The following is a 72,089-nucleotide window of genomic DNA, read 5'->3' on the forward strand; positions in this document are numbered from 1 at the left end:
CCCCTTTCTCCTAGAAGTGATTCAAAACGTACTAGATAAACACAGTTGCAGTGTGATCCATAAAGCAGCTGGTGGGTTGTTCACCCCAAAAGGTCATGGAATGATTCATCCGGTGTTTCCTGGAAATGGCCTTATTGCGTTCGCTATGCCGTTTTAGGAACATCCTCCATTTGGACTTCCATCTGATGTTAGTTCGTTCGCTACTCAATCTTCACATAGGAGCATGACCCATGTAACTGGTCAACAGGTTGCCAATACGGGATCGAGACAAACGGTTATGGGCTGTCACCTTGATGAGTTCTTAATAGTCAGTATACACACGAAAAGGCCCATCTTCCCTAGGATAAGTGGGGCTCCCCCAAAGCGAAGAACTAGACCCTACAAAACTCCTGTCCAACGGTTCCTATAGTTGCTTTGATAGATCTTGCGACCTTCCTGGCGCAAAATGGTAAAGGTACAAGTAATCAGGGCTGCCTCAGACGTGAGATCAAACTGAGATTCCGCCTAACAAATTTTCAGAAGAAAAACTGAATGTTCCTCGGATAGCACGCCGAGAGAAACAACGAACAACTGGTGGATCCTCGATCCACTTTTCCTTAGCCTTAACATCCGTAGCGGTTGCTAACACAGCGGAGTAATCTCTCTGTAGACACTTCTGGCCTCCACAGCTGAGATGGCGCTAACTATTGAACTACTCTGATGCTTTAGAACAATTGCCGATTCTCCACACAAAGTTTTCTCCTCACCGGGTATATTCGCGCGATTCCTGGGTAACCAATTCACACTAACTACTGCGTTGTAACCATCGAGGGTGGTAGAAGGAAGGTCGACATCGGACACTCGTCCCACAAGGTCGTGTTTACATCCTAACGAACTTTTGAGATTCTATTTGACTTGCCATCAGTCGATTCCACATCTGGTTCGGTTTCAAGAAGTATCAGGGTCAAGCAGAATAGAGATGAAGCAAACAACTACCCATACAAGCTACCATGTTGCTACTACGCCTGGCGTCGCCTGCGCCAATCCTAAATGCCCTTCCACGAGCATCATTTCCAATGTTGTTGTTACGGTTGCGAGGACTCCCATTACTATCATCATTCCCCTGGTTGTTGACCTTGATGTTGTCGCGACTGTTGTTTCTGATGTCGTTGCTTGAAATGGTGCGCTACGATCCTTCACTGACAAGTCCATCTTGTCGCGTTTCCGTGCCGCGTCCCAAGGTGTACTTATTGAGCTGGCCGTTACGCGTTTCCGCACCATTGTCAATTGTCATCGCTTATGGCCCGACTGATTCGTAAGAGCTGGCTCCTATGAGCCGCTGACTAGGGTTAAGGGTTCGATTGGAGTCAATTCGCTGATGCTCGTTGTCGGTGACTAGGGTCGTTCAAATGCTGAAGCCAGTAAGGTACTACGTCTATCCTCTTGACTGATTAATACACGGTATGTTGAGATAGTGTTGCAGGAGTGATCGCACTTCGGGATTTAAGACGTCAACACGTTAAGTTCCAGCAAGCGAAGAAAGGTGAGAAGGATATAGTCCAATCATTGTCGTTTCAACATCCATCCCAGGGATGTTCATACAAGCACCTAATGTTCTACACAGTTCGCTAGGCGTTCATATGGGTGTTCAGGTAATACTCGATAGCATCGAGGTTCGAAAGGGGTGCAGTGAGAAGTGAAAAGATCGTGTTCGAGTAGGAGACAATCACTGCTACGGTTCCTATGGACTGTTGTGTTTCTCATCATACAGATAACGAAACGGAACCCCTTTTTCACTTGTTAAGCCTCACTGGGACTTACATCCACCCCACTATATTATTATGTGTGCACCCACAATAATATTGTGATTTGCATGTTCATCTCAGCTCCTCTTAACTCATGTCAAATGGTTCCCCACACTCGAGTAGATTTCAAAGAGTATTAAGTAGTGTAAGTCACGGAGGTTTAGGGAATTACCACCCTATCAATCACATGATACGAGAAAGTGTTCAGGAATTCATATTGGTGTGCTAACGTGCAATCACATGCAATATCGTATGTGGGCGTTCACTAGTTAGGCATACTAGTACGTATAGCGAAACAGGAAACATAAAGTAAGCAAACAAGTAAACACTGGTCCGAGCTATGAGGTTAAAAGTGTTGAGCCTTGTACTTGGAGTGTAGTGTCGTCACGAGTCACGGGTTATAGTCTGGTTTTCTCCAAAAAGATTTTCCCCTTTTTAAAACCAAGTTCACTATAACCAATGGCTCTGATACCAATCTGTCACACCCCCAAATTCCACCTGCGGATAACACCCGCTTCGGGGGCGTGACTGACCAGGATCCAGCCACCAATTATACTGAGCATTTAAGAAATATTTAATATCCGTAGTAATTAGCAATATCAGAGTTTAGGTTTGGTAATTAGTTTAACAAAACAGCGGAAGCATAAACCAAAATAGTTTTAAAGACAGTTCGTTGTTCAAAACAGTTATCCCAACACACGGGTTTGACGAACACTACACATCCCCAAGCAGCAGCTCCTGAATCATTGGTTACCTGCAAAGCATGCAGTAAGGGGTCAACAATAATGCTGAGTGAGTTCACTAGTTGTCCAGTTTTAATTACCAAAAACTTGTTTCACCGGTTAATTTACCCGTTTATACATGCCCTGGGGAGCTACCCCAAAAGTTAGCGACTAAACTGTTTTTCCAATACCGAACACTAGGTAACCGTTGCGTATCCGCAGGATGCCCCGATGTCAATGTTCTATCATCATTGACGGATTTCTGAGTCTATTAGTTCACGACCGTCCCAAACCAGGGCACGGTGTGAGGCTGGTAAACACCTAAATAGCGCTATCAACTAATAACCCGCTCGCCTAACCCGGCGACTAATCGGTATTTGTAGTAGGGACTTGAGTGATAGAGTTTCGTTTAGTGCCGTTAGTTGCAATCCGTATAAACAGTAATTAACCAAAAGGTTTCCCAATACCCGGGAAGGAAAAGTAAGTTGTGTTCCCAATAACCAGGGAAAGTATGTAAATGGTATCCCCTTTTACCAGGGGATAGGATTGTCCAAAAGGTTTCCCAATACCAGGGAAGGAAAAGTAAGTTTTGTTCCCAATAACCAGGGAAAGTATGTAAATGGTATCCCCTTTTACCAGGGGATAGGGTTGTTAGTCTCGTGTCCCAAACCACCGGGACGCATGCTTTTAAGTTGTGAACTCACCTTGGGTTGCTCGGTAGATTTATGTTACTTGTCAAACACGCTGGTCACCACGTCCTAACATGGTTACCGGTATAGGTCAGGTTTGGTGCACAAGCAATCGTGTAAAAACTATACACATAACTGGCACGTAATATGCAAAACAATACAAACAGTCATGGGGTTATTGGGCCGGCCCTAACATTCACACATTCAAACAGAACACAGTGACACATAGTCCATTTAACAGATAGCCCATGATACACACAATGGCCCAATAACCAAAGTGAGCAGCCCACTCGCAACCAGATGGTCTCGAGTCGTAACCAGGAGATCTCGGCTTGTCACGTTATGGTTGCGAGTCGCAACCGTGTGGTCTCGAGTCATCATGCTGTGGTTGCGAGTCGCAACCGTCGTAGTCTCGAGTCGCAATCATGAGGTTTCGAGTTGTCATGCTATGATTGCGAGTCGCAACTACGTGGTCTCGAGTTGTCTTGCCTTGGTTGCGAGTCGAAACGGTGCGGTTGCGAGTCGGAATGCTGTCTTTTTCATGTACACGTGATGATGCAGATCTATCAGTCCAATAAGTACTATGCAATCAGACCCAGATTAGGAAACAGCCAATAAGGTTCCACTAACACTTTTCCTAAACTGACCAACCATGAAAATAGATCAAACTTTGCCATTTTTAAAAAACCTTCAAACCATATTCAACAAGTTCATCCTATATTCAAAGTTTTCTAGGGTTTTCATGCCAACATAATCACACATTTTTGAACCAAAACTCACATATTTCTAGCAAGATCATCATGTAAGAACAAGAAACACACATGTTTGTAGCCGAAATCTCATATTTAACAACATCATTTTGCAAGGACAATGAAGCATAGATTGGTTAGCCATGAATACTCTTAGACTACCATTTTCTAACCATTTTTAAACATGTTACCACATATTGTCAAGCTTTACAAACCAACCTAAGAATCATGCATCTTGTTTCTAACCAAACATTTTCTAGTTCATATATCACACATAATTTCTACACACAAAATAGAACACTAACCGGTTTGAGAAGAAGAAGCCGTAAACAAGGAAAAGAACCGAGAAGATGGAGTGTCCGAGTTAGTGGTCTTGACCGAGTCCTTGTCCGAGATCCTTGCTTGGTCCGAAAATAGGAAGAGATGGAATGTTGTTTTGGGGTTTTCTAGTTTGAGAGAAAATAGGAGAAGTGTGTTTGTGTGTTGTGTATGAAATGAGGGAAAGTGGGGAAAGGTGGGGTATATATACCAAGGGATGTTTCGGGTTGGGCTTGGGGTTTCGGCCCAAACCGGTTACGGCCCAAAGGCCCACTCGCAACCGCCCGGTTGCGAGTCATGGTCTCGACTCGCATATAACACATACATATATACATACCAATGCACACATAACAAAGCACATATCACATAAAGATTCACGTTATCATTAAGTTTAGTCAGTCACTAGTCACATAATGTACAAACAAGTTACATCACGACACAACGAAAGGTTCTAGATTTCGGGTTGTCACAGTATATATATTGCACCCAAAAGTGTTTAAAACGGAAAATGGGTTAGAGTATACTGTCACACCCCAACCGATGGCGGAAACATCGGGGTGCGGCACTAAGCGTTCAGATTGCTCCAGAGATTCCATAACACTAGATATTTCGATATAGATTAAATAGATTCAAAAATTGTCTAAACTCCAACCAAAATCAACCACCACAACTAGTATCAAGAATTACGTCAAGTTTCAAATATTGATCATGACTTATTTAACTAGGTGAGTTTCTATGCATCATCCTAGCTTGATTCCTGAATCCAGAATTCTATCAGCCTGCAACATGTATTAAAATAGAGTCAAATACAATAATGTACTGGTGAGTATACAAGTTTGAGGATATAGCGTAATAGTTAAAAAAAGACTCATATCCATCATGTAAACATATAAAATAGTTTCATCCATGCTAGTGTACGCTGTCTGAGTGATAGCCCAAGTGTCCTAATGCATTTACCACTTTCCCAAGAATCAAGGAAAGCAAATAGAATCCTCCTAACAATAACCCCCGAGAATAATGGGGAGGTGCATTCTCCTATAGCGCTACTATTGTGAAAGCAGAACTACACACAAGGATTAAATGTTCACATAGCATAAAGAATCAAGAATCAAGAATCCAAAAGTATCAAGTTTCACATTTACTGAGGATAGAGTTAGATTTCAAATAGTTTCAAGTTTCATAGAATACATGTTGCATCCCAAAAGTTTAAAACGAAAAGGGATCGAGTATATTCATAGTAGGTGCTAAGTATCGACACCTACTACTTGGATTAAAGGGAGCTTTGAGATTAGCCTGATTATAAATTAATAGATAAGCGTCGGCAGAACAACGAGAATCATGCAAACTGTCAGGTCAGTCTTTTGATCGGATGGCCATCCGAACGGATGGTCATTCGGTCGGATGACATGTAGTTGAGACGGATCACCATCCGATCGGATGGCCATCCGGACGGATGGCCATTTGATCGAATGGTCATTCGATCCAAAAGTGAGTTTCCAAAATGTTAACCTTTGAAGTTTTCATTGTAGCATAAGTACATGTCATTCGATCGGATGGTCATCCAATCGGATGACCGTTCGGTCGAATGACTATTCGAGTGTAAGTTTCAAAGTTCCAAGGTCTGATTCAAAATAGTTTAAGTGTTGAAGGTTGTAAGGCACATGTCGTTCGGTAGGATGGCCGTTCGATCGAATGGCAGTCCGATCAGATAACCATTCGACTGAAATGACCTTGTTCCTTCTTGCGACCTTGTAAAGTTTCTAAGTTTTGAATTTAACGATGATGACATGGTACACATTGAGACAACGGAAAACACAGCAAGGCCCAGGCTGTCTGATCGGATGGGAATCATTCCGTCCGATCAAGTGTCTGTTCTTAACGGTATTCATGTCCGAATCCGTAATCCGGTCATCTTCTCTAGCGATGATCCATTTCCAAGCCGACTCTAGACTATATAACGAGTCTACAGCCGTTTGGGTCTGGATTTTCACCATTTCAAGTGAAAGTTAAGAAAGTTGAAGAATAATCATGAGTTTAGCTGAAAATGTGCCAATTTAGCAAAGATTCAAGATAAAACACATAGAAATTCCTTGGATCGGAGCTAACACTTGACGGAAATGACATCACACAGTCGGTTGTATAACCGCCATGATGACGTCATCTTCAAGAGCTTGAATCTTAGTGATTTCATGGTAAAAAGTGTGATTTTGATGAAGAATCATGTATAGAATTGTGTAATGATCAAGGTTGTACAAGAATCTAAGAGAAAACTTACAAGAATCGGCCTAGAATCGAGGAAAAGTGCCTGAGAACGAGTGTGTGTGCGTCTGGATAGGAGGAGACTGTCACATCAGTGAGGATTGATGTGACAGGTCCTATTTATAGTGTCAGAGTGAGAGAAAGGCGGTGCAAGGAGCTAGATCGGATGTCCATTCAGACAGTCCAATCCGTTTTGCAACTTTTCTGTCTTTGATTTGTTTTGCGAGTTAGATTAAGCGTTGCGTTGCGTTGCGTATTGTTTGGTAATATTATCACATAATGTTATTATTTAATTAACACAAAAGTTCCAAGCTTCCAAGTTTACATAAATGTCAAGACTCTAGTCTCTCGTTCAACCAAGTCTCAAGTTTCACGAGTCTTAAGAGTCAAGAGTCAAGTATCAAGAATCAAGTTTTCCAAAGTATCAAGTATCTAGCGTTAAGTATCAAGAATCAAGTATCAAGAGTCTAGTATTAAGGATCAAGAGTCAAGTATCACCAAGATTCAAGTTTTATAGCATCAAGATTCACAAAGTATCGTAAGAGTCAAGTCTCACATAGCATAAGGGCTAAAATTGACAAAAAGCAAAAGTCCAGGGACGCAGGGCGTTACATATACTCTCGATTTTGCAAGCTTTCTGATTTGACACGAGTTGACAAGTTATGAGAATGTAAAAAAGATGAAATACGGGTATTCGAAGTTTATGGAGAATTTGAATTCGGAATTAAGTACAAAAAGTATATGTATACAAAATATATCTTGTCTAGACACTCGTTTGGACACTCTGTTTTCATGTGTTTTCATGGGTCTTAACGTGCCCATTAGAATCACAAACGAGGAATAAATAACTAAGATAATATAGCCTAAGTTCATAACACCGAATCATAATTTGGTTAGTATCATGATTTTGGCTAAATATATATTTTATATTATATAGTACGAGTCCATCATGTAATATCATGTAGTGTCATACAAGTTAAACATGGAGGTAGGATGATTAACATCCATTACACCTCTTTGTATGAATTCACCAAAGCACAAGGTTATGAACATAGTTTGTGACAACTCGTATTATTTAGGTACTTCCAATCTTTTGTTTTTCCTTTCATCTACGTTAAACGTTTTGTCCGTGTAACTTCGTTGAACCTGATTATACAATAACCGGTTGATTAGTGTGGGTCACATCATTAAGTTAATCTCGGCCCATTATACATCTAATGTACTGCCCAAATTATTGCAACACAATAACCCCTCTGGTTATTCGAATAACAATCAAGTGGGCTTGAGCCCACTTCGGACAACAACTTAAACCACCCTAGACTTCCTGGCCCAACTAGTATACGATTTCCTGGCCTACCTAGCATGCGTATTATACACTTCCTTATATTATGGATCCACAAACAAACCCTACGCTATTATCAACAAACAAACCATACGCCCTAGTCTTCCCCTGATCGCAAGCCTGCAACAGCGAAACCCCCCCCCCCTGCTCGAGGCATCATCTGAATCGATCTGAGTTTGCGGTTAGTATCTGTATACGTATGCTACCTAGTTATTGGTGATGATAGTTGTGTATTATTAATTGACAAGGAAAACGTGTATGTATTATAAGTAAAACTGATAAGATTACGTCTTGTTTCTTGTACCTGAATCGATGCTTAGGGGTCTGCATGCTAGTCACACGTCTAGAAGGAATGTTAAGGGTATGGATTAGTTATTTAATTCTAATATTAATCATGAGGAATCAATATTACAGTTGGTTAAATGTGAATATAAGTCATTCACGAGAAACAAATAGGAACCCAGGCGGCAACTTTATGATCGGCAACTTTATGATTGGCCAATCATATTTAGTTGATGGTCAAATCATGCTTGTATTTGTTAGTTAGGTCAGAATAGGTTGCATGTGATTGTAGTTCTTGATCGATTAGGGCCATGGGATGATATTATATGCTGATGAATGATTGGATGATATAGGCGGTTAGTCTACTAAATTAGTATGTGAGTGAATATTGTTTAATGAGATCATGTTGAGATAATTATGACTTATCAAATATTTGCTGCCAATTAATTATGAGCCCATGTGTATTCTATTCAAAACTGATAGTAGAGCATTAATTGTTGGCAAACATCACCTGAATTAACTTTATTACTTTATGTATGTGTTTTGGGGCCACACATCTGTATTGGATCACAAGCCTATAATGGGCCGCACACCACTTTAGGTAGTCAGACAAGAGTAGGTTGCACATTATTGTTGTGGGCCGTAGACACTAGAATGCATGAATCATTAGACACATATCGATATGAATGGGCCGTCGGGTATGCTGTTTTATCCGAACTACAGGTTTGACCAATGGGCCAGTTGTTTGGACAACCCACTATTATAAGTGTTAAGATGCAATGGCAGGTTAATGATGTTATGGTTAATGAGGGTCACATATGACCAAGTGATATAATTTGGTTCATGCACCTTGTATAGTACACAACTCTTAAGCATTATTACTGAACACATACGTGAATTCTGGATTCAAATGAGTTATATTATGTGCCATACAGGAATTATTGTTTGAAGTACATACTATTATTATATGTGAACTAGTAAATGATGATTTAGGAAGCCTGTATCTACATAAGAAACATACTTATGATCTGTGAACTTGATTCTATTATATAACTATTATGTGATGCTCGGAAACTGATGTTTGAATACACACCATGAATACAATTTATACGTGAACCAAGTGATTGCAAACTGATCCCGTGTATATGCATATCATAGGCTTTGACTGATTTATTGTGAACAAGTAACTAACAAATTATACCGAGCAAACCAAGGTGAGTTCATTGCTCTTTTCTCAAGCATGGATCCCAGGGAAGGGATAACGGGTAACGTTCTGAGGAGGAATGCATGGGTATGGGATGTTGGTTATTGTACTCAGTTTTCTATCATTGTAAGACCACAATATCTACCGGCACGTTGCTTGTAGGGAAACGGGGGTTATTAGTTGATAGCGCTATTAGGATTGGCACCCTCACGACGTTCGAGGAAAACGGGCGTGAACTAATTACCTTAAAACATGACCAATGCTTTGATAGAGGCGTTGGGGTTGGCAATCACATATCATATGGCCATTCGGTAATCGAGTAATAACAACATCGAAACATCAAACATCATAACAATAAACAACATATTGTCTTGTAAACTGTTTTGCTCACCTGATTGGTAACACTACTTGGTAAACAAACACAAACCTTGAACTCACCAGCGTAGTCTGACACACTTGTTTACATGCTTGTAGGTAATTATTGAAGGAACTTGGGAACTTGCCGTCTGATGCTGCTGGAGTAGTCATGGTCAAATAAACAATTACTTTGATTTGGTTTTGATACATTTATACGCTCATACATTTATGCTTCTGCTCAATACTTTGGTTTTGGTTTAACTTTCAAACGATACATTTCTTTCAATTGGGTATTTCAGTACATTATAACTTGTGTTTGATATGATTGGTGGCTCTTTGTTGGATCGTTGCATCCCCATTAGGGACATGCCCTAGGTGGAAATTTGGGGGTGTGACAGTTTGGTATCAGAGCCACTGGTTATAGAGAACTCGGTTTTAAAATGTTTTCATAAAACCAGACTATAACCGAATTGATCCAAACGATGACCATGACACTCAGCTTCAGATTGCAAGGTTCGTTCCTCGTTAGCTTATGCATTATATGCCTAGTAAACGTAACTATATTTATAGCATGCACGGTACGACATGGTAGGCATCATGACACATTGATAGGGTAATATAACTCTTGCAGCTAGTAAATTCTAACCTTGTTGGTAGTGCATATATTGTGTTGATTGGGGTGGGAGAAACTTCAAACATAAGTTAAGAAGCATCGAGAGGAGCATGCAAACCGCCTTATTATCATGGGTGCACACATAATAATAACGCGGGGTGCATGCAAATCCCAATGAGGCTTAATGAGTGTAAGAGGGATTCTTCCCTGTTTGTGTATGAACATGGTAGTTAATCGTCCCTAACGTGATAAACCTGAACACTCTTCTCGTTCTCGACTCCTAAATTCGTTCCCTTCTTCTATTATAGAACCATGAGTGGACGAGGACACGGACGTGGTAGCATCAACATGACTCAGGCTGAGTTAACAAATCTGATAAACACACGTGTGGCTGAGGCTCTGGCAGCCTACCAAGCTGGTATGAACTGTACCAAATACTTTTAATCCTGTATCGTATACACAACTCTTACTCCTGTGTTGTATCTTCTTTCACCCAGCGCACCCGAACAACCAGCCTGCCTGTACGTTCAAGGCGTTTATGGATTGTAAGCCACAAACCTTCAGCAGGACGGAAGGGGCTGTGGGACTATTGAGGTGGTTCGAGAAAGCTGAGTCAGTGTTCGCTATGTGCAACTGTCCCGTGGGGGACCGCGTGAAGTATGCGACAGGCACGCTTGAGGATGGTGCCTTAACCTGGTGGAATGCCCAGGTTCAGCTGCTGGGTATTGATGCAGCAAACGCTACTACTTGGGACGACTTTAAGGAATTAATGAGGGAGGAATACTGTCCTCGTGATGAGATATAGAAGCTAGAGAACGAGTATTACGATCTGAAACTGGTGGGATCTGAGGTTGAAGCGTACGTGAAGCGGTCGTATGAGTTGGCTGACTTGTGTCCGAATTTGTCTCGACCTATGTCTCAAAGGATTGAGTTATTCATCAAGGGATTACCTCCACGAGTGAAGGGTTTGGTTACTGCTGCAAACCTCAATAACTTAACCCAGATTGTCCGGTTGACTCACAAGATTATTGATCAGGAGGTGGAAAGCAACTCGCTACCACCGCGTGTTTCTAAAGCTACTGCTGCCACCACCACAGCCACTACTCCTGTCACTGATAGTAAACGCAAGTGGGGTGATATGGACAAGGCGTCCCACTCGATTCAGCCCCAAAAGAAGACAGACACTGGCAGTACTCGCAGCTTTAGCCAATCATCCTCAGTGAAACAAAATCAGAGCTCTTATGTGGGAAAGAAGCCTTAGTGTAGCAAATGTGGGTTTCATCATTATGGGCAGTGTGCTCGAGTTTGTCGCAGGTGCGACAAGGTAGGCCATGAGGCCAAGGATTGTAGGGCCCCTCACCCAAAACAGCAGCAGCAGCAGACTCAGCCGAATCAGAGACAGCAGGGGCAGCAATCTCAGCAGGGTCAGGGGTTTAGAAAAGGATGTTATCAGTGTGGGGCTGAGGGACATATGAAGCGGGATTGCCCACAATTGAAACAGAATACAGGTGGTAACAACGCGGGGAACAATGATGGGAACAATGGGGGCAACGTGGCGCGTGGGCGTGGATTTACTATTGGAGCTGGTGAAGCTCGGAACGACAGCAATGTAGTTACTGGTACGTTCTCTGTGAATGGTGTTTATGCTTCTATTTTATTTGATTCGGGTGCCGATTGGAGTTATGTGTCTACGGGGTTCAGTAGTCGTCTAGGATTGAGTCCTACACCTCTTGTTGTTAAGCATGTAGTGGAAATAGCAAATGGTAAAACTATTGAAGTGTCTCATGTCCTCATGGGTTGCAAATTAGATCTCTTAGGTCAAGTATTTGACATTGACCTACTTCCTGTCACCCTCGGAAGCTTCGATGTAGTTGTTGGAATGGATTGGTTATCCAAATATCAGGCGGAAATTCTCTGCAAGGAGAAAGTCGTTCGTATTCCCCTTGCTAGTGGTGAATCTTTATCGGTTCAGGGTCATCGTAGCGGTGCTGCAGTAGGTATTATCTCAGCCATGAAGGCTCTAAGTTGTCTACGTAAGGGCTATCCTTCCCTCTTGGCCCTTATTACTGACTCTCAGACTGACGAGAGGAAACTCGAAGACCTTCCGGTTGTTCGAGAGTTTCCTGATGTTTTTCCTGAAGAGCTCCCTGGTTTACCTCCACATCGTCAGGTAGAATTTCAGATTGAACTCCAGCCAGGAGCAGCACCGATTGCTCGTGCTCCATACCGTCTTGCACCAGGAGAGTTGCAAGAATTATCGAATCAACTTCAAGAGTTACTAGACAGGGGTTTCATTCGTCCTAGCTCTTCTCCTTGGGGAATCCCTGTATTATTTGTGAAGAAGAAGGACGGGTCTTTTCGTATGTGCATCGACTATCGCGAGCTCAACAAGGTGACAATCAAAAACCGCTACCCTTTACCACGCATTGACGACTTGTTTGACCAGCTGCAAGGGTCAAGTTTCTATTCCAAGATTGACTTGAGGTCAGGATATCATCAGGTACGGGTTAGAGAGGAGGATGTGCCTCGAACAGCTTTTCGAACGCGGTATGGCCACTATGAATTTCTGGTTATGCCATTTGGGATGACCAACGCACCAGCGGTCTTCATGGACCTCATGAACCGCGTGTGCAAACCTTACCTTGACGACTTCGTTATCGTTTTCATTGATGACATATTGATCTACTCCAAGAACAAGGAAGACCACGAGCGCCATCTTCGTCTTATTTTGGAGCTCCTGAGGAAGGAGCAGTTGTACGCAAAATTTTCTAAGTGTGACTTCTGGATTCGGGAAGTACACTTTCTCGGGCACATCGTTAACGAAATGGGTATTCATGTGGATCCTGCTAAGATCGATGCTATTCGAAATTGGGCGGCACCAAAGAATCCTTCGGAGGTGCGTCAATTTCTTGGTCTTGCGGGATATTATCGTCGGTTTATTCGGGATTTTTCTAAGATTGCTCAACCCCTCACCGCCCTGACTCAAAAGAAAGTTGTTTATTCTTGGGGATCGAACCAGGAAGAAGCTTTTCAGCTCTTAAAGCAGAAGTTGTGCAGCGCGCCGATTTTATCTCTACCAGAGGGTACTGAAGATTTTGTGGTTTATTGCGATGCGTCTATTCAGGGTCTCGGCTGCGTGTTGATGCAGCGAGACAAGGTGATAGCTTATGCTTCTCGACAGTTGAAGGTACACGAGAAGAACTATACGACACACGACCTGGAGTTAGGAGCCGTAGTCTTTGCGTTGAAGATTTGGAGGCATTACCTGTACGGTACCAAGTGTACCATCTATACCGATCACAGGAGCCTTCAACATATCTTCGACCAGAAGGAATTGAATATGCGGCAACGTCGTTGGGTCGAGCTTTTTAATGATTATGAGTGTGCTATCAAGTATCATCCGGGTAAAGCTAATGTTGTAGCTGATGCCCTTAGTCGCAAGGAACCGAAACAGAAGCGTGTTCGTGCCCTACAGCTTACTATTCACTCTGATTTACCTGCCCGGATTCGTTCAGCTCAGATTGAAGCATTAAAGGAAGAAAATATCGAAGCCGAAGGATTACAAGGTCTACACAAGAAGAAGTTCGAGCAACGGTCTAACAATATCTACTACTTCATGGAACGGATATGGGTTCCTTCATTTGGTGATCTTCGAGAACTTGTGATGGACGAAGCACACAAGTCACGATATTCTATTCATCCAGGGTCTGATAAGATGTACCAGGACCTCAAGGTTTTGTATTGGTGGCCAAACATGAAAGCTATTATTGCCACCTACGTGAGTAAGTGTTTGACCTGTGCTAGGGTCAAGGCAGAGTACCAGAAGCCTGCGGGTTTACTTCAGCAGCCGGAGATACCCATGTGGAAATGGGAACAGATCGCTATGGATTTTGTTACGGGGTTACCTAGAACACAGGCTGGGAACGATACTATATGGGTGATTGTCGACCGTCTCACAAAGTCAGCACATTTCCTAGCAATCAAGGAGACAGATAAGTATTCGCAGCTCGCAGTAGTGTACCTTAAAGAGGTGGTTTCTAGGCACGGGGTGCCAACTTCTATTATTTCTGATCGAGATCCTCGTTTTACTTCAGAGTTATGGCAGGCTATGCATAAGTCATTCGGCTCACGTCTCGATATGAGCACGGCTTATCATCCACAAACGGATGGTCAGAGTGAGCGTACTATTCAGACACTAGAGGATATGCTGCGGGCATGTGTTATTGATTTTGGGAAAGGATGGGAGAAGCACTTACCGTTGGTAGAGTTTTCCTATAATAACAGCTACCACTCCAGTATCAAAGCGGCACCATTTGAGGCACTGTATGGGAGGAAGTGCCGTTCACCTCTCTGCTGGGCTGAGGTGGGTGATAGTCAGATCACCGGTCCTGAGATGGTACTCGAAACTTCAGATATGATTGTGAAAATCAGGGAACGTATGGCAGCTGCTCGTGACCGCCAGAAAGCCTATGCTGACAAGCGCGCCAAAGAAGTAGTGTTTGAAGTGAATGACCGCGTAATGCTGAAAGTCTCACCGTGGAAAGGGGTCGTACGCTTTGGGAAGCGTGGCAAGCTGAATCCATGTTATGTTGGGCCGTTTAAAGTTCTTGAGCGTATCGGTAAGGTGGCTTATAGGCTGGAGTTACCTACTGAGCTGGGTAATGTTCATGACGTATTTCATGTATCACAGTTAAAGAAGTGTTATGCTGACGACCCATTAGCGGTACCTTTTCAAGAGTTAAAAGTCGACGACAAGTTACAGTTTGTTGAAGAACCCATCGAAATCATGGACCGTGAGGTCAAAGTGCGTAAACACAGTCGTATTCCCATCGTTAGGGTTCGTTGGAACTCAAGACGTGGACCAGAGTTCACGTGGGAGCGCGAGGATCAGATGAAGCTCAAGTATCCTCACCTTTTTCCCAAAGACAAAGCCGAGTCGAGCAAAACTGGTGAATCTCGGGGCGAGATTCCTCTTCAAGTTGGGGATGATGTCACAACTGAGCAGAACCCATAACAATCTTGATTTCCCCACTTCACTCCTCAGTGTTTACTTACTAAATTTCGGGACGAAATTTCCTTCAAGTTGGGGATGATGTGACAACTCGTATTATTTAGGTACTTCCAATCTTTTGTTTTTCCTTTCATCTACGTTAAACGTTTTGTCCGTGTAACTTCGTTGAACCTGATTATACAATAACTGATTGATTAGTGTGGGTCACATCATTAAGTTAATCTCGGCCCATTATACATCTAATGTACTGCCCAAATTATTGCAACACAATAACCCCTCTGGTTATTCGAATAACAATCAAGTGGGCTTGAGCCCACTTCGGACAACAACTTAAACCACCCTAGACTTCCTGGCCCAACTAGTATACGATTTCCTGGCCTACCTAGCATGCGTATTATACACTTCCTTATATTATGGATCCACAAACAAACCCTACGCTATTATCAACAAACAAACCATACGCCCTAGTCTTCCCCTGATCGCAAGCCTGCAACAGCGAAACCCCCCCCCCCCTGCTCGAGGCATCATCTGAATCGATCTGAGTTTGCGGTTAGTATCTGTATACGTATGCTACCTAGTTATTGGTGATGATAGTTGTGTATTATTAATTGACAAGGAAAACGTGTATGTATTATAAGTAAAACTGATAAGATTACGTCTTGTTTCTTGTACCTGAATCGATGCTTAGGGGTCTGCATGCTAGTCACACGTCTAGAAGGAATGTTAAGGGTATGGATTAGTTATTTAATTCTAATATTAATCATGAGGAATCAATATTACAGTTGGTTAAATGTGAATATAAGTCATTCACGAGAAACAAATAGGAACCCAGGCGGCAACTTTATGATCGGCAACTTTATGATTGGCCAATCATATTTAGTTGATGGTCAAATCATGCTTGTATTTGTTAGTTAGGTCAGAATAGGTTGCATGTGATTGTAGTTCTTGATCGATTAGGGCCATGGGATGATATTATATGCTGATGAATGATTGGATGATATAGGCGGTTAGTCTACTAAATTAGTATGTGAGTGAATATTGTTTAATGAGATCATGTTGAGATAATTATGACTTATCAAATATTTGCTGCGAATTAATTATGAGCCCATGTGTATTCTATTCAAAACTGATAGTAGAGCATTAATTGTTGGCAAACATCACCTGAATTAACTTTATTACTTTATGTATGTGTTTTGGGGCCACACATCTGTACTGGATCACAAGCCTATAATGGGCCGCACACCACTTTAGGTAGTCAGACAAGAGTAGGTTGCACATTATTGTTGTGGGCCGTAGACACTAGAATGCATGAATCATTAGACACATATCGATATGAATGGGCCGCCGGGTATGCTGTTTTATCCGAACTACAGGTTTGACCAATGGGCCAGTTGTTTGGACAACCCACTATTATAAGTGTTAAGATGCAATGGCAGGTTAATGATGTTATGGTTAATGAGGGTCACATATGACCAAGTGATATAATTTGGTTCATGCACCTTGTATAGTACACAACTCTTAAGCATTATTACTGAACACATACGTGAATTCTGGATTCAAATGAGTTATATTATGTGCCATTCAGGAATTATTGTTTGAAGTACATACTATTATTATATGTGAACTAGTAAATGATGATTTAGGAAGCCTGTATCTACATAAGAAACATACTTATGATTTGTGAACTTGATTTTATTATATAACTATTATGTGATGCTCGGAAACTGATGTTTGAATACACACCATGAATACAATTTATACGTGAACCAAGTGATTGCAAACTGATCCCGTGTATATGCATATCATAGGCTTTGACTGATTTATTGTGAACAAGTAACTAACAAATTATACCGAGCAAACCAAGGTGAGTTCATTGCTCTTTTCTCAAGCATGGATCCCAGAGAAGGGATAACGGGTAACGTTCCGAGGAGGAATGCATGGGTAATGGGATGTTGGTTATTGTACTCAGTTTTCTATCATTGTAAGACCACAATATCTACCGGCACATTGCTTGTAGGGCAACGGGGGTTATTAGTTGATAGCGCTATTAGGATTGGCACCCTCACGACGTTCGAGGAAAACGGGCGTGAACTAATTACCTTAAAACATGACCAATGCTTTGATAGAGGCGTTGGGGTTGGCAATCACATATCATATGGCCATTCGGTAATCGAGTAATAACAACATCGAAACATCAAACATCATAACAACAAACAACATATTGTCTTGTAAACTGTTTTGCTCACCTGATTGGTAACACTACTTGGTAAACAAACACAAACCTTGAACTCACCAGCGTAGTCTGACACACTTGTTTACATGCTTGTAGGTAATTATTGAAGGAACTTGGGAACTTGCCGTCTGATGCTGCTGGAGTAGTCATGGTCAAATAAACAATTACTTTGATTTGGTTTTGATACATTTATACGCTCATACATTTATGCTTCCGCTCAATACTTTGGTTTTGGTTTAACTTTCAAACGATACATTTCTTTCAATTGGGTATTTCAGTACATTATAACTTGTGTTTGATATGATTGGTGGCTTTTTGTTGGATCGTTGCATCCCCATTAGGGACATGCCCTAGGTGGAAATTTGGGGGTGTGACATAGTTGATTACCCGGTTGGTCATGAATAGCAAGAATTATAAACTAAGTAGTTTGCCAAGTAGCCAAGTAAGATCAACCCATGTGTTCCACACCCATCATGGTAAATGTTGGAGGTGCGGCGGGGTTGTGTTACTTTGAAGCTTGGAAGCTACTTGGATGAATATAACAAAAACAAGCAAGTGAGGTAGTGGAACTAGTTTGGAAAGCCCAAGCTTCCATGGTTTACACATTTAGACAACATACAAGACTCACCATATGAACAATGGTGTTCTTGGATGGTCACACACTTGAAGGTTGTTTGGAACCTCATCAGGTTAATTGTTTGCACCTCTAAACTCATAAGAATCAACCATACACAAGCTCCCTAGCCACATACTTGACTAGAAGCAAGGTAGGTACAAGATTTCATAAGTTTGAACAAGTTAAATAAAGTCTTAAGCAAAGTTCTTCCAAAACAGAAAGTTTGGACCTCAAAATGGTGATGTTCCACCTTAGTTTACCATGGTAAACTTGTGGAAACACTCCTAGAGGTGTTCTAAGCTTTCAAGAAGAAGACAAGATGAAGAAATGTAAAGAAAAGTGAGTGAGAACTCACTTAAAACACTTGGAACTTTTTGCCAAGAACTTGAAGAATGGAGAAGATTTGATGTTTTGGAAGTGATTAAAGTGTTTTGAAAGTGTTTAGGAGGTGGTAATGGGTTGTATTTATAGTTGGGAATAGGGTTTGGGTGTTAAATAAGGTAGTTGGGGGTTGAAAGGAGGGAATTGGAGCCAAAATTCGCGTGTTTAAAACATTCTGTCAGCCCAGATTCGTAGGCTACGACTTGCAGGCCGTATGCTACGAATTGGTCTGTTTCAAAATTTTTTTGACATCTTAAGGGACATATAAGTGTGTGAATATCAAGAATGTATATGAGTGTGATCCCGAATATAATTAAACATTATGTATAATTCGGTTTCGTATATAAAGCACGTACTCGAGATTGGTTAAGTATCGTGCAATTACGCATAAACAAGTGTGAATAAAAATACATTTCCATTATGATTAACGCCTCGAATTGTGATATACAAATTGAAATACGAATGTAAGGTTTCTAAAAATAGAATGCGAATATGAACTTTCTAAAATAGGAATACGGAAATACGAGACGTTACACTTGGTGCATGTTGATCGCCTTTGGTGTATGTGCTTCTAGATTTGTTGAGATAGTTGCTAGACTTTTGGTGACTATGTCTCTCGGCATGCGGCTTGGTAAGGGATGGATAGTCGGGGCTCCCTCTTGGTGCCTGTTGATCGCCTTTGGTGTATGTGCTTCTAGATTTGTTGAGATAGCCGCTGGACTCTTGGCGACTGCTTCTCTGAGATCTACCGCTCCTGTTTCTTCCTATCAAGTTTCTCTGATCATGTTCTTCAGCGTTTTTGGCCAGTTCTTTCTTTCGATTCACTATGTGACTCATGGCGACTAATATTTCTTGGCGCACATACATTTTAGCTATGGCCAAGATCTCTTCTATGGTGGTAGGTACACTGTTTTTGTCATGTAGCTTTCAAATGAGCTCGTCATTGTAAATCCCTTGTAAGAATGTGCCGCATGCGAGCTCTTGAGTTAGCCCTAGGATCATTAAGCATTCCTTGTTGAATATGGAGACGAAGCTTTCTACCGTTTCATTATCGCGCCATCGAATGTGCATCACCTCATTTCGATTCTTAGTATGATGTCACTGCTAGCTATACTGCTGAGTAAACTTCATGGCTAGATATTCAAAGGTGTCGATCCATCCTATTGGTAAGTTATCCCACCATACACGGGTTGAGCCTATCAATGTTTGGACGAACATTTTACACTAAATTGGGATAGGTTGTGTTAGTGCAACCATGAAAGTTGCACTGAGTTGGGTTCTTTGATTTGCTGATGGTGTAGCAACATCTCTAGTTGCTGGTGTACATGTGATTGCTCGTCTTGGTCGGTAACAATGGTTGATTTAGTCCTGTCCCACGGATGACGCCAAGGTAATTTGAACAAATCATTTAATGAGTCAATCATTTACTTTTTGCTATTCAAATTAATAAACTCTAATCATTTAACGAGTCTATCTCATATAATAGTTGTGCACCTTACACAATAAAAACAATTCTGCACATGATCCTGCATATTTAACGTTTCCTACACCATTAAAACAATGTTTTGGTGTAGGGTACAAAATCTGTAGGACTCCAACACTTTTTAATAATCTTGCGACTTATAATAAAATACGTGTAGGACACAACACTTTTAAATAATTTTGTTACTCCTAATAAAATTGGTGTAGGACACAACACATTAATGGTGGTGTTGGAGAAAATTATGGTGGCATTAATGAGATTTGAGTAACTCTTTAAATTACTTAATAATATTCTACATCAAATTGTCTATACTATCATTTTTAATTAAAGCAATAATTAACGATTGCTAAAAAAATATAATGTCTAGATTAAATTATTTTTTTTCTTTCAAGAAGATTATTCTCAAATAATCTCCCCTTAATGTATATAAATGAATCATTTTGAGAGGAAATGTAGATAAAACTAAAATATAGAAAAAAACGTATTTTGGAAAAATAGAAAGATAAACTTGAATACTCTAAAAAAACATTCTTGAAATCAGAAAAATAGAGAGATAAACTTGAATACTCTAAAAAACATTCTTTAAATCATTTTTATAAGACATACTATGACAAAAAATTTCCCATTAACATTTTACAATTTTCCCATTTGATAATAACACATATCTATAACATTTTATTAAGTCCACGAAAGTCAAATTTCCCATTAAAATTTTACAATTTTTCCATTTGATATTAACACACACTTATTACATTTTATTATGTCTACACATGATTATACAAAGGCATATAATTCTCATTCACAGCTGGCTAATATAGCCTTCCTTTTTAGTCCGATGCACGTAATTTAATATCTCACTCTATAGTGGGACAGCAGTCATAGACAACTGTTTTATATGAGAAGCAATGACAAGAAGAACACCATCTGCTCAAACTCAGCTGATCAAGATGACAAGCTTCAAGGCTTTGCTAGCAGTTGTATTTATCTTTGCAACTGTTTTCCAATCATGCCTTGTGCATGGAAACTTTCACAGTGACACTTATTTCAACTGGGGTGCCACCCATTCTTCCATTTTTGGCAATGGTGATGATCTCAATCTGATGTTGGATAATGTTTCAGGTACAATATAACATCTCCACATTTTCTCTTAAGTTTACTGCAATCCTTAATTACTTTTAACAATAATACCAGGATCAGGTGTTCAATCACGTAAGTTGTACCTCTTTGGAAGCATTGAAATGCTAATCAAGTTGGTGAACTCTGCAGGAACTGTCTGGCGTATTATGTAAGCGCGATACCAAAAAAGATACAAGTACTATTATTATTATTATTCTATAAGGATGGATGGATATGTATCTGTTTTATGTGGAATTGTTGCAGCTTTCATCTACTGGTGACTATCATGATGAGATCGACTTTGAGTTCTTAGGGAACTCGTCCGGAGACCCTTACACTGTGCACACGAACATCTTTATTCAAGGCAAAGGAAATAGGGAGCAGCAGTTCATATTATGGTTTGACCCAACAGCCGATTTCCACAACTACACCATTCATTGGAACCCAGATGCAGTTGTGTAAGTTAATTTTCCATGGATACAATCCTAACTCACTTTCTAGTCAAAGAACGCCCCTTGTGTGATAGCAAATCCCATATGGTTATGTTCTGGGCATGGGAGAGATAATGAGCCATAAGGGATGTAAACGAGCCGAGTTTGATTTTGACTAGGCGCGAGCTTGGCTCATTTAAGTTACAAGGGCTCGAGATGGGCTCGTTTCGAGATCTACTTCTGAAAATCAAATTGTGCTTGTAATTGGTTTTTCAAACTTAAGCTCGGCTCCGACTTGGCTCGTTTATTATTATTAATCAATTTATATACATCTATAATTATTTATAATTTGTTATATGTGTGTGTATATGTACACATATATAATTATAAATTTTATATTAAACATAATATATATTCTTTAGTTATTTTTATGAAAAATTTATATATAAAGTTATAATTAAATAAATTCAGATTTAATATACTAAATAAAAAATTATATAAATGGTAGACCAGTTAAGTCTTGTGAGCTAGCTCGAGCTCGTTAAGTGGAGCTCGGGCTCAGACTCGTTTATTAAACAAGCTAATTTTAAGGTTTGAGATAATTTAAGCTTTTAACAAGCCGATCTTGAGTAGCTAACGAATGGCTTGGCTCATTTACACCCCTAGCCATAAGGAATGCCCCATCTCAAGTATCACCAATGCGTTTTGGGCACAAAATTTGTGGATGAAAGAAGAACTACACACTTAAGTGTGCTGAACAGGTGGGAGTAATCCTAAGATGGATGTCCTCATAGGAAATTTCCATTCGGGCAACAGAAACAAATCCGTAAACTCATCGTAAGCAACTAATGGAGAATATTGAATTATCAGTTGATATGAGAGACTAAACATTACACTTGGTACACCAAGACCCGTCTTTGTATGATTTTCAAAGATGTTTATCAACTTGGAACCTTAACTTAGTTTGCCCTTCTTAATAAAAGCTTGAAAATAGGTTTTCTTACTTCAGTGTATGTTTAGTTTACAGACCAAACGTAACCAATTGTTTTAACATGACAATATATGCAGGTGGTATGTTGATAGTATACCAATTAGGGTCTACCGAAACTACAAAAGCGAAGGAATCGACTTCCCGGACCAACAAGGAATGCAAGTCTACTCCAGTTTGTGGAATGGTGATAATTGGGCTACAAGAGGCGGCCTAGTCAAGATCGACTGGTCTTGTGCACCTTTCAAGGCTGGATTGCGTAAGTTCAACGCGAGAGCTTGTGAGTGGAATGGGCCTGATAGCATCTCCAGGTGTGCCTATCCTAACCAAGCCAACTGGTGGACTTCACCCGTCTACAAGCAACTGAATGCAGACCAACTTGCGCAACTTGAATGGGTTAGAGATAATTATATGGGCTACAACTACTGCACAGACTACTGGCGGTTCAACTCGCAGATGGCTCCTGAATGCTCCAAGCCACAATACTAAACAAAACATTATTCCAATATTCACATTCTTTAAGTGTGTGTGTTTTCTTCTTTCTTCCAATGTCTTGAACCTTTTCAAATAGGCCCATCTAGTTAATATTCTGTACGTTATAGTTGTTTACTAACCTATGCTATCAAGAAAATTTTATATGCTATAATCTTTTAATAATCCTAGATAAACTTGTAGATACCAAAATGACATTGTGCGGATTTAGATTAATTACCTCAAATTTTGGAAGAATATAAAGTGCATTAGCATCAGTGGCGGATCTAGAAAATTGTGATAGGGGTAACGTTCCAAAAAAAAAAAATGGTGACGAAATCGAAAAAACATTACAAAAAGGTCAAATTTTTCAAAATTTACACTACCACCGGAGTGTCAAGGAGTAGCGGAGGCTACCCCTTATTATAGGGTAGGTTCGCCCCTGATTAACATCTAGTCTAACCCAATAACTACTGACTAAGTAATAACCTAATATTTTAGGGATCAATGAAGACTTTAGGCTAATTACAATTGCACTATCCATGGTCAAGTCATGCATCCGTAAAATCTGGAGTAATTTCGTTGAACAACATTATGGTTATTTTGTTACAAATTTAACTCGGGTTTAACATCACGCACGTTGCGGCGTGTTAAACTGAATCATTCTTGGTAGAGCAAAAAGGGGGAAGCACACACGTATTCAGTACACAAGTCACGTTTTGATTGGGCCTCCGACATGAATGTGATGGCAGGCCTAGGAGAAAAGTAGGTTGGGTGTGCCAAATGTGTGATAAACAACTCCAGTGCCCAAAATCTAAAACCCAAAACCTTGAAAAAAAAGCAACCTGTAATTCAACATCTTATAAAATGTAACATCTTACAAATTGAAAATGCTAGAAAAAGAAATTTGCAATTCAGGGGCGTAGCTTCTAGTGGGCGGGAGGGGGCGGTCAACCCCTGAACTTTTCGCTCAGTAGTGGAAAGTATATAGTTTTCGTACAGAAATTTTTGAATATATACGTTTTCGGCCCCCGGTTTTATAGAAAATTTTGGATACATACGTTTTCGACCCCTCGATCGAAAATCGCAATCTAGTGACCTTCGATGCTATAAGGTGGTTATTCTTAACTTGCAGTAGGCCTTTTGTGTGAGTCTGGATCTGCCCACATAAATCATGCGTAATAAAATTAAGCCTTTTTTACTTTCAAAGAAACCAATAATGTTCATCTTAAAATATAAAACAATATTACAAATACCGAACACCTTAGGCTCCATGATGCCTATACAAACTTTGTCTCACCATTCAAAACCTGTATCATGTTATGTGCCACCAATGCAATGAAAACGGATTTTAATGTATATGACACGTTCGGCTCCTTGGCGTCGGAGGCGGTTCGATTCTTGGCTAGAGTTCAGCGTATGGTCCACAACAACTTTTCGACCCCTTAGGGGCGAGGGTTGTTTACGACCCCTCCGCCAAACTCTTCAGACATCCCCCCGGCCCCTTCTATACTTCGCCACTGGCCGCGAAGGACAATAAACTGAATACATAATCTATTTCACTATTATGTTATAAACAAATTTCTAGCGAGAATGGGAGTTCTAATGTCAAGCAGTGTTTACGTAAGGTTGCCGATGGTCATTTTACCGTTGCGGTTAAGGTCCTTTGTTCCTCTGGGGTCGCACCACTTGATAAGAAAACTATGAAGGCCCTCATGGATAAACACCCGTGCATGCCACCCCCTACCATGCCCGTTTTTTTACCGTCAAAGCCTCACCTTGTAGCGGAGACCGACAATGTGCTAGGGTGTATCAAATCCTTCCCTAAAGGGACGTCATGTGGGAGATATGGTTTGAGGGCTCAACACCTTTTGGATGCCCTCTGTGAGAAAGGGTCCGTGATTGCGGTTAGTCTGCTCAGGGCGATTTCAGCTGTGGTTAACTTATGTTTGCGGGGGGGGGGGGGGGGGGGGGATGTCTGAAGAGTTTGGCGGAGTTTATTGCATCTGCTCCTCTTACGCCCCTTCTCAAGCTCGATAATGGGATCATGCCTATTGCAGTGGGTTCGATCTGGAGGAGAGTGGTCTCTAAGTTAGCGATGAAGGGGGTGGGGAAGGATATGACCAAATATCTTGTCGACTTTCAGTTTGGAGTCGGGGTTCCAAACGGGGCTGACGCGGTTCTTCATAGTACGAACAGGTTCTTAAATGCGCACCACCGAGACGGGTCGTTGGCTTTGCTTACCGTCAATTTCTCGAATGCCTTTAAACTCTTGGATAGAATTGCTCTTTTAAATGAGGTAAGGAAAACGTGTCCATCCATCTCTGCTTGGGTTGATTTTCTATACGGGCAACCAGCTAGGCTTTATGTGGGGAATGATAATATTTGGTCTTCCACGAGGGTTCAGCAGGGGGATCCCTTAGGGCCTCGCCTTTTTGCCCTTGTTTTACACCCCCTTGTCCTCCGAATCATAGATCGTTGCAAGTTTCTTTTTCACGCCTGGTACCTGGATGATGGGACCCTTATCGGAGATGGTACTCAGGTTGCCAAGGCTTTAGACATCATCAGAGTGGAGGACCCCTCCTTGGGCTTCCTTCTCAACATCAAAAAATTGAAGTTTTTTGGCCTACATGTGACGGGGTGAAGACTCAAGATGGTTTATTTCCGCGGGATATTGGTAGGCCGGTGCATGGTATGAAACTCTTCGGTGGTGCTGTCAGTAGAGATTAGAGATGGGGAATTTATAGTGGTTTGGCCCTCAAAAGAGCCAAATGTGGGGTTGAGCTGGTGGGATGCCTTATCTTCGGGACCCTCAAAGCGAACTTCTCCTACTTCGTTCGTGCATGGGGGTTGCTAAACTGTTGTTTGGGCTCAGGACGTGTTAGCCTTCTTATGTCGGGGGAGCTGTCTCTATTTTTGACAAGGGGCTTCGGAATGCGATCAAGGACATTGTTGTTTGTGGCGGCGCCTTTTTCGAGGACCTTCAATGGAGGTTAGCTTCCCTCCTGACCCGTTTTGGGGGTCTTGAGATTTGCTCAGCTGAGGATGCCTCTTCCTACGCTTTTGTAGCTTCAAGGGCCCAATCTTGGGTTCTTTAAGACCACATCCCTCGTGAATGTGGTGGTGGGTTGTTGGACTCTGATTACAGGGGTGCGTTGGACACTTTGTATAGTTCTCTTCCCGAGCTGGATCTTGGCGGTTTCTACATTAAAGACACCGCCCCCCTTAAAGCCCAGAAAATTCTGGCGAATGCCTTATATGGTGAAATCGTCAAGACAGTTGAAGAAAAGTTTGCCTTGTCCCCGCAGCAGCGAGCTGTGTTTGAGTGTTTGCGAGCCCTCCATGCTCAGGATTTCCTATCTGTTGTTCCCATCGAAGGTTTAGGACAATGTATGTCGGCTGTGGAATACCTTACTATCCTCAAGTACCGGCTGATGGTACCCCTTTTCCCGGTTGATGACCCGTGTCCCCTATGTCGGAAGGCTTGCTCGAATTCTTTGGGGAGCATGCAGTCCACTGCAAAGAATTACCAGGATTTAAATATCGACATGATTTAGTTCGAGATGTGCTTCATGATGTCCTTAAGCGGACAGGGATCTCGGCAAAAAAGGAAGCCTCGGTGAACTTCTTGACCGATCCATTAGAAGGGAGGTCTACCCTACGACCCACAGACATTCTTGTTTTTGGATGGGAAGGAGGGAAACATGCGTTCATCGATTTGATAGGTGTGTCCCCCCTTGTTGGGCTAAGGGACCATGGGTTTGTGGCGGGCCAGGCGATAACCAAGGCGGAGGCGGGCAAATTAGCTAAGCACGTAAAAGCTTGCATCAAGAATCAACACGTGTTCGTTTCATTCGCTTTCGATACCTTTGGCGCTCTCGCCCCTGATGCGGTGTGGTTCCTCAAGCGGGTTCAGTAGGTGGTAAGTAGTAACACCACGCATGTTAAGGGGCAAAATTTTGTGTTTAGTAGGGTAGCGGTGCAGCTTGTTGCCCGTCTACCTACCATTAGTTTGTAATCGTCTCTTGTTCTCAATGAGAATTATATCCTCCTGGTTTTGTTGAGAAATATATATTTTTATAGTTTGGGTTAAAAAAATTCTAGCCTTTTAACTAAAACATTACAATTGTCTTGCATTGACCGCATCAACTATAATTTGAAGTTTAGGTTGGCGATTATATACAGGACGTATCATACTCCGTACGATCCGTATCAATCATCCTTTTATATGATATGTATAAATGTTATACGTCGTATAACAAACTGTAAATACGGCCATACGTGCGTGGTGCGTATATACACACATGCGTATTGCAGGTTAATCATAGCATTTGTAGCGCATTCTATATATATAGGTTCCCACCTGAACTCAGATAGGTTTCATTAAAGTACATAGAAAATATGTTCCGGTCCATATTTTAAAGTGCATTTTTTTGTTTCAATACTCGTAATGCGTTGTATATACACAGGTGCCAACATAACCTCGGATAATATCTGATTTAGGGTAAACACACACTGTGGATGTAGAATTTACTTGGAATGTACCTGTTGTGAAAATTTATATTAGTGTGACTGTTTTAAACTATGTTAAGTTTCTTAATATCGTTTGAAAAACATATACTCTTTGATTATGGAGAACTGCTAACAACCCACGTGTTAGCACCAATAGAGGCTTGAACTGGAAAAAATGTTAGCATGTGAAAATGCTTGGCCCAGAAGATGAAAAAAAGTTAAATTGAATCTCATATTTAGGAACCTTTCAGATTCAAAATCTGAATGACTACATCATCCTTGAAAATGTTAACTTCCTCAAATGGCGTTATCACATTAACTCCTATTGTTATCAAAGTGCTCAACCTTTTGTTAAATGTGGTGACAACCTTCTTCTGCTAAAAAAACATATATATTCGTCACATGATAAAGGAATATTTGATTTTCAATAAATTTTGTTTGTTCATGTGAGGATGTCGGATATATTTGAAACATTCCAATATAATCTGCAAAAATGTGATATTTATTGAGGTAATCAGTTTAATGAAAGACTTTTGTGTATAAAACTATTATATAATGTTGAGGAAACTATTATAATTGCTAAGTAACGGATCTTTCTGTTCTAATATTTGTGTTTGGCATCGGTAAACACAAGGCCGGCTGAAGTGTAAGCTAAATAAAACAATAGCTTAGGGCCTTCATTTTTTAGGGCCTCTCATCTTGGAGTTTCTTTAGATATTTATATATATTTGGGTTGAGTTTGTTGTATGTGTTAACTGATAACATACAAAAGAAATTAAATGAGAGGGGAAGCAAACAAAAGCAGCGTTGAGTTTGGTTTTAGACCCAAATTTATAAGTTCGGTTATGCTAAAGGCTAGTTAATACCTTAATAGTTGAGCACGTGATTCAAAAAGGGCTCCAAAATTTTATTTCGCTTTAGGCCACGCAAAACATTGAGCCGACACCGGGTAAACATCACATCTTTAGAAGATTAAATCGGAAATGTTTCAATTTCATGTGCCCGTTTCTTCAGGGGCAAAAACTGACTCAGTGTATTCTTCTCTTTTTGTATTTATCGATATATAGTTGAAGTAAATGGTTCAATTAGTTCCTTTTTCGATAACCAGATTTTTCACCATGAACCAATAATATCTTCATCTTAATCGTAATGTTATTCTAAACCTTGGGCGGTAATCTAACCTTGATGTTCTTAAATTAGATAAAACCTCGTTTAACACCAACTCCCAAACAAAACAAAACCTAATAATAAACTAGCTGTCCGCACCTCTACAACCCTTAAATTATTCTAGCCGCTACACACTTTCACCAACCAAACACAAGATCCTAATTTATTGATAGGATTCACCCTTATGGACCAAATCAAATTGCAACATTAAGATCAATGATATACCAGTTTTGGTTCTCCATTCCTGCCTCCAACTGTAGTTGATATATTGTGACCAGCTTCCGCTACTTCATTCCTATCAAGATCAGGTACCACCATTTCCTAAAACGTTTATCAAGTAATTTAGTCGAACAATAACCATTTTTAGTGTCGGCGTGTCGCTTCGACTTCCATTTCTTTTCCTACCTTACCATCTTAGTTCTACACTTACTAAAACAACATTGAACCGTATTTATTGAAAATAGATAAATGATCTATCACCTAAAATGTTAACATAGCACAAACATCCCAAAATGCCATCTTTCACATTGCATCCAACCCTGATAACAATTTGATATAAAACTAAATAAATACTCTGAATAGAGATTCTTTCGATAGCTGTTTAAACTGATCACCACAACCTAAAATCGATAGTTATCACATTTCAAGAACACAAAAGCATTAGAAACTAATCACATTTCAAGAAAACAAAAAAGCTAGCTCTAACAATAGAAACAACCCAAATTGGTACCAAAATAACCCAACAAATCAACAAAAAAATAAAAGAAATCTCATCAAAATAATCCAAAACAAAAAAAAGCAATAACATAAATAAAAATCCTAAAGCTAACTAACACCAACACAAAATCATACAAAAATTACTACTAAAAATAAACTTTTGAAACCCTAACTGCAACCCTAAGCATACACATTCATATAAACACAACCCACATGGTGAAACTTGCCAATACCCTATACCCAATCAACTCGAAGATTTAAGAACCAGAAACCCTAACCTGAATCCCTAACCTGAATCAAGACTGTGTCTTTCTTGATTTCCAAACAAAACCCAAACAAACTAAACACTTGGCAGAGTTGTTATGGATACTCGTGAACAATCTGTTTAGCTCAGTGACACGCCCCGATGATTCCGCCATCGGTTAGGGTGTGACAGATTGGTATCAGAGCCATAACTATAGGGAATTAGGAAAGACACGACCTAGTCCGGGTCTTGATGTCCTAGGATTGACCTAGTCTATAGTCTAAGTACCAACAGACCGCCTTGTGCAAACCCAGTAGGGGTTTTATACGAGCTCATTCTGGATACTCTCGCTAAAACTACGTTCTTGTGCAAACACCGCATACTACAACTTCATGCAGGAACGATTTTTCTTAAGGTCAAATGCTACGTGCCTTTCCTAAGGCAAACACAATACACACGTTTTTTAAAACACTCGCATAACACAAAAGAGCGATTTTGTCGAGATTAGGTGTGAAAACCAAGAACTCTCGATAGATCCGCTCACTCTACGTGCATTTTTACTCTCAGCACGAGGATCTTCGTTGAGTCAGGAGTGAAATCCATATCTCGACGAGATTTTCCATCTCTCTCTCGTGGTCTTGCCACAATCTCGGAATGAAGTTGTTAAGTTAGGGGTGAAACCCGCATCCTAACGACTAGTTCCATTCCCTACTTGGTTTTTACAAAACTCTCACCAAAGTCTCAATGGATTCCAATGACTCGATTCATGTAGTAGCTGAAAGGATGCATGTCGTTCGCCATATTTTGGCGAGAGCACAGTCTATTAGGCCAAGGCGTGTACTCGAGGTCACTGTGAATAGTCGAGTCACTTTGGGTAGTCGATGTCTAAACACCCAAGACAATCTATTTCGATTCTAAGCCCGCAATCGCTGATTTTACGCTTTATCGCTTTTATGTGTTTTATGTGTTTGCATGTTTATATGTTTCGATTTTGGAGACTTATTCGCTTTTCGCTCACCGCTTTACTAAACCCGCACAAATCGCACAGCTTCTCGAATCTAAAATGCTAATCGCAACTCAAACTAAGAACTCTCGCTACGCTACTCGCTACGCTATCGCACGCAACTCTCGAACGCGCTTCGCGGAACTTGAAAGATAGGTGAATACGTGCAAAATATGTGCTTATGTGGATTATGTGCTCCTATTTGCTTTCGTGCTTATGTGGCTTATGTAACTATGTGCCTACGTGTTTGACGTGTTCCTTGGCTTTATATAATAATAATAGTAAAGGATGTTTTTACGATACGCTAAACTATACGAAACCCGATATAATCGAATCTCGTCTGAATCCTATGACGATGTCTATTGCAGACAATGTCGTCATTTGGATCGCACACCTCTCGCGCCGCTCGCCGCAACCATGCTGACAAACGTATCACATCGTTGGTGGCCAAGGAAATGGCTAAGGTCATACCTCAGATTGTTAGCGAGATCAATGAAGTCAGCAGCAAGTCCTCTGTTGAATCCAAGAGTGACTCTCCAAAAGCTTCGTTCAGCTTTAAGCAATTCAAGGCCTGCGGTCCTGCTAACTTCACTGGTGAAGACGGGCACAGTGCCATGTTTCAGTGGTTTGACTCAATTGAAGTCACTCTTCGTCAAAACGGATGCCCAGACAACCTCCGCACTATGAATGCTACTGGAGTCTTCTAGTCTAGGGCACTGGATTGGTGGACTGCGGAACGCAACAGGCGAGGTAACGATGCAGCCTATGGACTCTCATGAGAGGAACTGAAGGAAGTCATGATGAAAGAATTATGTCCCCCACATGAACTCCAGAAGCTGGAAAACAAGTTTTGGAGTATCAAGCAAGAAGGAGGTGACAACGCTGGTCTCACCGCTCGCTTCAAACAACTCAGTATTATCTGTCCTGGTCAAGAGTCAACACTAGACATCACGATCAAGAAGTACATTCGAGCTTTACCCGACTGTGTAGCAGACTTTGTTCAGGCAGCTAAGCCTACTACCATTGAAGAAACTTACCAACTCGCCGCTGAGATCAATGATAAGCGAGTTTTGGCTGGTTATTTCAAAACCTCAACCAAGAGTCTGAATCAAGCAACCGCTACTCCCGCTCCCGACACCACATCATCACAAGGGTCGAAGTTTTCACGCCGCAAGCGCAAGGGTAACAACAACAAGAACTATGCTGCCACCGCCGCTCCACTTAACGCTGTTCCACCCAACCAGAACCAGAACCGTCAAATCGCCGCACAAGTGACCAACGCACCGCCTGCTAAGCGTGCGTATACTGGTCCTCATCCTCTGTGCCCTACTTGTAATTATGACCACCCAGCTGGGATAGCTTGCCGTTTTTGTGTCCACTACAACCTCTACGGACACTTCACAGCGAACTGTCGTACTGGTCTTCGTCAACAAGCTCAAGCTTAAGCTCCTCCTACACTACCAGCTCCACTCCCCGCTCAGGGTAACCAAGTAGCTCCTGCTCCTGCTGCTCATGCACGAACTTTCTTCTGATGTGGTGACCCTAACCACTTTGCTAATGTCTGCCCGAATTGTGTGGTGAAACAAGAGCCGCGGCAACAACATTGACAGCAGCAGCCTTAGCAGCAACAACAACCACAACAGGCAGCCCGCGGAAGAACTTTTAACATCAATGTCCGCCAGGCTCAAACTGACAACAATGTTGTCAATGGTACGTTTCTTGTTAACGGTATTTATGCTTCGTGTTTATTTGATACTAGAGCCGATAACTGTTTTATGTCGTTTGAATTCGAAAAGCTCCTAAACCATAAATGCGCTAACCTCCCAATGACGTTCGACGTAGAAATTTCCACCGGAAGAACCGTCACCGTTAGTTTTGTCCTCCGTGAGTGTACTCTCGAACTCAACAATCACATTTTCCCGATCGATCTCATTTCGATGCAAATTGGTAGTTTTGATATCATAGTAGGCATGGATTTTCTTCGCGAGAACCGTGCTGAAGTTGTTTGTTTCGAAAATATGATTCGTTTCTCTCTTGCTAATGGCGACCAACTCTGTGTCTATGGTGAAGTATCTTCGAAGGAACTTAAACTCATGTCGTGCATTCAAGCAAGCAAATATCTCCGAAAGGAATACAGTACTTTCTTGGCACACAACATAGTAGCGGAGAAGGAAAAGAAACTGATGGAAAAGGTACTTGTGGTTCGTAATTTTCCTAGTGTCTTTCCTGACGATTTACCTGGTCTACCCCCGAGTCGTGATATTGATTTTTGTATCACCTCATTCCTGTAGCTAACCCCGTCGCTAAAGCTCCTTATCGTCTTGCTCCGTCCGAAATACATGAACTTTCGAGTCAACTCCAGGAATTACTTGATAAAGGCTTCATACGCCCTAGCACATCTCCATGGGGCGCACCTGTCCTTTTCGTGAAAAAGAAGGATGGATCGTTCTGAATGTGCATTGATTATAGGGAACTAAATAAGCTTACTATCAAGAATCACTATCCCTTACCCTGAATCGACGATTTGTTTGATCAATTGCAAGGCGCTACGTGTTTTTCTAAGATCGATTTACGCTCTGGTTATCATCAGTTACGAATTCAGGAGGAAGATATCCCTAAAACCGCTTTTCGAACCCGATATGGCCATTATGAATTCGTCGTTATGCCCTTTGGTCTTACCAATACGCCCGCGATTTTCATGGATTTGATGAATCGCGTGTGTAAACCCTTTCTCAACCGCTTCGTCATCGTGTTTATCGATGATATCCTTATCTATTCGGAGTCGAAAGCCGAAACGCGCAACATCTACGTTCGGTTCTCGAGCTTCTCCAAGGGAATCGCCTCTACGCCAAGTTCTCCAAGTGTGAATTTTGGCTTGAGGAGGTTCAATTCGTCGGTCACATCATCAATAGTCAAGGTATTCACGTCGATCCCACGAAGATTGAAGCAGTTACGAGTTGGATTACACCGAAAACCCTGTCCGAAGTTCGTTCTTTTCTTGGATTGGCGGGTTATTACCGTCGATTTATCGCTGATTTCTCTAAAATCGCCGTTCCTCTCACCTCTCTTACGCATAAAGACAAGCCTTTTATTTGGGGAACCGAATAAGTGGAAGCCTTTCATACTCTTAAGAGTATGCTTTGCAACACTCCTATACTTGCGCTACCCGATGGAAACGACGACTTTGTAGTCTACTGCGATGCCTCTAACCTTGGTCTTGGTTGTGTTCTTATACAACAGGACAAGGTTATCGCGTACGCGTCTCGACAGCTCAAAGTCCACGAGAAGAACTACACAACCCATGATCTCGAACTTGGTGCAGTTGTTTTTGCGTTAAAGATTTGGCGACACTACCTTTATGGTACCAAGTGTACGGTCTTCACAGACCATAAGAGCCTCCAACACATCTTGAACCAGAAAGAGCTGAATATGCGCCAACGCAGATGGGTTGAACTTCTCAATGATTACGACTGTGAGATAAGCTACCACCCAAGCAAAGCAAATGTCATTGCCGTCGCTTTCAACCGACGAAGCTATTTACATAGTGTTCGTAATGTTCAAGCCTAACACGACCTCGAAGCTCTCATTCGTGACGCTTAACACGCTTGTTTTCTCAAGAACACTTTGAAGGAAGAACGGGTACTTGGAACCGAAGACCAACTAGTGAATAAACCTAACGGTATATTTCACTATCACGATCGCATTTGGATCCCCAGTCGCAATAACTTTCGGGGGATATTGCTGACTGAAGCCCAGATATTCCCGATATTCCATTCATCCCGGTGCCGACAAGATGTACCAGGACCTGCATGCCAGGTATTGGTGGCCTGGAATGAAGAAGGATATCGCTCTCTACGTTTCGAAATGCCTAACTTGTTCAAAGGTCAAGGCTGAATTTCAACGACCCTCTGGCTTACTCGTACAATCCGAGATCCCTATGTGGAAATGGGAGAGTATAGCTATGGATTTCATTACGAAACTTCCACGCACGCCATCAGGCCATGATAGCATTTGGGTTTTCGTTGATTGTCTTACGAAATCTGCCCACTTTCTACCGATACGAGAAGACTATAAGGTTGAACGATTGGCACGAATCTATACCGACAAAGTCATTTGTCGACATGAGACACCTTGTGACATCATCTCTGACCGTGATGGGGGATTTACCTCGCGCCTTTGGGAAACTTTTCAATCTGCTCTCGGTACTACTCTTAACCTCAGTACCGCTTTCCATCCCCAGACCGACGGTCAGACTGAGCGCACGATTCGCACCCTTGAAGACATGCTTCGTTCGTGCGTTATAGATTTTGGTGGTAATTGGGATTCGCATTTACCTTTAGTCGACTTCTCGTACAACAACAGTTATCACTCTAGCATTCAAATGGCACCATTTGAGGCATTATATGGAAGAAAATGTCGATCGCCTATCATATGGCATGAGATCGGAGACGCGCAAATTACTGGTTCTGAGTTATTGCAAGAAACGGCTGACAAGATCCTCCAGATACGAGCCAATCTCCTGAAAGCTCGGAGTCGTCAAAAGAGTTACGTCGATAAACGCCGCAAGCCACTTGAATTCGAAGTTGGCGATTACGTACTCCTAAAGGTCTCACCTTGGAAGGGGGTGATCCGATTCCGCAAGAAAGGAAAGCTAGCACCTCGATACGTTAGACCCTTTAAGATTCTAGAAAGAATTGGCAAAGTGGCCTACCGACTCGAATTACCGGAGGAACTCAGCAACGTACATCCGACTTTCCACGTTTCGAACCTCAAAAAGTGTCTAGCTGAAAAAAACCTGCATGTCCCTCTTGAGGATTTGCAAGTTAACGAAACTCTACACTTCATGGAAAAGCTAGTAGAAATCATGGACCGAGAAACCAAGAAACTCCGACGCTCACGCATTCCTATAGTGAAGGTTCGCTGGGAAGGCAAACGCGACGCCGAGTTCACTTGGGAGCTCGAGAGTGATATGAAAGCTAAATATCAACATCTCTTCGTTACGCCTGCGCCTTAATTTCGGGACGAAATTCCCTAAAGTAGGGGAGGCTGTAACAACCCGACTTTTTGGCTCGTTATAATAAGAAAAGACAGATCTATCATTTCTTGCTTAATTATTGCTTTTCTCGGTTAATTGTCTTGTACTCTCGAGATTCCGATTATCGCGAACGGGTTTTTAACGATATTTAAACTATGTTTCACAACGCTTATTCAAAACGCAGTTATCTCATTTAACTCTTTTACATCGCATACTATTTTAACGCATTTTATCGCATATCGCATATTTATACTAAACGCTATGGCATCGCAATCTCATCGCAACTCAAATCGCAGATTTACTTTTATGCCTTTTATGTGTTATGTGTATTACTTATGTGTTAACTTGTTTAATGTTATGTGGTTATCTCATCGCAACACTTACTCGCAACTCGCTTAAACGCAACGCAACGCTTAACGAACGAAACGAAAGTTGGAAAACCAACTCGCACAAGCCGTCTGATCGAATGACCATTCAATCGAATGATCATCTGTTCGGATGACCATCCGATCGGATAGCCATCCGATCGACTAGCCATCCGACTCACTCACCTGCATCACCTTATCTCTCTCACACTATAAATACTCGCTTGTCACATCATTATTCACTGATGTGACAGCTCTATCCGACTGACTCTCTCCCAGCTCGTTCTCAAGCACTTTTCACTCGATTCAAGGCTATTCTCGTAAGTTTTCTTCTTAAATCTTGCACTTCCATCATCACTACACAATCCTCCATCATCTTCTCCATTGAAATCACTGATTTCCACCATGAAATCACCTGATTTTGGACTCCTTGAAGGTGACGTCATCTCGGTTTCTTATGAAAACTGTTGTGTGACCTCATCCTATCAAGATATATTCAGATCTAAAGGATTTCCACATTATTTCACACAAATCTCAACATGATTAAATAGTTGGAAGATGTTTTCATACTTTTCTCCAACATTCTTCACTTTTCTACTTAGAACCAATGGAATCTAGACTCATTCAGGCTCTTCTCTAGGTGAGAACCGGTCTGAGAACAGATTTCCACTGGAGAGACGACCGATTCACGTGTTGAACATGGAACTCCATCAAGAACAGTTAGGCTGATCGAATGGGTGATTCCCATCCGATCGACTGAGCTGGACTTAGTGTGGTTTTCCGTTGTTTAACACGTCGTAACGCCGTCTCCGTTAAAACTCAAAACTTTGTAACTTAGAAAATTTTACTTGATTTTTAAAGCATCAGATCGCCGATCGAATAGCCATCCGATCTGATGACCATCCGATCGAATGACTATTCGACCAGGTGACTTACCCTTTCTAACTCTTAACACTTAAACAATTTGACCAAACTTCAAACTCCTAGGTTTTCGATCGAATGACTTGATTTATACTACAACGAAGACTTCAAAAGTTGAAATGTTTTATAAACACACTCACTCAATCGAATAACCAACTGTTCGAATGGTCATCCGTCCGGATGACCATCCATTCGGATGATCATCCGATCGACGCACCATCCGACACTATCTCATCCGACATGCTGTTCAACGCTCACGCTATCGTTCTATGATCAGGCTAATCTCCCACGCGCTCCCTTCAATCCAAGTACTGTGTTTACTAACTAAACACGCACTGTGAGTATACTCAAACCCCTTTTTCGCTTAACGCACTTTTGGGTGTTACATACGTTTACTATATCAAAACACATCAACACAACGCAAACTCTTTTAAACGCTAACCACTCTCGCATGTTATATGTGTTTCAATGAATGTTTGTATGTTATGTTTACACAGTGATTGTTTGCCTAACACCTTAGCAACGATAGTACTACAGTTTGGTCTCAGCACCTATTGTGGACAGGGGTTGTTAAGGGTTTTACTTCACATGGTCATAGTGGTGATAATGTGTTGCGCATTCTACACTCGCAGTCATGTCAGTTGCAAAAGTCATTATCGATAACTTACTTGCTTCACATTTCTACGTGTTACATGCTGGTTATGCGTAAACGCTTTCGCTATACTATATACTATCAAACTTGTGTACTCACCTTTACACTCTGTGTATTGACTTTATTTTAACATATGTGACAGGTGTTTAGGATGCTATATCTGCTGTGATGAAACGAAATAGGAGGTCTAGAAACAAACTAAATAAATATGAGTTGTCGGAACAGTTTGCTTGTTTATGAGACTGATATTTGCAACGATTGTTTTTCTTTATATGTTATTGGTATGGGACTTTAACGTTAAATATAATGATGTTAATAGTTGTTATGGATACTCGTGAACAATCTGTTTTGTTCAGTGCCACGCCCCGATGATTCCGCCATCGGTTGGGGTGTGACATTGGCGATCTGCGGCAATTCCTTCTTCTTTACATTTATGCTGGATTTTGCTGTCTTTTTGCTCCTTTTGCAAATTTAAGCTCTTTTATCACTGAAAATATAAAAGGAACGAAAACACGTGCTTTTTCCAACATAAGTACTAAAAATGGGTTGCTTTTACGCCGTATTTGACAAATTTATATGTTTTATTTTGATTACATCAATAATCAACTGCTGATGCTCCAATTATATTTGTGTCCCAGAAGGACAATCACATATTTGTAATGAGTCTATTACACGCTTGAAGCGTGATAGACTAGTCGATTCCAATAATAAAATTCCGCGAAAATTGGAGCAAATAATTAAGATTGTCAAGTTGAGGTTATAGGAATATGATCTCCTGAAGATACATTAGACATGATGGTTCTAGAAGAACCTTAGGTACCTGAAAATAAAGAGATCTCAATAAGTTGTATCATTTCTATAAATGTATGGAATCGAAATAAAATCGATGCCGTTATACTTTTGTATATTAAACAACGCTTGAAATGATGAGGTTCAAGATATTAGATCTGCGTATGAAGGAATACAAAGAAATAATTGGCCAAAATGAAAAGACGCAAATGAGGCAGAGATGAAATGAATTAGATGTTACCGATTTCTCCAGTTGATATGCTAAATGATATTTATGTACCAAAGCTCTTAAAAAGTGAAAGCACTTGCATTATTGGTCAAGATGAAAAAGGTCCCTCGTGGATTGATGATGCCTGAAGCATTGATATCAATGCCTTAAGAAGTATTTTGTAAAGTTAACAAAATATGCATGGACTAAAATAGTCAGGTTCAGTGTTGTACGACTCATGAGATATTCAATATAAGTTTGCTAATATTATCCATCTTTATCAATTTTTCTTCCTTAAAAGTTCACCATAATCGCAGTTTAGAGTGACGATGTCTGAGCATCATCAAGAGAAACTGTAGGGGAATTTTTAAATGACCCTAGAACAGTCTAATTATTACTCGACTTGTAGTTCAAGTATATTTTTAATCATACTTTTATTCATCTATCAAACTACATCTAGAAGATGTTTGTGGGCCATTTTAGTATGTACATAGTGCAACCTTATAGTATGTTAAATGTTGTTCAAAAACTTTTTATAAGAAATGACTATTATCATCTCCTACTAAAGTAGGGATTCTCATTCCAAAAGTACCATGGCTAAAGTGCAATTGTGCATTAATATTTCTTTCTAGCTGACCTCTTGCTAATTGATTCTGAGTAGCTTTATCGAGATCAGAAGCAAATTGTGCAAAAGCTTCTAATTCTGTGAATTGTGCCAGCTCCGGTTTTAATTTACTGGCTACTTGTTTCATAGCTTTAATTTGAGCTGCAGACCCCACTCTGGAAAGAGAGATACCCACATTAATAGCGGGTCGGATTCCAGCATTGAATAGATCGGCAGATAAGAATATTTGTCCATCAGTAATCGAAATTACATTCGTAGGAATATAAGCCGAAATGTCTCCCGATTGGGTTTCAACTATTGGTAAAGCGGTCATACTTCCTTCACCTAAAAGAGAACTTAATTTAGCAGCTCTTTCCAAAAGACGTGAATGTAAAAAAAATCATCCCCTGGATAAGCCTCGCGCCCAGGTGGTCTTCGTAATAAAAAAGACATTTGGCGATAATATTTTTTTATTTGAATTTATCAACATGATATAGCACATGTCCAATGAGGAGACATTTGAATGGTAAAGCAAATATGTCGATACCTAAAGGTAAGAATGATATGTGTCTATATTTTACTAACCCATGAAAGCTAGTTCCGTTAGTCTTGTAGATGTAAAGAATGGAAACACAACATAGTCGTGGATCTTATGGTATTTGTTCGCAAGAGGAAGCACTAGAAGTTCACAAGAAGATTTTACAACATTACTCAATATAAAGGATTGCACTTCAAGGAATCAAACGACAAATCATTATACAAAAGTTTTGAGCAACTTTCGAGGAAGAGGGACAAACGTTACTTAAATGATACATATTATAATGAGGGGGAGATTTATTCAAGTTGCACTATTTTTCCCTTAACTAAGTTTGTCACATTGGGTTTTCTTAGTAAGGTTTTTAACGAGGCAACATACCTAATCCAGAAGTATCATGGGGAGAAAATATGCATTACAGGCTGAACTTTTTTTTCCCTTAACTATGGTTTTATCGCACTGGGTTTTCCTAACAAGATTTTTAACGAGTCAACATCTCCAAACATATTAGATTGATAACCAAGGAGAAGCTTTTAGATATAAATAACATATTATATCTTATTATAAATCATCTCTCATATAATGATCTCTCTGTTATTCTTTTCTTATTATTGTGCTATTAGGCTAGAGCACAAATATTATTATTGTTTTAAGAAAGCATTGTTCCCCACAAGGCATCACGTATCTTGAATTATCTTAGTATTATAATGTTTCCCTCATCTCCTTTAATAAAGTTAGATTTCTCATGAATCACGTGAAGATAGAAAATTGACTTATATGTCATGTTCAGATAATATACTAATTTATAAAGGAATCATATTTATTTAGCCCAACTTTTTAAAGTTATAATGACAAATGTATTATTGACTTTAGCATTGAATGCAGTTTACTTCATAAATAAAATATACTAATATCAATCCAAAGTAAAATATACTATTCTGGAAAAAGTTGACATCAAATGACAAAGAACGATTGTTAATGATCAACCCAAAAAAATTAATTCCATTTTGAACTCAAGGTATATCTAATCCAAGTTCTAATTCACTCACCTGTTTAACTCACTTCTAAATAGATGAATGCAATGACGGAACTTGAACATTAGGAATTGAATATATTAGAAATTAAAATTATAGGTTCTTACATGTAAAAAAGTCAAATATAAAATATTATCAATGATAATGGGCTAAACTATATATTTCGAAAGATGAAATTCGGGAGGGGGGGGGGGGGCGAGACCCCTCCTCGCCATAATGAAGATTCCGCCCATGCATCAATATACACTATGAGACTAGAACCCTCAACTACTTGAAGGTAAAATAACTTAAGTGAGATTGTGAGGCTACAAAGTACAAGCTGGGTATATCCATTAATCAAGTAATGGATTAAAATCCCAAGTCGACTATGATGTAGCGTGAGCAAGTTTCCCATGAAAAAAAAAAAAAAGCTGATTAATTAACACAAATAAACACAATATCAGAAGAATGATTCTTGATTACATGCATCCATAACATCTGGATTTCCAGGGTATTTGGTTTTCTTTTGTGCTTACAAGTTAACATTGTTACATGTCCGCACCAAAGTGAATTTACACTATAACTAAAGCGAAAGTCTTAGCTCTAAATCCAGTTCTTGACTGCCATTTGAATCAGTATTGTGACTGCTTGATCCCATAGAATCGCTCCAATCCTTCATTCTCAATGTATCCTATACATATGATCAGCAACACAAAAAAAAAAAAAAAAAAAACAAAAACTTTCAGTATTGTACAAGACAAGATTTTGATCTTATAATATAAATATTCACTGGCGGAACCAAAACTTATTGGTTGAGATCATAAAGTTTTCTTCTTTGTCGATTACAACCAAGGGTACAACTTGTATATTGTTTAAAACCTTAGATTTTATTGAAAATTTGACGAATTGTGGGTGACCGCAGTTACTAGTTCCGCCGGTGCAAATAGAACATGTGCTTATGCATTTATGCTAACCTCTACTTTAACTTGGAAGAGGTGAGCAGTTATTGCTGGCTTTGCATATCGTTCAGCCTCATATATAGCATTGCTTGCATTACTCCACCTGATTCAAATATGGAAGATTTATAGAATTCATTACATGAAAATATAATATACTCCTAATGCCAAAAAAAGTTGCATTTAATTTCGAGTCCTGAGTGGCTACAAATCAAGAAAACATAATAAGATTGAGCAAAGTATATATTATTTAGTGAAATAATTTGTATTTAGTATCTATAAGCATATAAAACACCAAGTTGTGGATTAGTACGTACCGGATTAAAAGAAATCAAAACTCTTAATAATTTGTAAAAAAAAGTATAAGAACAACATGTTGGAAATTTTATTATACATTGATCCAAACAAAGATAAAGTTTTTTTATGGACAAGAGGCAGGCTAGATTAATTATCAACTTGATGATAAATATTGGAAAGACTTATACCTCAGGTCACTGCTAGGCTGTGACTGAACATATGCCATGTTAGATCTATCTAGGTCACCCATACCCATCTGCAAAAAGATAGTAAATATATAGGACTATGAATGAGTGAAATATGCATTAACAGATTTATGCAAAAACAGTGATAAGTTTAAACCGAAGACCTAAATTAGAGGGTTATAGATCCCTATAGGGCTAATATTATCAACATGTGTTCATGATGTGTTGTTGGGAAATTTTCAACATTCGCACACACCATGAAGTTTTGTTGTCCTTGTGGAGTATTATAACTTGTGGATGATGAAGTGTATGCTAAAGAAGATGATGGCGACTAGTTATTATGAATCATGATATTCTTCTCCAAGTATAAGCGCGCTCATAAATTATATTCGATTATAACATACACATCAAGAAACTAGAAACTATTAAAATAAGATGTGATTTAGTTGATTTATTAGAACACAAAGCAAAGGTTTTTGTTTTCAGCACTAATGCACCGGATCCCATGATAACTCAAAAGCACAGAAATTGTTAAATTTGGCAGGTAGAGTGAGAAGAAGTGCATACCTGTGGATGGATATTAGTTGGATGAAACCCTAATTCACTATGCAACCTAATCTTCTCCAACTGAGCAACACCAAGGCCTCTTTGGGGTTGTTTTGGCTTGTCTGAATTACTCTTCTTCCCTTTTCTTGAAGATGATGCTCTTGCAGATCTCTCAATTCCTGAAGCATCTCCAAAATAACTCATCTTCGGGATATCTATATGATCTTTTTTAAATATTTCTTCCTACAAAATCACACTTGTGGTACCCTTTTAAAGCTGTCCATAAACCTTAGTATTTACAGCATCGCTGGATATCAGATTGCATTTAGATATATTATAAAATAGCATCCCCCCATGATTTCTTTACATATTTAGGTAGATTTTATGCTCTTTTTCCACAATATATTAAAGAGCTTCTCGAGAAATAATGCACATTAAATAATATGTTATCGATTCTAATTAGGATGTGATTGTCCAAATGAACTCATTAAATATAGATGAGATCATTGCAATAAAATATGCAATCATAAAATCTTTTGAATACACCCCACTCTCCTTCTATGGCGCGTTTAGTATCTTTTGGAAATTAAAACACACATTTCTCAATACACAAAAATATTCAAAGTTGATATATTGCTAGTTTGTACCAACTATGGTTTTATCAATGTGTGATTGTGGATTCTGTCTACGAATACGAGGCTTGAGTTATGTTTTGAGTTATATTATACTTAAAAAAAATTGCTTTATTGTCACCATTTTATTTGGCCGAAGCAAAATAAAGTTTTCCCTACACATCGTAATCTCACTTGACGCCAGAGTTGGCGACACTGTGAGCTGACGTGGATGGCGCACTCTCACGCTCATAAGGGTACGTCGTATACCCTTAACATTATTTTATACAAAGTTTTATATTTCAAAATAACATGATTAACTTAACTTTATCTTTATATTACTCTCAAACATGAGGATCATGTATATTAAAAAATAGCAAATTGCATTTAAATAATCCAACTTGGCTATTTTTAGCCAATTATAATCCAAACTGAGTTTATTCCTAACAGTAATCCAACTTTTTTTCATTTTGTTTGTATAATGGTTAGTCGTTAAAAATAACTTAAGGGGGTTAAATTTTTTTCTGAATTACAAACCGATGTGTTAGGGCTATTGATCAGAACGATGATATGAGTTGATTGTTGTAAAACTTATCTCAAAATGGTGCTCCAAACGACGAAAAAAAGTTCTTCAGTTCAGGTGTTTAAGCTTACGATTAACAAAACATTTGTTGTTTGTTTGTAATTTTATCGTTTTTTATCAACTAAGTCAGACCAATATGGCTGAGGGTAGCGTTGCTTCCAAAAGTAGAACATGCCACTATAACTAAGATAATCTCTTAAAAAAACAAAAGTACGGAAATCATCAAAGGATACATAAAAGATGAGTCGGATGTCACACCCAGACCACCTAAAACAACAAAACGTGGCGGAATCGTCAGGGAGTGTTGTAACAGAATCATTGTTTCATAACACATGGAAAATTGAAATGTTGTTTTATTGATTAAAAGAGTTACAATGTCTTAACAAACAAAGAAGTATAATAAAATTTAACTAGTCTTGCATCCTTTATTGTCACTAAGGCCCAAGTCCGCCTATGTGTATCTTGATCAATCCTATGCATCATCTCCTGAAACACATATGAAAATAGGTACGTCAACATAAAAATGCCGGCGAGTACATATGTTTTATTGATTTAGGATTCATGACTTATGAGTTTAGAAAAAGTTTTTTAACAATAAGTCAGTCATGATCCTTGTAAAATGTTTTGTTTTATAACTCATTTGAAAAGCGATGATAGATATGTATATTAAAATGAGTAATGTGAGGTTAAATGAATAACCAAGTAAAATGAGTTTGTATAAAACAAACTGTTTTGTAAAACAATGTCTTGTGAAAAATATGTTATTTGTGTAAAATGTATAAGTCCAAATTGAATGATTTAAATAACCTACGACATTTAATATAATACAAGCACTTATATATAGGAAGTACCAGCGGCGTATCCACCATGCTTGTATCACATTACACACGTCTCGTTACTTAAATCACTTACCCAAACAAACCACCAATGTAAAAATGTTTATGTAAAATCAAATGTCAAAATGTTTGTGTGAAAAACCATGTCTAATGTCAAATGTAATCATGAAATGTGTATATCAATGTCAAAATGTCTATGTCAAATGTCAATCATGTCATGTGTAAACAAAATGTCATGTATGGCAAGTGAAATATGTATCAACTAAACCATAGGTAAAATGCACAAAACAATGTATTGAAGTAAAACATGGTTTAAATCAACGTTATGTTTTGTGGAAATGCATGCTATACTGAATACAAACATTTATGCGGTATTGTGAAAATGCATACATTCAAGCCTTGCGACTGTGGTGATAAACCCCTAAACGAATTTAAAGGTCTATCTGTGTTATGTTTAATCGAATTCGGTCATTCCTTCCATCCAAACATACCTAGGATGTCAGGAACGGGAGTTGTCAATTCCTATGGTACCGTTACCTACTAACGAGCGGCGTGATCAAAGTTAATGAATGTATATGGTCCCACTTAAACAAACCAAATGTCATACCCAAAATGTAAGCATGTGATGAAAATGTACTAAGCATGATGAACATACATAGCATGTGATGTAAAACAAAATGCACTAAGTATGATGAGCATACATAGCGTGAAAAGGTAATGTAAAACAATGTACTAAGTATGCGCTAAATGAACATACATAGCATAAAATTTCATGTAAAACGATGTACTAAGTATGCACACAATGGACATACATAGCAAAAACATAATGAAATCATGTACTAATAGTGTACTAATGAACATAGCAAGTATATGATATGAAAACATGGAAAGCATGAAAGTAACAAGTAGGCACATGTGTTTCACCCCAAAACGTTTGAAAAATAGTAAAAGAGGGGTCTATGTACTCACTTGAGGGTGCTTAGAAGTCTTAAACAACAACCAAGCAAAGCTAGAGGGATCACGGAATCAAACGGCTCCCTATATAGATAACTACATAAATAACCGGACCTAAATCGGGAGATTGGATAGTATGAGGTTTCGTAAACCAAATGAGTATTGGAACTCATATGATATGGTTTATCAAAGCCCATATACTAAAATGAAACCTAACCTAAGTGCTTACGACCCATTACGACCCGTTTAGGTAGCTTATGCTACTTTAACGCGTCGTATGCGTAAAACGCGTTCAGACCGCTTAACTAGTCCTATGACAAGTAAAATATGTCTTAACATGCCTAATATAGTTACCCAATCAGTTTAGATATCAAAATTTAGGTTACATATGCTTAAAATGAATTTATACGTAAAAAGGGCATTTTGGTAATTTTCCTAAGGCATATAAACTACCTATCATACAACTACTTAAACGACATGACCATAAGGTATAACCTCGGAAGGTTATTCCCGATACAACTATGGTCACCTTATGTGTTTGATCGGATCCTAATGATCGACCAAACGGGTCGGGTTCAAAAGTATAAGCGATTGATTAGATCGCTTACCTTTACGACCCTAAACAAGCACAAATCTAAAAGTGACGAGCTAAACATGCTAGAACATGTTTAGTTAAGTTAGAAAACAGGTTTGGTATTAAAACAAACGGTTTTGATACTCTAGAGTAGTTTGGTTACAAAATACGCGAGAAAACGCATTTTGGCCGAAACTACGACTCGTCACTGAGCCTAGATAACGTGGTAATCAGTAGGTATAGCCACTAGGGACTATAACCATCGTGATTACGCTCACGTTATGAAGTTCAAACGAACTTCGCATTGACCATAAACTGGTCAATGCAGAAAGTCAAACACAGTTTGACTTTAACGCTAAAACGAAATAAAAGCACGAAAGAATACTTACAGAAGGTCCCCGCAAGATTTGATCCGATTTACCCTCAGGTATGAAGTATGAACTCCAACTTAGAGGGCCAAAATCAGATTCAAATGTGGGTTTTGCAAATGAGAATGGAGGGGTATTTATAGATTTCATGGAACCGTTAAAATCGTTCGTCGAATAACGTGCTTTAATCTTAACCGTACACATGTGCCCATGGTTTTGTAAAACCATGGGAGCCCCTAGAATGAGTTCATGGTATAATAAAAACCATTGAATATTAGCCCATGGTATTGCAAAACCATGGGTTAAAACCATCAAATCTCAAAAGTGGACCAAGTTCAATGTATCTGCCAGAAATTTCAAAAATGGTCCCTGCACTTGTAAAACTTGATTTTTTTTTGCACTTTTAAGCCCCGTTAACCCCATTTCAAGGCTCTAAAATAAACTTAAAGTATAGGGAACTTAAAATATGCTCAAAAACATCTCGGATGTCGGTTCGTTTGGTCGTACGGTTTTGTTGTTCGGTTAAGTACGACGGAAATCGTAATGAACACAAAAACAATCCAAATTACGCGACGAATGGATTTTTTTCTTATGCTAAACACTAAAATAAAATACTTTAATGCTTACATAAATTTTTGGATGTCCAGATGTATTCAGGACGTAAGATATGTGCGAAAATGCAAACTTATGCACTTTTGACGCTTTTAGTCTCTATTGATCAAATAAGTTTATTTTAGCATACCAAACCCCTCAAAGCCTATTTCTAAGCTATGTAAAGGATATTTAGGGTATGTTTAACTTATGATCAAGTTCCGGAATGTTCGTTACAGTCCAAATTGACATACTTTCGCAGTTTGTCAATTTTAGTCCCTGTAAGCGAATTAACTTGATTTCGGCACACCAAACCTTCCAAAACTTATTTCTAAGTTATGTAAAGGTTATTTAAGGTGTGTTAAGCCTATGTCACTATTACGGAGTGTTTGTTGCATTAAACTGGTTATATTTACGCATCAGTGCGCGTATAACCTTCTAGAAAGCGATTTAGAGCCCGAAATCGAACAAGAATTGTTATGTGCAAATGATACACATATTTATACAAATACCTAGTATGAAATATAATATTTCATTAGTTTGGTATTTGTTTGATGTTTGGAGTGACACAGGTGTCACAGTCTCCCCTACTTCAGGAAATTTCGTCTCGAAATTTATTTAGAGGAAACTTGTGAGAGCTTGAAACATGAAGTTGAAAAGATCAAACAACACTGGTTAGAGTCCTAAACTTCTAGTAACTTTAAATAAAATCATGCTTGCAATGTCAGGGGAACACTTATATACAAGTATATCAAGTGTTATTGGTGCGTCCACCGTACCTCTATTTCATTGTTCACGTTTCATTATTTTTGCCACTATCAGTTCTTACACATAGTAAGTCTTACCGTGGTTTCCGTGCACTGAATTTCATAATTATGTACGCGTCCATAATTACGGAATTCCTTGCATAGTTTACACAGTGTATTTTATAATGTGTAGGGGAGGAAAACAATGAACGAGCCTGTGATGATTGTGACTAGACCATACTGGGGTCCTTTTTAATTGAGTCAATAAATGATATCTAGACCACCAAGGAGTCTTTTTAGCTTATATCATCACATGCCATTCTTAACCAGATTCTGAATCAATCTTTTGACTAGACCACCCAAAGGGTCTCTTTTGAATCATGGAATGGTACTATATAATCCAAGGGTCTTGACTATCACGTAGAAGCCCTATAAGGATTTAAGGTAGTACCTTTTTGAATATCCTACTACGAATCCCTCATACGAAGATATGAGAGGTTCTACGAGGATTTGGATAACGAATATCCAGAGTATATGAAAAAAAACACAAAATGCATAAAAGAAAACACAAAATGCATAAACACATAATCACATAATTGTTTAACTTGATTTTAAATTTGTTATCATTTTGTTAATCTGTTCTGCTAACTGTGCACATTTATTTAAAGTACACCAGGTATCCAATCAGTGGATTTCATTTGGTGCTTTAAACATTATCAAGAATCTAACTATGAAGATAGAAAGATTTAAGAAAATTCAGTTTCGATTATAAGGAATCGAAATGTTCGAATTAGGGCATACGAGGAATCCAACGAAGGATTCTGATTTGAATGATAATTATCCACAAGAATCTAATTGTAAAGATAAAAAGATCCCATATGGATTTTAGAAGTTGAAGGTGTTTTGAAACCTTGCACTGGATGTGCTTAACTCAAAACATGAAGTGAAAATGCTTATGAAATTGAGATGCTAGATATGCCAAGGCGACATATGAAGCGGAATTTGAAGGTTAAGTCAATGTATGAGGAAAATATTTTGAAAACTATGCATGGGGTTCTAAAATGTGTTCAATGTTTTTGGAAACCTTATATATAATACTTTTGAAATCATAAAGTAGGTGTATTAGGTAGGCATATTTATAAAAATGTTTTAAAATTATGCAAGATGAATTTTGAAATTATGTATAAGGCTTTTGAAAACATGAATGATGCTTTTGAAATCATGCACTTGATATAAGTAATTATACTGTATTAATAACATTTTGAAATCATGAAGGTCGTTTTTGAAAACATAGACAATGTTTTTGAAATCATGGAGGTTGTTTTTGAAAATATAGACAATGTTTTTGAAATGATGCATATGATATGTTAAGTAAATACACTATATTAAAAACGTTTTTGAACTATATATAAAATGTTTTTGAAAGCATGAAGGTTGTTTTGAAAACTTATGTTATGCATGTTGAAAGAAATCAGAACGTATTGGGTATGAGATCTGAAAATACCCTTAGTTATCTAACCAGGGATTCAAAGGCATAGATGTGCAAAAGCACGATTACTCATAATGTCACTTTATTTCATGTACTTCATTTCTTAGAATGAAACGAGTACTTAAAATTTTCAAGGAAATCATGAGCGATCACTTGAAAGGGAGAATCACAAGAGTAGTTTGTAAAGAGCATAGTTCCTTGATGTAGGTATCATAGGGAAATGCCATATACACATGTAACTACATTTGTATATCAGAATTGCGAACAACGACTTTTACTTATGAACAAAACAGATTGTTTCACAATGCAAGAAAACCAAAGAAACAAAGGCATAAGACAGCAACATCTTTTGCTCGGCCAAATGCTTATCCAAGGGTTGGATTTGAATTGACAATCTTCGGGCATTTGTTCCTGAAATGGCTCGTCTCACCACAGTTGTAGCAAGTACCAGAAGGGAAACGAGCTTGAGTAGGGTTGACTTGGAGTTGGGTAGCAGCAAGGTTTGCAACAGCTTTGTTTTGGATAGCAAAGCGGCATATGTTAATCAAATGTCCCAACCGTCCACAGTAGGTACATTTGGAGCAGGGTATGAGGTTTAAATAATGACGGTTGCATCGCTTGCACCATGGGGCAGCTCCCAAGTACGGATTCCTTGCTGGTGGCATCGCTACCTGGCTAGGTCCCGCTTGATTAGGTATAACTGCTGCGGGTTTCTTTGAAGCCTTACGCTTCCTTGATTTTGGTGCAGGCCTGACTTCTGCTTCCTTCAGTGACTTTTAAGTGGCTCCATTTTTGAGACGAGACATGGCAATGCCTAGATCCACAGACTTCAGAATCACTTCGCCTATTTGCTGGGCAAATTTGGCTGTTTGCTCGGACATTTGACCGTTGTTGAGATGAAGAGACATTCTAGAAGAAAATGAAAGACATAGGAAGCAACAAATGAAATGTTATCGGATAAACAAAACAGAAAGGCAATGCTTACGAATTGCGATCATTTGTTTGTTACCTAAGGCAAACAAATGAGATGGTGATTAATCAAAGTAAACGGGTCATATTAATGTATCACTGAAGACATGCTCGCCTATAAGTGAACACTCACCCCAAGAGTTCCCATGTAAGAATGACTGGTCCGATTCTGCGGATTTGTACGAACACTCTAGCTTTAGACAGAAAACTCAGAGTACAGGCATTCACCCTTCCAGTTTGCACGTGTTCTCATTATAAGACCCAAACTTTGACGAGATTTGAAAACTTAGAGGGTTCAAAGCCTAGTAATTAATCATCCTAGAACAGATGATTGCTTTTCAAAGCGGTTTTAAATTTTGCGTTCTTATTGTGGTCGTTGCCTAAGGATAGGTGACGGTATTGTTTTATGACTAAACGCAAGTAAACTCGCGTTAGGGTCCTAGGAAGGTTATAGACTAGGTCAAAGCATTACTAATAACCTAATTCCCTATAACCATGAGCTCTGATACCAACTTTTCTATCACACCCCGACCACCTAAAACAACAAAACGTGGCGGAATCGTCGGGGAGTTTTGTAACAGAATCATTGTTTCATAACACATGGAAAATTGAAATGTTGTTTTATTGATTAAAAGAGTTACAATGTCTTAACAAACAAAGAAGTATAACAAAATTTAACTAGTCTTGCATCTTTTATTGTCACTAAGGCCCAAGTCCGCCTATGTGTATCTTGATCAATCCTATGCATCATCTCCTGAAACACATGTGAAAATAGGTACGTCAGCATAAAAATGTCGGCGAGTACATAGGTTTTATTGATTTAGGATTCATGACATATGAGTTTAGAAAAAGTTGTTTAACAATAAGTCAGTCATGATCCTTGTAAAATGTTTTGTTTTATAACTCATTTGAAAAGCGATGATAAATATGTATATTAAAATGAGTAATGTGAGGTTAAATGAATAACCAAGTAAAATGAGTTTGTATAAAACAAACTGTTTTGTAAAACAATGTCTTGTGAAAAATATGTTATTTGTGTAAAATGTATAAGTCCAAATTGAATGATTTAAATAACGCTACGACATGTAATATAACACAAGCACTTATATATAGGAAGTACCAGCGGCGTATCCACCATGCTTGTATCACATTACACACGTCTCGTTACTTAAATCACTTACCCAAACAAACCACCAATGTAAAAATGTTTATGTAAAATCAAATGTCAAAATGTTTGTGTGAAAAACCATGTCTAATGTCAAATGTAATCATGAAATGTGTATATCAATGTCAAAATGTCTATGTCAAATGTCAATCATGTCATGTGTAACCAAAATGTCATGTATGGCAAGTGAAATATATATTAACTAAACCATAGGTAAAAATGCACAAAACAATGTGTTGAAGTAAAACATGGTTTAAACTAACGTCATGTTTTGTGGAAATGCATGCTATACTGAATACAAACATTTATGCCGTATTGTGAAAATGCATACATTCAAGCCTTGCGACTGTGGTGATAAACCCCTAAATGAATTTAAAGGTCTATCTGTGTTATGTTTAATCGAATTCGGTCATTCCTTCCATCCAAACATACCTAGGATGTCAGGAACGGGAGTTGTCAATTCCTATGGTACCATTACCTACTAACGAGCGGCGTGATCAAAGTTAATGAATGTATATGGTCCCACTTAAACAAACCAAATGTCATACCCAAATGTAAGCATGTGATGAAAATGTACTAAGCATGATGAACATACATAGCATGTGATGTAAAACAAAATGCACTAAGTATGATGAGCATACATACCGTGAAAAGGTAATGAAAAACAATGTACTAAGTATGCGCTAAATGAACATACATAGCATAAAATGTCATGTAAAACGATGTACTAAGTATGCACACAATGGACATACATAGCAAAAACATAATGAAATCATGTACTAATAGTGTACTAATGAACATAGCAAGTATATGATATGAAAACATGGAAAGCATGAAAGTAACAAGTAGGCACATGTGTTTCACCCCAAAACGTTTGAAAAACAGTAAAAGAGAGGTCTATGTACTCACTTGAGGGTGCTTAGAAGTCTTGAACAACAACCAAGCAAAGCTAGAGGATCATGGAATCAAACGGCTCCCTATATAGATAACTACATAAATAACCGGACCTAAATCGGGAGATTGGATAGTATGAGGTTTCGTAAACCAAATGAGTATTGGAACTCATATGATATGGTTTATCAAAGCCCATATACTAAAATGAAACCTAACCTAAGTGCTTACGACCCATTATGACCCGTTTAGGTAGCTTATGCTACTTTAACGCGTCGTATGCGTAAAACGCGTTCAGACCACTTAACTAGTCCTATGACAAGTAAAATATGCCTTAACATGCCTTATATAGTTACCCAATTAGTTTAGATGTCAAAATTTAGGTTACATATGCTTAAAATGAATTTATGCGTAAAAAGGGTATTTTGGTAATTTTCCTAAGGCATATAAACTACCTATCATACAACTACTTAAACGACGTGACCATAAGGTATAACCTCGGAAGGTTATTCCCTATACAACTATGGTCACCTAATGTGTTTGATCGGATCCTAATGATCGACCAAACGGGTCGGGTTCGAAAGTATAAGCGATTGATTAGATCGCTTACCTTTACGACCCTAAACAAGCACAAATCTAAAAGTGACGAGCTAAACATGCTAGAACATGTTTAGTTAAGTTAGAAAACAGGTTTGGTATTAAAACAAACGGTTTTGATACTCTAGAGTAGTTTGGTTACAAAATACGCGAGAAAACGCATTTTGGCCGAAACTACGACTCGTCACTGAGCCTAGATAACGTGGTAATCAGTAGGTATAGCCACTAGGGACTATAACCATCGTGATTACGCTCACGTTATGAAGTTCAAACGAACTTCGCATTGACCATAAACTGGTCAATGCAGAAAGTCAAACACAGTTTGACTTTAACGCTAAAACGAAAGAAAAGCACGAAAGAATACTTACAGAAGGTCCCCGCAAGATTTGATCCGATTTACCCTCAGGTATGAAGTATGAACTCCAACTTAGAGGGCCAAAATCAGATTCAAATGTGGGTTTTGCAAATGAGAATGGAGGGGTATTTATAGATTTCATGGAACCGTTAAGATCGTTCGTCGAATAACGTGCTTTAATCTTAACCGTACACATGTGCCCATGGTTTTGTAAAACCATGGGAGCCCCTAGAATGAGTTCATGGTATAATAAAAACCATTGAATATTAGCCCATGGTATTGCAAAACCATGGGTTAAAACCATCAAATCTCAAAAGTGGACCAAGTTCAATGTATCTGCCAGAAATTTCAAAAATGGTCCCTGCACTTGTAAAACTTGATTTTTTTTTGCACTTTTAAGCCCCGTTAACCCTATTTCAAGGCTCTAAAATAAACCTAAAGTATAGGGAACTTAAACTATGCTCAAAAACATCTCGGATGTCGGTTCGTTTGGTCGTACGGTTTTGTTGTTCGGTTAATTACGACGGAAATCGTAATGAACACAAAAACAGTCCAAATTACGCGACGAATGGAACTTTTTCTTATGCCAAACACTAAAATAAAATACTTTAATGCTTACATAAATTTTTGGATGTCCGGATGTATTCAGGACGTAAGATATGTGCGAAAATGCAAACTTATGCACTTTTGACGCTTTTAGTCTCTATTGATCAAATAAGTTTATTTTAGCATACCAAACCCCTCAAAGCCTATTTCTAAGCTATGTAAAGGATATTTAGGGTATGTTTAACTTATGATCAAGTTCCGGAATGTTCGTTACAGTTCAAATTGGCATACTTTCGCAGTTTGTCAATTTTAGTCCCTGTAAGCGAATTAACTTGATTTCGGCACACCAAACCTTCCAAAACTTATTTCTAAGTTATGTAAAGGTTATTTAAGGTATGTTAAGCCTATTTCACTATTCCGGAGTGTTTGTTGCATTAAACTGGTTATATTTACGCATCAGTGCGCGTATAACCTTCCAGAAAGCGATTTAGAGCCCGAAATCGAACAAGAATTGTTATGTGCAAATGATACACATATTTATACAAATACCAAGTATGAAATATAATATTTCATTAGTTTGGTATTTTTTTGATGTTTGGAGTGACACAGGTGTCACATCGGAACCAAGTGATTCTATCTTGTCTATTTGTTTCTTTTATTACTTTAGTTTCTTTCTTTATTTTACTTCTTAAAAATCTTTTCTCAAAATTTTGTTAGATTAGACGTTGACGATATTTTGGTATTAAAAGCACTTTTGTCCTTGGACAACCTCGGTATCTTACCATCACTATACTACACCAACGATGGGTGCACTTACCCTAAGCGTGTTGTAGAGAGTGATAGTGTTATATCGTGTTTTGTAAATTTAAAGCTTCATAAACGAGTAAAAAGTACTTAAAAATATATTAAAAATATACACACCCTCGCTCACGTGAACCATTACTTTTCTAGAATAAATATTTTAAACATGTGAATTTACCAATAAAATAAAAAAATATACTGTGCATCAACTTTGTAAATTCACATGTTTAAAATATTTATTCTACGGGTATGTTTAAAATAAATTCAAACGTTTGAACAACTAATTAATGAAGTATCAAGTCAATGTGGAGCTAGCTCACTTGGTAGAGACTATTGCCTCTTAGGTTATAGGGTGTGGTCATGACCCTCGTGACCACCATGACCCTCCACATAGGTGACATGTCATCCATCTTTAATCCACCATCTAAACCACTACCCTAAGGGTGTGGTCATGACCCAAACCACTACCCTCTTTATTTTTTTAATTTATTTTTGTCTTAAAATTATCAAATGGGAGGGTCGTGGTAATCGTGGTTTAATCCATGGGAACCACCATCAATCAAGGAGGGGGCGGTGTATCATTTAATTAATGGTGCTATGTGGAAATAACGTTCCAATCCATGCCCCCACACCCCATAGCCTTAGGCTATAGGGCGTGGTCATGACCCTCATGATCACCATGATCCTCCACATTAGCACCATGTCACCTACTTCTAAGGCTATAGGGTGTGGTCATGACCTTCATGACCATCATGATCCTCCACGTGAGTACCATGTCACCCACCTCTAATCAATAATCCAAAATCACTACCCTAAGGGTGTGGTCATGACCCAAACCACTATCTCCTTATTTATTTTAGAGTAAATTACAAAAATCGTCCTTTACGTATGTCACTTATTGCAAATTGTGTCCATTGTCTTCAATAATTACAGAAAACGTACTCGATGTTCGCAAACCCTTGCAAGTTATGTCCGTTAGCCCTAACTCAGTTAATTTTTATGGTTAAATATGACCAAAAGGACCCCACATGAGGGTATTTTTGTGGTTAAATCTGACCAAATGGACAACACATAAAAGTAAAATCACCAAAATACCCTCATGTGGGGTCTATTTGGTCAGATTTAATCACAAAAAATTAACTGAGTTAGGGCTAAAGGACATAACTTGCAACGTTTTGCAAACATCGAGTACATTTTCTGTAATTATTGAAGATAAAGGACAAAGTTTGCAATAAATGACATACAAAAATGATGATTTTTGTAATTTACTCCTTATTTTAATTTATCTTTGTCTAAAGAAAAAGGAAATGTTTACTTGAAAAATGGAAAGAAGGACCATGGTTGTCATGGTTTAATCCATGCAAACCATGATCGATTAGGGAATGGGGTGGTATAGTCTTCCATTCATGTTTCCTACGTGGCGAATCATATTCCAACCATGACCCCCATACCCTTTAGCCTAATCCATCATCCAAAACCACTACCCTAAGGGTGTGGTCATGACTCAAACCACTATTATGTTATTTTATTTTATTTTTGTGAACAGGAAAGGAAATATAAGGAAAGGATGCCCATGGTTGTCATGGTTTAATCCACAGGAATCATGGTGGATGAGATAAGGAGGTGGTGTAGCAATCAATTAATGGTCCTACGTGAGTATTGATGACCCAACCATGTCCCTCACACCCTATAGCCTTAGTGAGAGGTTTTGTGTTCAATCTTAAGCAACGTGTAGATTAGGAATAATTTGGTGTAATCTAGAAGTGAGTAAGCTTTACCATTCAAAAAATTTTAATGAGTATCATATAGATTTGGATTTGAAGATTTAATGAATGTTTATAATTTAATTTATATATGAAATCATATAAAATAGAAATGATTTCGAGAATTTAGTTAAATAGGAGATTCATTATTTACATAATTTATCCATTATAAATTAGCAACATATTGATGTATAGAGCAGTTATACTATATGCTTAAGGAGATTTTAAAAAAAAAATTGATATAATTACACTTTTAACCTAAAATTATTTTAGTTTTTTACTTTTAACCCTAAAGCTTTTTATCTTTGTTAATTTAACTTAAAAACTTTTTTACTTTCAACTTTGTTACCCTATACTTTTCATATTTCGTAAAAATTCGTTTCATGTTTTCTGTTATAAATTTTGCGAGTTAACACGACGCAACGTTCATGTGTGGTTCAATGTTTTTACGTTTTGTTTTACGTTTTGTTCTAAATTTTGCGAGTTAACATTACGCAACGTGCGTGTGTGGTTCAACGTTTTTATGGTCGTACATTTTTTTCCGTTTGATAGGTTCATCGTGACGCACGAGTCCTAAATCGACTTAGTTAGTATTTTCTATGTTTTATGTTTCGGTCTAATTTCTCCGCATTAACACATCGCAACTTCAGTGTTGGTGTTGGTGATCGCTAGCGGTGTTGTGGCCTTGGTGCTATTTATCACGGTTTTACGCCCCCACCGCAACGCAGAGGGCTTAATACTAGTATTAAACATAATTGTGAACTTTCTCTAAAAAAATTTAGTTACAAATTAGGTCCTTTATATTTATAACTACGTGTATATCATGTACTTTAACTTTTGTTTTCTTAATAATCTTTACCCTATTAGAAAAAAATAAAATTATACATTTTCAAAGGATTAGAGAATCAAAATAAAATCTATACTTTCTGGTTGTATCGATTCCAGTGGTGAACAAAAATAACATTATATAAAGTTGAGTTTTTACTTTATTTCTAAAATAAAAATTCATAAGATCGTATAAGTTCAAAAATACAAATAAAAATAAAAAAAACACACTATCATTTTAATCCGGTCTCCAAATTATAACTCAATATAATGTATGTTACAAAACCCAATAACTTATCAATCGGTAAATCTGTCTGTAATAGTCATATTCCTCTGATTATCATATTCTTTTATATTATCATATTCTTCAGTTAGTAATTAGCAACAACTTTTATACTTTTGTTTCCGAATTTTTTTTTTTTGTGTTGATGATTATTGGTAGATACCGTATATCGGTGATAAATGTTACTGATCCTCATTTGTGTTGTACTTTTAATTCTATTGTAACTATATTTAAGTACTCTAGTAAAATACTAGTACACAAATGAGACTCACCGATAGATGGTATCTACAGGTAATCACGAACAGAGAAACAATAAAATAATAAACAAAAACTGTAAGCGTTGTTGATAATTCGTCGGTAATTACTCATACGTTATCAAAGAATCCAATAACCGGCGGAAAACGACTATGCTAATGAGAGTCTATCGGTCGATGGTTTCATAAATGGTAGTGTGATTTATTTCTATTTGTATTTTATGATTTTATGATTTTTTTATTCAAAGTTAAAGTAACTCAAGAGTTAATTACACCAATGGACCTAGTTAGATATTTAAAGGAACATTCGTTATTAATTGTAAGGTTAGAGGGTATGGTGATGGTCCTTCAAGGGAGGATGATCCGTCTCGTAGGCGTCACGTCATAGTTCTCCCAAGGATGGTTCACGTTTTTATAGAATAAATATTCACAAGATAACTAAGTCACACATTTTTGTGTATTTCAAAAGAAACGAATTTTACAAAAACAAAAGGGGTGTAAAAATTAAAAGGGTATTTTGTTTTTATGGGGAGATAAAAAGAAAATAAGGTTGAAAAAGAAAAAGGGTTTATAATCCTAACGTCTCAATCATTTACTTACTTGGATTAGTCGTTAAGGACCGAGAATGTATTGTCTTGTCAAGTTCTAGATTTGTAAGAAATGTACGAACTATTCACACAAGAATTGAAAAGTAAACATTTAGTAAAGATATGATATTGAATGCTCGGTAAAGGCTCAAAACTCACAATTGGAAAAGGCTAAAAGTGTGAAAATATATATACAATCAAATTTTAAAAAGATTGTCATGTCTTTTATAATTTTTTCTTAAATGGTTTTTTTTATCACGTCGCTATCGGTTGTAAACTTGTAAAACTTAGATTTTTAAAACTTGGTTTTCTAACCTAAACTAAAAAACAAGACAAAACAAACTAAAAACAAATATTTTGAAAAAGATTTGGGGTGGTTTAGCGGTTCCAAGTAGAGTTTTGTGTAACGCTTGTTTTAGGACAAACAAATTCAAGCCCCCCCCCCCCACACACACACACACTTAAATTATACATTGTTCTCAATATGTCCAAAATAGGTTAGATTTGATTAAATGTGGGTTAAAAACAACAAAAATTTTCAAAAATCAGGTGCTGTACACGGGGGCGTGTCTAAGAAACACGACCCCGTGTAAAAATTGCCAATAACGTGTTTTTAGCAAAAACTTACAGAAGGTTGACACGGGGGCGTGTCTAAGAAGCACGACCCAGTGTGGCAAGTCTAGAAGAAAATTGTTTCAGCGACAGCGACGAAGAGGCACGGGGGCGACACGCCCCCCGTGTAAAGCTACTGTTTGTTTGAGAAAAAGGTGGTTAAGGTGCCAGGTTTCTTGTTTTGGGTCCAGGGTGTCGTATGCTCGGTGGATCCAAGCATCATAAGGTACCTATAAGCTTATTCACACCACAACAACAATCTAACAAGAAAAATAAAGAAAAATCCTAAATTACGAGTGTTTAAAGTTAACATCCATCACCACACAAACATAAAAAGAAAACAAAGTGTAGAAAAGTAAATTGTTAGAAGAGTAAATTGTTCAAACGTGTCGCAGCCCGCAATCATCATCATTGTTCAAGGAGAGGAAAGATTTAACCTGTTACGCAACACCATGCCACCACCTTCGCCATCATTGCCTAACTCGAGTCCATGTCCTCGCCCTCCTCATCATTCTGGTACGCCATATGCTCCTGATGTGTAAAATGTTAAATATATTTTTTGAAACACCAAATTAAATAGTCAAACTAGCTAAATTACACACAATCGGCACGTGCACCGGTCGTTATGTAGTCAAGTCAGTAAGACCGAGTATCAATCCGTGGACACAATGGCGCGACTCTCGATACTAAACTTTTGTCGAGTCCTAGTCTAGCAATTTTTGTGATGGGTTTTTAGATTTTTATTAACTACTAAAATTAAATAGGAGGGCAAATACGAAAGCAAAGCAAATAGATAACGAATTTAGGTGAATTCAGATGATGGAAAAGTAGCTACCTAGGCAAGATGCATGTCAATTCACTCACGGTTCTCGGAATAGAATAATTAAATTTTGGGTACCGGGATCTTAAGATTCACTAAACAAGACCTAAATTGGCTGGCTGATCATTCTCCAAATAGGTCGCAATCTAAGGTCAAGAAAAGTATATAAACCACCGGTTAATGTCAGATCACTTCTCGGTCTCTCCAACTAAGTTATGGTACCCTAAATCTAAATTACCTCACAGTCTCACTAGAAACGGTACATCTGGGATGTGTAAGGGATGTACGGCGTGGTGACTCTAATCAGGTTCTAGCACAGTTTGCTAAAAATCACAAGAAAACCTAGGGTAATTCACCCTCGTGCAATTAACACCTGACATTTAATCTCCTCTCGATCTCAAAGATGGTAGAATATTTAATTACCAAATAGTTTATTAATTTGTTCCTAGGGTTTACTACGTCTAGCAACCACACGATTTAGTCGAAAACATAAAGTTAACGAAATCACCTAATCCTAGATTTAATTAATACTAAATTAATTTTAACCAAGATAAGGCGGAACAATTATAAAATAGTAATTATTAAATAAGCATAAACATTAGAACCTAGTTTAGAACACTTTTACGAAAACACTGAGCCAAAACATTAATTAACTAAACCAAGAAACCGTAAATAAAACTAACAATTATCCATAGCCTAGGTAGCAACAAAGAATTTAGCCGAGCATAATTATGAGCACAAAAAATATAGATTCAAGGTATACAAATTTAGGAAACATATTTAAATATTCCAGTCTTAACAACCAAAAATCATAAAACAATGTCCAAGCGAACGAAGATATGAACTTTAGGCTAATACTCTTTTATCCAAGCCTTCCTTCACCCTTGAATGCCTTCTGTTCGTATGCTTTCTTCTCGAATGAATGGTCCTGTACAGCCGTAGGATTTTTAAATGACTCTCAAAAAATAAATAATACTCCTCCTATTCTTGCGCCTCAAGTAGTCGTCCGCCCAAAAAATATATCTTTTCTTTTCTTTATTGTCGTGGTGTTAAAAAGAATAAACAAAACCTCTCAATTCCCTTTTTCTTTCTTGCGTATTCTAGCCGCCTTTCTTCTTTCTCTTTTCTTTTTTTATTCTTTTCCATAAAATTAATTAATATATGCAGCCCAAAATAAATTATAAAATAGAGATAGTGGGCTTTGTCTTCTCAAAGAAAATGGCTGCGATTTTGATTCGGTCACTGGCGCTCTACTCTGCTCAACTGGCTGGTTATTTCCTTCTTACTCGTTTTCGCTCCATTTGCACCAGGACCTAGCAAAATACAAACTAATCAAATACAAATGTATAAAGACTAAAAATGACTCAAAAACTATAAAAATAAAATACAAAATACACGGGTAAATGACGATGTTTTTCAACACATCAAATATCCCCACACTTGAACGTTTTTCGTCCTTGAAAATAGGGGTGTTCATCGAATCGAATATCGAATTTTCGAATTATTCAAATCGAATTATTCGAATAATTTTTATTTTCCCTTGAATTCGTATTCAATTCGAATTCAATTAAAACTTACCGAATTTGATTCGAATTCGTATTCGAATAAAAAATCCAACTCGTATTCGATTAAAAATTCGAATTCGAATAAATTCGATTTAATTCAGATTCTTTAAAAAATGTAAAAAACTATTAAAATGAAACATAAATTTTAAAGCAACCATAAAACACGATATCACATTAAAAAGTTCCAAATAAAGTATCATAAGTCTAAAATTCAAAACGAGAAGTCAGGAATAAGCACTCCAGATTCGTTAATAACTTACTTAATTAAACATTTGTTGTTTCCAAAAGTAGGACATGCCACTATAACTAAGATAATCTCTTAAAAAAACAAAAGTGCGGAAATCATCAAATGATACATAAAAGATGAGTCGGAACCAAGTGATTCTATCTTGTCTGTTTGTTTCTTTTATTACTTTAGTTTCTTTCTTTATTTTACTTCTTAAAAATGTTTTCTCAAAATTTTGTTAGATTAGACGTTGACGATATTTTGGTATTAAAAGCTCTTATGTCCTTGGACAACCTCGATATTTTACCATCACTATACTACACCAACGATGGGTGCACTTACCCTAAGCGTGTTGTAGAGAGTGATAGTGTTATATCGTGTTTTATAAATTTAAAGCTTCATAAACGAGTAAAAAGTACTTAATAATATATTAAAAATATACACACCCTCACTCACGTGAACCATTACTTTTCTAGAATTAATATTTTAAACATGTGAATTTACCAATAAAATAAAAAAAATATACTGTGCATCAACTTTGTAAATTCACATGTTTAAAATATTTATTCTACTGTGCATCAACTTTGTAAATTCACATGTTTAAGTCACAAATAAATTTATTCAAAAGAAAATTGACATTTTACGCCTTTATACTGTGCATCAACTTTGTAAATTCACATGTTTAAAATAAATATTTTAACCTACCCGTAGAATAAAGGCGTAAAATGTCTGTTTTCTTTTGAATAAATTTATTTGTGACTTAGATATAAACTAAAGGTTTATAAGCAACCAATTTGCTTATTTTATGTTAGTGTGTCGCATTCCCTATATAGTAGAGGAATCATGCCAAATTAGGGTAAGGTGTCAAAAATCGTTAAAACTTTATTTATTAATTTTCTTTTTTGTTTTTGTTTCTAGCATGATTCACATGTTGTTGATATTTTCGGAAATCTAAAATAATTTAAAAAAGAGTACAGTACAATTTCGGTCTCTTTGGTTTACACCCAATAACATTTTCAGCCCTCATTTAAAAAAACGAACAATAAAGCCTCTGTGGTTATCAATTGTTTGCAATCAAGTCCCTGTTAACAAAAAGTGTTAGTCAATGGTTAGTTGCCGAGGACAAGAATGTCTTTTACCTTATAATTTCAAGGGCAATATGGTCATTTCGATCTTTACAACCCCAAATGCACCAATAAACCCATATCTTAATCCAGATTTCCCAATCTTTTTCTTCTCTCTTCATCTCTATATCATCTTCGGGGGTGTTTGTTTTTTTGTAAAAAGTTAATATTTTTAGGGTTATAAATATATTGATAGATTTGTTACTTAGGTTTTAGTTATGGACCATGTAGTGGGTTTGGTAATGGGTAAGGAAAAAAATTTGAAAATAATTTATAGTATAGCTTAATAAAAGTTATATATGCATTATATATAAAAATAATGTATAAAATATATAATTTTTATTCGAATTTCGAATCGAATTTGAAATTATAAATTCGTGTTCGATACGTATTCGATTTACTTGACTCGAATTGAATCGAATTCGTATTCGAATTCTTTTAACCGAAACAAATTCTTTGATAATGAAATCAAATTTAAACGAATTTCGAATTCGAAACGAATTCTGAACACCCCTACTTGAAATAGCTTTATGCAATGGAATCATAATTAGGATAGATGATTTCAAAAACTTTAGGTTACTTTAATTAAAAAGATATAAACACATATTACCACGATTATTGGTATTGTTCTCCACTTAAACCCAACCGCCAACTCATTAAGCCCTTTTCATGTTAGCATTATGTTCTAGTTAAACATTCATCTAAGGGTTTCACACTTAAGATCCACAAATCCACCTAATCACATATCAAGCTTATAAGGTAAAGATCAAAAAGTCTACGACCTTATATAAATAACTCTTATGTATTTAAAATTAAATTTTGATGGAATGATGGATGATGATGAGCATTAGCACTTTTTTTTTATTATGATCAACTCAGAGGGCATTATCACCAAGTCGCTATCAAAGTGGGAAACACCATGAGCCTCACATTTTTCTCTTTAACTTCAACCTAGCGGGTATACCCCACCCGAGTCACCAATCCAGTGGTTAATACCATAGGCTTCAGTTATATATTCTTTTTAATTAGCTCAAATAGATGGATGATGGAATTTTTTCAGGCGCCACTAGATCCGAATTTAGTCTCCTAAAAAGGACAAAGCATGCCAATTTAATTCAAAATGCTTATAAGTTATTTAATTATAGTGGTGCCTTTTATACTATCAACAATTTCAGCTTTTCTATTTCTCCCAAGATGAGAACACACAAGATATCATGATTTTTTAATAAGGTATATTTAAAAGCAATCTAGGGAACGCTCTAAGTTGGCTGGGCCTACCAGTACATCCCAGAAAATACGTCTTTTATCTATTTTATCTTTTATATATAATATTTTGAAACCCAAAAATCCCAATTTTTCTATCATTTTCCATTTATGTGCAAAAAAATTTTAGGAACATTTTCTCATTTTTTTAATTCTTTTTTACTTTTTTAATTTCTTTTGTAGTTTTTTTCTGAATCAAATCTATCTAAAAAGACGTAGTCTCGAATCCCCACACTTAAAATTTACATTGTCCTCAATGTAGGATGAAAGACAACTAAAACTAAATAAGAAAGAAAAATAAACTAGATACATATAATGTAACAAACTCGCCTGGTAGCAAAAGTCTTCGAATTCCAAACCAAAGCAAGCACGACTGTATAGCATTTCATTTGCAGCCGTTTAACAAACTGGCACACTTGAGTTGTCTTTTACATAATGATAAACAGCTCTGCATGCCCGCTCGAATGGAGATTGAGTACGGACGGGTCAAACAAACCTTCACAAATAAACACAAACAAACCCAAGCGTAAAACTGACTAAAAAATAACTGACTCAAACTTGCTAATTTAGACTCATAATACAAAAGTATACACTCGGGTTTTCACCCGAGAACCACTCAAAATTATCAAGCACTATGGGGATCGAGGCGAATAACCTCGACGTCATCCTTCTCACTCGGCCTACCTATGTATAGCTTCAATCTATGACCATTCACTTTGAAACTTTCACCATCTTTTCCCTCTATCATCAGACTACCATAGGGAAACACCTCTTTCATCATAAACGGTCCCGACCAAGGAGACTTTAACTTCCCGGGAAACAACCTCAAGCGTGAATTATATAATAACACCTCATCCCCACACTTGAAGTCTTTATTACCCTTCAACTTTCTATCATGCAACTCTTTCGTACGAATTTTATGATCGTGAGTATGCTCGTACGTATGATCCCTCAGCTCCTCTAACTCGTGCAACTCAAGAAACCGTTTCTTCTTAGCTAAAGACATATCTAAATTAATGGATCTTAATGCCCAATATGCACGATGCTCTAACTTAACCGGAAGATGACACGCCTTTCCATAAATCATCCGAAATGGTGTAGAACCGGTCGGTGTCTTTTATGCCGTACGGAAGGCCCATAATGCGTCATCCAACTTCTCGGCCAATCTAACCTATTTGCTCCAACCGTCTTCTCAAGGATCCTCTTAATCCCTCTATTACTCACCTCTACTTGCCCACTTGTCTGCGGGTGATAGGCTGTTGCAAACCGATGAGTAACCCCATAGCGTTGCAAAACCTTTTCCATCAAGGTGTTGCAAAAGTGAGTGCCCCTATCACTAACTAGGTCCTTAGGAGTACCAAACCGAGCAAATAACTTTCGTAGGAAGTTAACTACAACTTTCGCACTATTAGTAGGCGTAGGAAGAGCCTCCACCCACTTAGACACGTAATCAACAACGATGAGTATGTACCTATTCTCACGAGACGTAGGAAACAGTCCCATGAAATCGATACCCCATAGATAAAAAAATTTCACATGGGTGCATGATGTCTTGGGGCATCTCATCCCTAGACAAAACATTGCTAACTCTTTGGCACCTATCACAACTCCTAACATATGTAGCCGCGTCCTTAAAGATGGACGACCAATAAAAACCAGAGTTAAAAACCTTCCTAGCAGTTAAGAGAACTCCATGATGTCCACCCGTAGGACCCTCATAACAATGCCTAAGTATCTCTTTCGCTTCCACACTACCAACACATCTCCTAATCAACTGGTCTGCCCCAATCCTAAACAAGTGGGGATCATCCCATATATAATGTTTCATGTTCACAAAGAATTTCTTCTTTTGTTGGTACGTGATATCACTCGGAACAAACCCTTTAGCAAGATAGTTTGCGAAATCGGCGAACCAAGGTATCTCCTCCTCCTTCGGCTTCTATTTCTCCTTCTCCACAGTCACACTACACAAAGATTCATGGGGAAAGGAATCCCCATTCTCTTGACAAACCTCCTTCTCATCCTTCAACCTCTCTACCCTAGACATGTGGTCAACTGCCACATTCTCTGCACCACTCTTTTGCCTCAACTCAATATCAAACTCCGAGAGAAGCAAGACCCACCGGATCAGTCGAGGCTTAGCATCCTTTTTATTGAACAAGTGTTTCAATGCCTCGTGATTAGAATAAACTATGGTCTTGGACAAAACAAGATAGGACCGAAACTTATCAAAAGCAAAAACCACCGCTAGAAGCTCCTTTTCAGTGGTAGTGTAGTTCTCCTGAGCATCATTAAGTGTTTTACTAGCGTAGTAAATCAGGTGGAAATGCTTATTGTGTCTCTGTCCTAGAACGACCCTAACCGCAAAGTCGCTTGCGTCACACATCAGCTCAAATGGCAAGCTCCAGTCGGGGGCCACAAGAATGGGAGCACTCACTAACTTCTCCTTTAGCGTTTCAAACGCTTTCACACACTCCCCATCGAAATCAAACACTCTATCCTTCTCAAGGAGTTGCGTAATAGGCCGCACAATCTTAGAGAAGTCCTTAATGAACCTACGATAGAAACCTGCATGACCTAAGAAACTCCTAACCGATTTCACAGAAGTAGGTGGTGGTAATCGAGTAATTGTATCTATCTTAGCCCTATCAACCTCTATACCAGCACGTGAAATATTATGACCTAAAACTATGCTTTCCTTCACCATGAATTGACATTTTTCCCAGTTCAGCTTCAACTTAGTCTCTTCACACCTAGCTAGCATCCTCTCCAAGTTGGGCAAACAATGATCAAAAGAGCTCCTAAAGACCGAAAAGCCATCCATGAACACCTACATGGAACTTTCTATCATATCATGAAAGATGGCCACCATGCATCTCTGAAAAGTTGAAGGAGCATTACATAAACCAAAGGGCATGCGGCGATATGCAAAAGTACCATATGGACATCTGAAAGTGGTTTTCTCCTGATCCTCGGGTGCAATGGGGATCTTGAAATATCCAAAGAAACCGTCAAGAAAACAGTAAAATTGTTGACCCGACAACCGCTCGAGCATCTGATCAATGAAGCGAAGGGGAAATGATCCTTCCTAGTGGCATCATTCAGCCTCCTATAATTGATACATACTCTCCAACCCATGACCGTATGCATAGGAATAATCTCACACCTCTCATTGGTCACAACCATCATCCCTCCTTTCTTCGGGACAACCTGAACCGGTGAAACCCATGGTGAGTCGGAAATGGGGTAAATCAGGCCGGCATCAAGAAGCTCCAACACCTCCTTTTTCACTACCTCCTGCATGTTCGGGTTCAACCTCCTCTGAGATTGCACCACGGGTTTGAAACCGTCCTCTAAAATATTTATGAGTGCAAAAGGATGGATGAATACCCTCAATGTCCACAAGCTTCCATGCAATGACACGCTTGTGATCCCTAAGCACATCTACCAACCTCTTCTCTTCGGATGTCAATTCAGATGAGATAATGCCGGGCAAGCATGCCTCGTCATCCAAGAATGCATACTCGATATGATCAGGTAATTTCTTAAGTTCTAGCGATGGTGGTCTCTCAGCCAAAGGCTTTTCTGCAGTTACTACTATCCCATTCTCTACACTCTCCTCACTCTCCTTAGGAGTTTCACTCGCCAGGGCTACTACTACGGCTTCCTGGTTTACTAAACTCTCCTCTAAGGTATCTAACTCGTGCTCTCCTCCACAGAACCTACGCAGACTATCACCAACACGAGACATAAAAGAGTCGATGAAATAAAGCGTATCATAACTAGCACTGGACTCTTTAATGTCAAAAGTAACTGTGTCACTACCAACACGAAGAGTGAGTTTACCGTCGAAGACATCGATCAATGCCTTCGCGATAGCAAGAAACGGTCGCCCTAAAATTAGAGGAACTCTCTCATCCTCCTTCATGTCTAAGATCACGAAATCGACCGGAAAGATAAACTTCTCCACCTTCACCAGAACATTTTCCACTATCCCCCTAGCATACTTCACCGACCTATCCCCTAAATGAATACTCATCCGCATCGGAACAGGATCTCCAAGGTTTAGCTTAGAATAAACTGAATAAGGCATTAGATTGATGCTAGCACCCAAGTCGGCCAACGCGTGTCTCACAGAAGAACTACCAAATAAACATGGGATAATGAAACTACCAGGATCTGCCATTTTCTAAGTTAGTTTATTCTGAACCACCGCAGAACACTCTTCTCCTAAAGTCACAATCGAAATCTCCTCCAATTTCTTCTTGTTGGACAAGAGGTCCTTCAAGAACTTAGCATAGGCATATGCTGTAGCGCTTCTACGAACGAGAGATTTACCTTGAGTTGCTTGAACAAATCAATGAAGTGACCATACTATTTCTCCATCTTTTGCGACTTAAGCCTAGCAGGGTATGGTAATATATCAAACTCTCTCTGAACTACCTTTCCTTAGGAGGGCTCTCTGGCTGTGCTGTACTTGCTTGGCTGAGCCGAGTTTGCACTTTGCCAGGTTGAGCCTCCATCTCAATTTCCTCATCTACCGGCTCTTCATCTACCACCGGTTCCTCTACTCTAGCACCTCTACCACTCCTAGTCGTGTCTGCCTTAGAAGTAGCATTAGGGTTCAACTAAGTAGTACTAGGGAAAGTGCCTAAGGGTCTCTCAGAGGATCTAGTGGCCATCTCTCCTACAGTCCTCTCTAAGTTCTGGATAGTGGCATTTTGATTCCTGAACATCATCTCGAACTCCTGATTTTTACATTGCTGCTCCTGGTACCTATTCTCCCCCTGAAGAACTAAGGATTCTAGCAATTTGTTTGTCCTATTCTGGTTCTCCTCATTCTTCTTCAAGAACTCAGCAAGATTAGGCTTAACCTCACCACTACTCACTCCACTACTCGGCCTGTCACCAGAGTTCTGGAACAAACTCTGGCAGGCTGAAATGTAGAGGGATTCCCATTTCCCACCCTTCCAGTTCGGGTTATGGCATGGCTGCCACCCAGAGTTGTAACTCTGGCCCCGACCTGCATTCTTGACATAACTCACATCTTCTTCAGCACCTACAGGGCAATCTATCATCTCGTGCCCCCTCTATAAATCTCATACTTAGAGCTTAACTTGACCTGGATATCCTTCATCATCTTTGCTAAGGAATCTACCTTGGCAGCTAGGTAGTGTTAGAATCAACAGAATGGATACCTCTAGAGGCTATAGGAGCACCCCTAGAGTTCGCCTCAGTATAGGTGCTCATGGCTAAGTCCACAATCATCTTAAGACACTCTTCGGCGGTTTTGGTTTTCATCATGTTACCGCCAGCAGTTTTGTCGAGGAGGCGTTTAGTTGCCTCAAAAACTCCATTGTAGAATTTCTCTACAATCCTCCAATCCTCCATACCATGGTGAGGACACTTATTGAGAAGTGCCTTGAAGCGGTCCCATGTCTCATAGAAGGACTCCCAGGCTGCTCGGTGAAAGCATAGATCATGTTCCTAAGGCGAGCTATCTTTGCTAGGGGAAAGTACTACTGTAGGAACTTAGTGTGAAGCTCAGTCCAGGTGGTGATGGATCCCTGTGGGAGGGATTCCAACCAAACAGTGGCCTGACCGGTCAACGAGAATGGAAAGAGGCGACACTTGATGGCGCTTTCAGTAACACCATTAAGTACGAAAGTGTCGCAGACCCTTGAGAATCTAGTGAGGTGAGTGTGTGGGTCCTCATCGCAATGTCCATGAAGCTGGACATTCTGAGCGATGGTGTTAATCGGAGCAGGAGGAATAGTCTAGTTATTAGCCTCAATAGTGGGTTGAGTGATACTGGAGCAGATGTGGGCGGGTGTAACATTAATTTGGTCAGTGATAGTCCTACGGGGTGCAGCCATTTCTAAATCAGATTCTAAATTAAATTCAACTTTGGGTACCTTAAATTTTAGCTGACGCAGGGGACGGTGCAATACAGACTCATGCTCAGAGAACGGAGAATCTTCAGGAGTGCCCGAAGAACGAGGGCGCATAAGCTGAAAAGCAAATGGCACAGGTGAAAATACTATCAGAGAAAGGAAACTAACTTAACTGTTTTCTTTTATTCTTTTAAAATTTTTCGGGTTTTATACTAATTTTAATTTTTTGGGTTTTTAATTTTTTAATTAAAGAAAAAGGAAAAAAATAAACTAATCTAAGAAAGCAGTAAATTGACTAAATCCCCAACTCAGGTCGTCCTCGAAAGCGTTGTGTGTCCACGGCAACGGCGCTAAAAACTTGATGTTTAAAATGTTTAATATATTTTTAAAACACCAAATTAAATGGTCAAACTAGCTTAATTACACACAATCGGCAAGTGCACCGGTCATTATGTAGTCAAGTCGGTAGGACCGAGTATCAATCCGTGGACACAATGGTGCGACTCTCGATACTAAACTTTTGTCGAGTCCTAGTCTAGCAATTTTGGGGATGTATTTTTAGATTTGTATTAACTACTAAAATTAAATAATAGAGCGAATACGAAAGCAAAACAAATAGATAATGAAATTAGGTGAATTCAGATGATGAAAAAGTAGCTACCTAGGCAAGATGCATGTCAATTCACTCACGGTTCTTAGAATAGAATATCTAAGTTTTGGGTACCGGGATCCTAATATTCACTAAACAAGACCTAAATTGGTTGGCAGATCATTCTCCAAACATGTCGCAATCTAGGGTCAAGAAAAATTGTATAAACCCACCGGATAATGTCAAATCACCTCTCAGTCTCTCTAATTAGGTTATGGTACCCTAAATCTAAATTACCTCTCGGTCTCACTAGAAACGGTACATCCGGGAAGTGTAAGGGATGTACGGCGTGGTGACTCTAATCAGGTTCTAACACGGTTTGCTAAAAATCACAAGAAAACATAGGGTAATTCACTCTCGTGCAATTAACACCAAAACCGTCTAATGATTAAGACAACCCAACATCTAATCTCCTCTCGGTCTCAAAGATGTAGAATATTTAATTACCAAATAGTTTATTAATTTGTTCCTTGGGTTTACTACGTCTAGCAACCACACGATTTAGTCAGAAACACAAAGTTAACGAAATCACCTAACCCTAGATTTAATTAATACTAAATTAATTTCAACCAAGATAAGGCAAAACAATTATAAAACATTGATTATTAAATATGCATGCATAAACATTAGAACCTAGTTTAGAACATTTTTACCATAACATTGAGTCAAAATATTAATTAACTAAACCAAGAAACCGTAAATAAAACTAACAATTATCCATAGCCTAGGTAGCAACAAAGAATTTAGCCGAGCATAATTATGAACACAAAAAATATAGATTCAAGGTATATAAATTCAGGAAACATATTTAAATATTCGAGTCTTAACAACAAAAAATCATAAAACATTGTCTAACCGAACAAAGATATGAACTTTAGGCTAATACTCTTTTATCCAAGCCTTCCTTCACCCTTGAATGCCTTCTGTTCGTATGCTTTCTTCTCGAATGAATGGTCCTGTATAGCCATAGGGTTTTTTAATGGCTCCCAAAAAATAAATAATACTCCTCCTATTCCTGTGCCTCAAGTAGTCGTCCCCCTAAAAATATATCTTTTCTTTTCTTTATTGTCGTAGGGTTAAAAAGAATAAATAAAACGTCTCAATTCCTTTTTCTTTCTTGCGTATTCTAGTCGCCTTTCTTCTTTCTCTTTTCTTTTTTATTCTTTTCTATAAAATTAATTTATATTTGCAGCCCAAAAAAAATTATAAAATAGAGATAGTGGGCTTTGTCTACTCAAAGAAAATGGCTGCGATTTTAATTCGGTCACTGACGCTCTACTCTGCTCAACTGGCTGGTTATTTCCTTCTTACTCGTTTTCACTCCATTTGCACCAGGACCTGGCAAAACAC

At 38.5% G+C, this 72,089-nt stretch overlaps 4 protein-coding genes and 1 non-coding gene across 6 annotated transcripts; 2 read left to right on the forward strand and 3 right to left on the reverse strand.

Annotated features, from left to right (window-relative positions):
- Positions 1 to 21,361: 21,361 nt before the first annotated feature.
- Positions 21,362 to 23,221, forward strand: LOC110892384 (probable xyloglucan endotransglucosylase/hydrolase protein 26). Of its 2 annotated transcripts, none has more exons than XM_022139550.2 (2): positions 21,362 to 21,617; positions 22,659 to 23,221. In XM_022139550.2, exons 1-2 carry the CDS (start codon positions 21,388 to 21,390, stop codon positions 23,065 to 23,067), a joined length of 639 nt encoding a protein of 212 aa, XP_021995242.2. In that variant the 5' UTR covers positions 21,362 to 21,387; the 3' UTR covers positions 23,068 to 23,221. The 2 variants fall into 2 exon arrangements, with proteins under 2 accessions (XP_021995242.2, XP_035830702.1); XM_035974809.1 differs by lacking the exon at positions 21,362 to 21,617 and adding an exon at positions 22,213 to 22,427.
- Positions 23,222 to 39,195: 15,974 nt separating this feature from the next.
- On the reverse strand, positions 39,196 to 39,600 carry LOC118479575 (ATP synthase subunit alpha, chloroplastic-like). The gene has a single exon (XM_035974168.1). The coding sequence runs from the start codon at positions 39,598 to 39,600 to the stop codon at positions 39,196 to 39,198; it is 405 nt and encodes a 134-aa protein (XP_035830061.1).
- Positions 39,601 to 41,233: 1,633 nt separating this feature from the next.
- On the reverse strand, positions 41,234 to 43,144 carry LOC110896358 (protein SPEAR1). The gene is made up of 4 exons (XM_022143757.2): positions 42,820 to 43,144; positions 42,256 to 42,323; positions 41,789 to 41,876; positions 41,234 to 41,505 (listed from the first exon to the last, which is right to left on the reverse strand). The coding sequence occupies exons 1-4, from the start codon at positions 43,000 to 43,002 to the stop codon at positions 41,398 to 41,400; spliced, it is 447 nt and encodes a 148-aa protein (XP_021999449.1). The 5' UTR covers positions 43,003 to 43,144; the 3' UTR covers positions 41,234 to 41,397.
- Positions 43,145 to 67,458: 24,314 nt separating this feature from the next.
- LOC110892386 lies at positions 67,459 to 68,382 on the reverse strand. The gene has a single exon (XM_022139552.1). It carries the CDS (start codon positions 68,380 to 68,382, stop codon positions 67,459 to 67,461), a length of 924 nt encoding a protein of 307 aa, XP_021995244.1.
- Positions 68,383 to 69,585: 1,203 nt separating this feature from the next.
- LOC118479974 lies at positions 69,586 to 69,691 on the forward strand. Its single transcript, XR_004861616.1, has one exon. It is a non-coding gene; the product is annotated as a small nucleolar RNA R71 (small nucleolar RNA).
- The last annotated feature ends 2,398 nt before the right edge of the window (positions 69,692 to 72,089 follow it).

Source organism: Helianthus annuus, chromosome 6 (genome assembly GCF_002127325.2).
Source record: "Helianthus annuus cultivar XRQ/B chromosome 6, HanXRQr2.0-SUNRISE, whole genome shotgun sequence".
Taxonomy (NCBI): domain Eukaryota; kingdom Viridiplantae; phylum Streptophyta; class Magnoliopsida; order Asterales; family Asteraceae; genus Helianthus; species Helianthus annuus.

Coding starts and splice junctions, on each gene's coding strand:
- LOC110892384 (XM_022139550.2), top strand. CDS start 21,388: ATGGATATGTATCTGTTTTATGTGGAATTGTTGCAGCTTTCATCTACT. Junction 21,618..22,658: donor TGGAACCCAGATGCAGTTGT/GTAAGTTAATTT, acceptor CAATATATGCAG/GTGGTATGTTGATAGTATAC.
- LOC118479575 (XM_035974168.1), bottom strand. CDS start 39,600: ATGACCGCTTTACCAATAGTTGAAACCCAATCGGGAGACATTTCGGCT.
- LOC110896358 (XM_022143757.2), bottom strand. CDS start 43,002: ATGAGTTATTTTGGAGATGCTTCAGGAATTGAGAGATCTGCAAGAGCA. Junction 41,877..42,255: donor CAGCCTAGCAGTGACCTGAG/GTATAAGTCTTT, acceptor TATTTGAATCAG/GTGGAGTAATGCAAGCAATG. Junction 41,506..41,788: donor TCTTCCAAGTTAAAGTAGAG/GTTAGCATAAAT, acceptor TCATATGTATAG/GATACATTGAGAATGAAGGA.
- LOC110892386 (XM_022139552.1), bottom strand. CDS start 68,382: ATGGCAGATCCTGGTAGTTTCATTATCCCATGTTTATTTGGTAGTTCT.